The sequence below is a fragment of the Apteryx mantelli genome, chromosome 4 (assembly GCF_036417845.1).
Source record: "Apteryx mantelli isolate bAptMan1 chromosome 4, bAptMan1.hap1, whole genome shotgun sequence".
NCBI lineage: Eukaryota > Metazoa > Chordata > Aves > Apterygiformes > Apterygidae > Apteryx > Apteryx mantelli.
The window spans coordinates 83679838-83751638 of record NC_089981.1 but is presented as its reverse complement, the minus strand read 5'-3'; the positions used below and the strand labels follow the sequence as shown (position 1 = coordinate 83751638).

The 71801-nt window shown below is 40.1% G+C and overlaps 3 protein-coding genes across 5 annotated transcripts in view; 2 read left to right on the top strand and 1 right to left on the bottom strand.

Moving 5' to 3' along the window:
• PCNX4 (pecanex 4) overlaps positions 1 to 382 on the top strand; it is a 15965-nt gene extending 15583 nt beyond the window's left edge. For both annotated transcript variants that reach the window (XM_067295098.1, XM_067295099.1), the window contains exon 12: positions 1 to 382. This exon is cut by the window's left edge and continues 1504 nt beyond it. The gene's annotated coding sequence lies outside the window, so the exon portion shown is untranslated.
• A 3141-nt stretch (positions 383 to 3523) lies between these two features.
• DHRS7 (dehydrogenase/reductase 7) lies at positions 3524 to 23020 on the bottom strand. Its single transcript, XM_067295097.1, has 7 exons — positions 22802 to 23020; positions 19048 to 19200; positions 14247 to 14353; positions 13013 to 13252; positions 6224 to 6346; positions 4482 to 4697; positions 3524 to 3747 (listed from the first exon to the last, which is right to left on the bottom strand). The coding sequence occupies exons 1-7, from the start codon at positions 22935 to 22937 to the stop codon at positions 3712 to 3714; spliced, it is 1011 nt and encodes a 336-aa protein (XP_067151198.1). The 5' UTR covers positions 22938 to 23020; the 3' UTR covers positions 3524 to 3711.
• A 17167-nt stretch (positions 23021 to 40187) lies between these two features.
• PPM1A (protein phosphatase, Mg2+/Mn2+ dependent 1A) lies at positions 40188 to 71334 on the top strand. Of its 2 annotated transcripts, none has more exons than XM_013955662.2 (6): positions 40188 to 40313; positions 56710 to 57561; positions 59149 to 59266; positions 64206 to 64314; positions 66855 to 66912; positions 69338 to 71334. In XM_013955662.2, the coding sequence occupies exons 2-6, from the start codon at positions 56728 to 56730 to the stop codon at positions 69365 to 69367; spliced, it is 1149 nt and encodes a 382-aa protein (XP_013811116.1). In that variant the 5' UTR covers positions 40188 to 40313; positions 56710 to 56727; the 3' UTR covers positions 69368 to 71334. The 2 variants fall into 2 exon arrangements, with proteins under 2 accessions (XP_013811116.1, XP_067151197.1); XM_067295096.1 differs by lacking the exon at positions 40188 to 40313 and adding an exon at positions 41508 to 41769.
• Positions 71335 to 71801: the final 467 nt, after the last annotated feature.

Sequence of the window (71801 nt, the reverse complement as noted above, 5' to 3'; positions counted from 1 at the left end):
TTGGCTAATAACTGTTTCTTTTGATCAGTGACCATAAATGTTTTTAAAGAAATATGCAAACCTTGTAATAGTATTCAGAAGTGGTAAGGAAACACCTCTCAAAACCCATGGTAGGACCCTCTAGCATCCACAGTACAAAATACACACAGAACGTTAATGGAAGCAGCTTTTAGGAAGTGATTATTTGGTGTGCAAAGAAAGTAAACAAGGAAGTGCTGATAACCTAAAAATACCTTGCTTGGCTGTGAACTGTATGTGGAAATACAGAATCATGGAAACGGGGGTTTTTAGAGAGCAGCTAGTTCAGCACCCTGTCAAAAGGCAGAATCTGTTCCAGCTAAACTATTCCTGGCAATTATTTAATCTTATTTAAAACTTTCAATATGGGAGCTCTTTGAAAAGAAAATTTTCAATACATGAGCTGCTTGGGTAGTTCAGTTCTTTGCTGTTCTTGCAGTTGGAAAGTTTGGGGGTTTTGTTTTGGTGGGGTTTTTTTCCTCTCCCCCCCAATCTAATTTAAACCTCCCTGCCCCAGTGTAAGCCTCTTACTACTTTTCTTCTGTATGGACACAGAGAAAATTTAATCCCCCCCACCTTTTTTTTCTTCAAAACAGCAGGTTTTTTATTCGAAGATGGTTATTTCTGCCCTCGTTCTTTGTCTGCAGTAAACTGAATCAACTAGTTCTTTGAGAAAAGACTGAAAAGAGCCGTGATTATTTGCTGTTGTTTCCTTTGGTTCTCTCCATCCACCTTTCTTGAAAACTGTTGCTGGTAACAAGAGAGCACAGATCTTATTGGCACCAGATGGAACAGCAGAATTGGTTATGTGCCGAATCCATGTTGGTGCATGAGAATGGAGCATTAGAAAGTTCCTAATGCATTGCAAAATCCAGTCCCCCACTAGTGCAGGTAGCATGTCCTATAGCCCCGTGTTTAGTCATCTGTTGAGCTAGTTCACGTGTTCCAGTATGTTTGAGGGTTTTGCAGTAGTATGACCCCACTTCGTGTTCAGCTTGTGAACTTCTGTAGTCCTGTTCAGATTCTTTTTTGACAGAATGACTAGTTAACAGCCTTTTGTTCCATATGGCGAATTTATGCCTCTGATCACCTGTAAGTGCATTCTTTTGCATGCGTGCTTTTTGAACTGTCCCCTGTTTATTTCGGAGCGTTTCCTCAATTTGTCAGGAATTTAGAGCACCTTCAAGCCTGATCTTGTCTGCAGCTCGCTCTCATAAGTATTACGTATGCAATTATACAGAATACTGATGAAATACTAGTATCTCGTACTGAGCTTACGACAGGCCACCACACCATTTTCCTGTGTAACCAGTAAGAAGTGCTCTCAATTTTCTAAACAGTTGTGCACTAACTTTAGTGTCATTCTTATCAATGCCTACTTTTTTTACGGCTTGTGATGTTCATTACATACAGGTGAGCGTAGGACACCTTCACTATGCCCTTGAGGAGGAGCCTTGATGTAATGAGGTCTGTTTGAAAATATTTTTCTAACAACTGTTCAGTGTTTACTAGGGGATTCCCCCCAACTGATCTGAACAGGATTTTTTTTTATTTTTTTTTAGCCTTTCCAAAAGAAAAAAAAAAGGCAAGCCCCGGAGATTGCCTCTGTCCTCTTCATGCCACCATAAAGCAACAGAAATCAGTTGAAATGGAACAAAGCGTTAGGGAAGTGAGGCTTCCAAATGGAAAACGCTTTGTCCTATTTGGAAAGGTTGCTACTTTTTGCATTTTCCCTGAACATTAGCTTCCTCTCTGAAATCACTAACTTTGTGTTCTTTCCCTTCCTCTCCACCTGGTCCCTTTCATCTCTACTTTCTCTTTTCCTTTTTGTTCTTTCTCCTGCTGGTGGCAAAAGCTGTAGTCCTTGAAGGTGGATCTATATTTGTCTAGCAGCAGCTGTCCTTACTATAAGCAAGAGAGGGAAACTTCTCTTAGAACACAAAGGCTTATACTTTTGTTGTGAAAAAGCAGAGAAAGCTGTATATAAACCAGAGAGCAAGCCTTCTGCTCTGTACTTCACCACCAAATCTTCCATGGATCAGAGGATGGAAGCTAAAGCATTCTGTGAACGTCATTTGCATGTGTTGTAGTAAAAGTAGTTGCATTTTGTCATGCAGACTTACTGCAGCCTCTTAACACATTTCAGACCCCCAGCACAGAAAGTGGTGTGTTAGTGAGTGAAACGAACCTGCCGTTCTTCCAGAACAGTGCAAAACACAGGCACTTTGATCAGTCTTTTTTTTCTCTAGACAATAGTTTCCATTTTTGTTAAATGTCACGTGAAAATGTCATTCCTGGTTTATTCTCTGCTAGATAGGGACCAGCATGGATGAAAAGTTTCAATAATTTATAATTGTGGGGTTTTTGGTTTCGTTTTGTTTTTTATCTCTCTATAAGAATTTTTTTTTACCTAGAAAGTACATGGCCTGAGGTACATCCTGTCATGGCTGAGGACTTAGTCAACAGCAAAGAGATCTCCAAGCTTTTAGGTACAGAGGAGTTACTGCAAAGGTACTTTGTAGCTGAAGGATGAATTAGGTGGCACTTGGATGATGAAGTCTGAAAAGTACAGTCCTCAGTCCCTCAACCTGTTGCTTTCCAACACTGGGAACAGCAGTAATGTTGAGATTTGCTTCTGCTCCCTATGGAAGTACCAGTTTCTGACAATGAGGGGAAGTCAACAGTTATTTCATGCTTAAGTCACCTACAGTGTGATGTCTGCCCTAATTCAGCTCTGATACTTGAACTGTTGTCTTGGCTCTAAGCAGTCTGCTGTTAAATGGATTTTTCACTAATTCTGTGCCCACTCTGAGTCCCCTCTATAGCCACAGGCTATTGTAGTACAGGAGCTCTTTCCCTTGCTCCTCTTTTGATGATGTTCTATAGATTAAACGCATACCAGGTTTGCTGCAAGGCTGAGTATGACCTGGGATAGGGGTTGCAATTATACTGTCAACTGGAAGAGAAGCGCTGGCCACAAGGGAGCTTCAAGATCTTCCCTCCCCCTCGCTCCTTTCCCCACTGCTTCTCTACACGCTGTCAAATTCCGAAGACCTTGTGCAACACGTGAAGACTTAGGTCTGAGGACTCTGCAGTGCTGTCAGGAGACAAAGATTAGGTGCTTCTGAATGTTGTGACCAGAAATTCAGAGGTTTAACCCCATATACATGTATTAAGACCGTTTTGCTCTCAGACCACCTATACACCAACCTTGGGGCTGGTACCAAGGATGACAGATAATCTCTTTTTTCCCCTAAAGGAACACTTCACAAACAGACTATTTATCCTTACCTTTATACCACAAGCTTTCTCAGACTTGCAGTGCTTTCATTAGGAAAGAAAGTGAGGGAAATAGGATCCTGCGGGTAATATAATTTGTAGCCTGCTCACAAAATAGTTGGTAATGTCATAGCAGCAGAAAAACAAAGAAAGACTGCCTGTTCTCAGTTCTTGTAACCTTAAAAATCCACTTTAGGGGAATCTGTGCAAGGACATGAAACAGGTATGTTTAGAAACAGGTTTTTATTCAGTTAAGTGTGTATACAGCTTGATATATTTGTGAAGTTACATGATGACAAAAGTACAACAGATTTAAAAAAAAAAAAAGCAGCTTTTGTTTGCAGTCACACAACTTAAAAAAAGTTACTCTCAGCCTTAAGCACCAGCATAGCAGGATTTTGTACAGGTTTATTCTTACTTATTCTTTCTTGAGTAAGAGACATCAGCATCCTGGAATGAGAATACATAAAATCACTTTCTCCTCCATGCTTGCTACTCTATTAAGACCTTTACCCACAGTGTTATTTTGCCTGAAATAGCTTGTGACAGTGGGCAGTTACAGTGTGGATTTAGGAAGCTTTAGGTTGCATGGGCCACCCTAATTTTTCTGTTTCCTGCTTTGGGAGCACTTAAATATGTTTTTTGTACACCATTCAAGAAAAACACGGTCAGTAAGAAAAACCCCATCTATGAAGCAGCATTGCTAGAATGAAACATTACTCTGCACATCTGAGAAGCGCGTGAGAGCAAAGAGATGTGACAGTAGTACTGCTTAACGTACTTCTGGGAAGCACTCAAATTACATGCCTGATATAAAAACAAGCTAGACAGAGATTGTCAACAGTCTTAATTTCAAGTTGCATTAAATAATTTACACTAGTGACTTATAGCTCAAGTTCTGAGCTGGTGCTGAGGCCTGAACTTGCAGGCTGCGTGATGAAGATCGCAGGCAAGACATTTGGCATTACAAGATACACTGACTTCACCGCTCTGCGATGTGACCACACTGCAGTAATCCTAGACTACCAGGCACGCAGCTATGGAGTCCAGCCTGGCATCCGCTGCTAGGGAAGTGAGGAGGAGGGAAAGAAACAGAGCCAAACTACAATCCCGACATTCCCATAGCTAAAGAGTCTGAGAGCAGAGTTAAAAAAAAGCAAGCAAGAGGAGGGGCATAATCTTACCACGCCACTCTTGAAGTTTTGTATTCTCTTCTTGCCCATCTTGTTCATCAGCCACCAAGCCCAAGTGGGCGCGTACTGCCAGAGGTAGCAAACTGCCAGATAGGGGTGGTCGCTGATCCAAGCTTCCTTCAGGTCGTTGGCCATGCTCACCAGGGTGAGCCGCACACAGCGATCGGTTGGCATCTTGTGGGACTGATCACCGCTGTTCTCTATTGACTGAAGGGGAGAGGGAGAGAGAGAGAGAAAGAAAATGGAGGGATTAAAACTGGGCTTTTTTTTTTGTGAGTGAAGGAGGGAGATAAAGGGCTAGGCTCTATGTAACACATATTCCTCCCAATTTCTCCACTGTGCAAAAGTAAAATTACCCAGTAAACACTGCAGAGACTGGGACTGGGAAACCTGTCCCTCACTATGCTAATGCTCTACTGATTTTGGTGTGGGAATACCTACCACCTACCTTCCTTTAGCACTCATCCTTAAATAAAGCACCCTTTAGGTTAATGCATCCTCAACTGATGGTTCCAAGAAGGTAAAATGCACATCTCCAAAATCTGTCCTCCAGCAGCATGGCTTATAGTTTGTTGTAGAACAACGTATCAGCACAAGTTCGCCATTCTGCAACCGAGGGCCTGAGAGATGGAGACTTTCTGTCCCCAGATGTCTACCTGATTTTATATCACAGGTTACTCTGTAACCTAGTCAGTAGAAAACACCTCCCATTAACTTAAAATCCTGCCAGCCCTGCTCTAGGGGCAGTAATCTCAAATGAGGGAAGAGCAACAGACCTTTTCAATGGCAGTAACGTCTTATCTCACATGCATTGCTTAGTGAACGTAAGCCACAACCTTGTGAATTTATGTGCGTTTCATTCCAGCAACAGCAGAGTGCTCTATCTGTTCTATTTCCTGGAGCAAAAGGAATTCTGGGCTGGATTTTATCTTCCTCCTAGGTCTTTTGCCATGCAGAAATCTGAGGAATTTGTTTTGCGAGATTTCCTGATTGCTCAGAAAGAACATCTTTTATTTCATGCAAGTATGTAGCTTGCAAGCCAAAAATCCTTTCAGAATTTGAACAAAGAGGGGAGATCTTTTTCCCTGCCTCCCACTTGTGGATTATCCTCAGCTTTAAATGCATAGAATTCATGACATGCTACCAAAATGCGTCCTAGTAACAATTTTTGCTAGCTATTTTGTTAGACAGTTTTTATTAAAAGCAATTGTGCAATTGGAAGGTTTTGCTTTTTCTCCTCAAACCACCAACAGGAAACAAAGTACGTGCCTTGGATCAGCTGACAGTAGTGGCTTTGCCAACAATTGCACCATAGTCAACTGAACAGGGGATGTTTGCAAGCAAAGCAAACAAAAAGCTACCTATGCAGAAACTATAGGATTTTGCACTGCAGAACTCTGTCCAGCAATTCCTGGCCTTTCCCCCAGTGCTGCAGCAGGGCAGCTGCATAGCAAATTCTGTTTTACAGGGATTATATACAGTGGAAGAGATAAGGCATAACAACTCTCAAATGTTATTTTCATTCGATATGGACTTGATACTGTAAAGAATGACATGCCTATATGTGGCTGTTATATTACAGAATAAATTCTGTGCCAGAGTGCTTCTTGATAAGAACATGGGCTTGATGTTTGCTAGAAGGAGAAAAAGAAAACCATAAAAGGGCCATTGTGCCTGCAGCAAAAGTTAGATTTATCACAGTAGAATTTTAGGGGGGAAATGCTGCTCCTTACCTTTGCAAGATTCTCCGTAAAGACATTTTGTATAATCTTAGACTGGACAGGTCCTGGGCAGATGTTTATAATACTTATCTCAGGGTAGTCAGTGAGCTCAGTCCGAAGAGAATTAAAAAAGCCCTAGAAGAAAAGACTTTATAATGTGATCTTCCTTGCCACATTTCCACATGAAGTAAGCCTTAATTAATGCCACATTTTAATTCTAATCCTATGCTGTAAATATAGCAGGTATTACACTAAATGCAATTCCTACCATTTTGACTTTTCATATTCAATGGCTAATTTAAAATTTTAACTGCACTTATATACATTGATAATGTGAGATTATATATAAATCCCCAAGCAATCTATCCTTGACCTCTCAAATACACAATAACGTCTCTAAACCACAGATTCTCACAGATTCCGCTGTCCCTGTATATGGACAAGTCCCACTGACAGAGCATTAGGGGGGATCATTACTGGTGCATATACGAAGCTTTAGCTCCCACTGAAGTTAAGAGTGGCCACAAGTGGTTCGGCATCTCTGAAAATCATCTCTGCACTGTTTTGGTGGTGGAAGTGCTGCCAAACTAAGAACTGCAGTATCATGGAAACCTTTTCTTTGCAGGTGGATCGCTCTTTGTGGTGAGATTAAAGCTTTTAGACTGCTTCTACGGAGTAAATGGCACTGGTCCTTACATCAAAGGAGAGGAAAATTTTTCAGCATATCAAGTCAAAGGTGCACCCTGATATTTTAGGAGGTTCAATTCTGCACCACTGAATTCACTACAGATTTTGAAAAATGTGACCACATAGATATAAACCATATTTCAACTCAGGGAAACACTACCAATGTATCTAAGTTAAGCTTCAATTACAAAAGCTGCAAATATTTGCCTTTAAGCTAACAGGATACAAGCTTTCTTAACCTCTGTAGCATTTAACATTTAGACAGCAGCGTTACGGGGAGCGCAACAAATTCAGGAACGTGCTTTCTATGAAAGTTGCTGAGGAAGCATTATAGAGCTATGATTTAGCAAACAAAATATCGTGTCTTATCTTTGATCTAGTTAACACAGTTCCCTGTATTTATTCTACCACGTAGTTCTGTGTCACAACAGAGACAGACAGAGCACAGGCTGATGAACTTCTCCCACTGTAGAACAAATTTACCATCTGATTACTCCTTTCAAAGGACTTCATAAAGGAAAACAAACAGTCTGATAACTTCACTAGTTAGTCCAGGATGCACCTGATTAGAAGTACATCATAAGAGATAAGCATTAAGTTGCTATTTGCCTTGAATTTGAGATAAAGGTACATTCTCGACACTATTTGAAATGCTGTTCTACTCTGACACGTGAAAAAGAAACTCTGACTCGGAGCTGCCATTCAAGTATTCAAGAGTTTTTTTGGCTCACGAGCATGTCCATCCTTTTCACTGCTGTTGGCACGCACTCCCAGCCGCCTTGAGGAAAGGGCTGGCTCTCGCAGAGCTCCTCGCTGAATTGCGACATAGGACTAAATTCAGTCAGATATGCTCCTGTGGCCATATGGATGAGGCCAACTGGGGCAATCTGCTACAGAGCAATGAGTCGCGCACGACTATGACCAAGAACAGACCATGGGCTCCAAGTTCCCAACTTCTGGTGACTAATTCCAGCTTTGAGATCGCACTCACGCTTTGCAGCTACGTTCTGTATAAGAGTTCACCCTGGCCTGGAACATGTCACAAAGTTTGTGTTGTTCATCCAGCTGACAACATTTCGTTTCACCCAGGGCAAGTAAAAAGCCACTAGGCCCAAAGGGGAAAGACGGCCATATGTGTCAGACTGGTAAGAATGGCCATTTGGGTGAAGGGAAAAACGTGGTGCCGCTCCTTTCTCAAGTGAGTGGTTTTTATCTTCAGTATTTACTGCAGCAGGGATTGGAAGCCCAGTCTCTCTTAGAAATAAATACTCCCTAAACATTGGGCTATAAATCTGTTTTCCCTCTTAGGCAATCATTAGTTATTCCATCAATAGTGACCTTTTCAAACAGGACTAAGCAAGAGCTTTCCCAGCCCACATTCCCTTATCATTTCCTGGAGATTTGGAGGATGGTGAGGAAGAGAAGTGACTTCCACTTTGCCTGAAGAGGGCAACTTCTGCATGTACTTCCAGGAGTCAGGGAGGCTGCAGACAGTGTATCTAGAAATACTGTGATAGAAAGAGAGGGGAGCCAGCAACATTGCTCTGTCACTTGTGATAAAGCACCTAGAGCAGCTCAGACGCTGGCAGACATTCAGGGATCCATATTCTGCCTAGAAACGGGCACTTCCCTGCCGGCCTGACTTCGGCACTTAAAGGCGCATCAGAGCAGGCAGTTCTGCGGGCAACTTCAGAGAGCTTGCTGCAGAGGGCACTCGCTGTGGCACACTCAAGTCTTAGACTGCTGCTTCTCTTCAAGCGTTACAAAAGAGCCTTGGTATTTAGGGCAGGGTTGCAGCCTTGAGCAAGCTGTGAGATGCCCAAAAGCTCAGCAATGGTCCCGTGAGCTTGCGTTCTCTTCAGAGACCCTGTCTACAAGGTGGCCAAGCACAGGGCTGCTGAGGCTTGTGTCAGAGTGCAGCTTGAGTAGCCCAGTGACAAAGCTTCTGCTGACATCACTGCTGTTTTATTAGAGTTGTACAATCTGTAATAGGACGTGCATGTAGCCAGAGATCCTGGCACTCTCCTGTTCCCAAGTTGTCCCCATTCTGCCATCCCCCTTCATTTTAAGGGCTTGGTGTGGCCCCTCCTTCCCTTGTTCCACTTTCTTACACCATGGAAGAGGCTGTGATTATAGCCTCCTTCTCCCCCCTCCACCCTTCATCTTCATCAAGGACACAGCACAGTCAGGATACTCCCTGTGCTGGAATCATGACTGATGCACACTTGATAGGGCCTCCTGAGGACCAGCATCTTACACACTCTCAGTCCCCTCTGGAGGCAATATCTACATTATGTACAGGCTCGTAATTCCAGCACCCATCTTGGATATCTGAAGATGGATGGTATGAAATTCTTCTACTCTCTCCCAGAAGAGGGTCTTATAATTTCTAAGAAAGAAAAGAAAGTGTTCTTTTTCTTTAAATTTAGGTTAGGAACAGATCCAGATTTGGGAGTAGTAAAGGGACTTGGGGGCAAGGGGAAGAATCAGAAGATTTTCACCCAGCCCAGACTGAAGCCAGTTGTAGCATATGGAGCTGGATGAATCTGTACAGGGTCTGTGGAACAGGAACTGCATTAGTCATCTCTGGGCCTCTTCAGTTTAGCAACCAAATCCTAGTAGATGCTGAAGACAAGGCTGAACTGACTTCTACCAAGACAAAGACATACTTTAGAAATTCTCCTGATAATTAGGGACTTAGAGACACCAGCAGTTACTGTCTGGGGCAATCAATGTGCTTATTAGAACAAGTCCTGATTAGGGAGCTTCTGAAGGTCACCATTTCCTAAAGACTCAACATGCCACCAATTATATGAATTAGTAACTAGATGAACAGCACATGATCTCTGCAAGTGTCATTACACTAGGAAAGAAACACGGACTTGGACTTTTGTAGACTTGCATCATGCTCTTATGGCCCTTCTAGACCTGAAGTAAAGGGCAATTTCATCAGTAAAATGTTGTTGCAAAGAATTCTGATTTGGACAAATCAACATGTGCTTGTTTCAAGAACTAATTTTAATTTATAAGAGAATTCCTTCCTTCCTTCCTTCCTTCCTCCTCCCCTACTGCTGCTTAAAAAAAAAAAAGAGGGGACTTTTTCAAAACAAGGCATATTTAAAATTATGGTGTTAACTGCCACAGCTGCAGCAGACTCCAAGGCATGAATTAAAAAACAAACAAACAAAAAAAATCTATTAACTGAATTCACATCAGATAGATAGACATATATTTAACAACTGATGGCCAAAATGCAATCTTCAGTTCAAGAAGTTCCTATAATGCAGGTTTACAGATGCCAGGAAAACGACAGGAGAAGGATCCATATGCTCTGTCCTACTTCTTCCTGCCTCTCTCTAGTGATCTGTTCTTGGCCACTGTCAGAGACAGGCTGCTGGGCCACCTGAAGCGTACTGCCATTCCTGTATGCTGCCTCCACTTGAAGGGTACTGGGAAGTTAGATATTTCAATAACTTCTTACGGTTTGGGGGGGTTCATGTCCATATCTAGCCACAGCTCTAGGCTGACCTTTGCAAAAGACTCAGACAGTCTGGTTTAGAAATCTGTGTTGCAAGTCACATGTTCTAACACTTGAAATCAATATTTGCAGAATCAGGAATTAACTGTGAAAGAAACAAGGGAGGTTTGGAGTCTGGCCTTGTTATAGGTAAGAGATAACTGAATTGCTTATATCTTTTTTAGCTTATTCTTACATAATACAAAGATTTTAGCAACCTATTTCTTTTAAGCTTCCTCTTCCACATTCTCAATCTTAACACACATAAATTCTTTTCAGAGAATTTATACAGCAACTTGCTAATTCCTTGTGTTCTACAACTAACCATGCTTAGACCAATTATACCACACCTACAAGGTAGTTCAGCTGAAAGAATACTTAATAAATAAAGGAACATAAAGGGAGTCCACGCTGCTGCTTTGTGCTTTTCTAATCTAAATCCTAGACCTGGATCAAAGGCTGGCCTCTAATGGGCAGTTCCATCACCTCCATCTAAAGGAAGACGAACAGGTCTTCTCTCCCCATTACTAGCAAAAAATTTTTATTAGCAGAGACCTATCACTGTCTTATTCTACACCCTTATTCTTTCAAATGTTTAGGCTTTGCAGTACCAGCCACTTGTTACTGTTGTTGTTAATTAAACTGTCAAAGAGATAATGATTCAATAAGTTAAGCAAAGTTATTTACTCTGTTTATGTCCTTAAATCCAGCAGGGAGTAAGAAGGTGCCATTCTTTTTTTCTTTTTCTTTTTTTTTTTTTAAATCACTGAGCACAACTATATTTTGGCTTACTGAAATCAAAATGTAGTCAATGTGGAATTCAAACAGTGGTAAAAAGACAAATATGCCTAAATAAATCTACTATTTAAATGATTCTGCAATGATACAATGATGAATTTTTTTCCCCAAGATACTCTTCTGAGCTCTTCTTTCATGTTTTTCCTACATGAGTGAAACTGTTTAAAATAGTTTTAAGCAGTATTCAAAATTACACAGAAGGCAACAGGTCCTCCTTCATAAGTTACTCTGAGCTGCCAGTTCTTCAAACCACTGTAAAATTCAGAACTGTTGGGAAGATTCAGATTTTTCTAGCCTGGATTAGGAATGCTCATCTCTCTTGTTAAATCTGTTTTTCTGAATTTGAGTTTACCACTCACTGTTCTCAACTTACTCTCCTAAAAATTTCCTGTAGTCTGAAATTCTCACTAGCAATTATTCCTCCCTACCTGGATTAGAATGGCATTAGGGCTTTTATGTGCACCAGAATAATCCTCTGATTTAGGTACTTCCTAATCCTAATCTGAGGCCAGAGGCAAAGTGGTCTCGTTTCACATTGGGAGTTTCACTATATACAGATTAGGCCTAATTAAGATGCATTTTGGTCAGTGCAACAAACCTACACTGGAACCTGAGATATCTCAGTAGAGGATTCAAGCAATGCTTCTTACAATTTCCAGTTTTTGCGATGTTTCCCCACAAGTTATGATCACAATCACTTGTGGAGTGCAGTAGAGTTCCTTGCGGTCAAGTCATCATCCTCACTTAGTCTGCCAGGATTCACAGAAACCTGAGCTCCCCGGGAAGAGGGCAGAGGGGAAGAAGGGCAGGAGTCTCAGGCACGAGTCGCCCCGTTCTCCCACCACGTTCCACTTCAGGCAAGCAGGGACTTCCCCCAGCTCAGCGCCATGTGAATATTTGCACACTGTGGATGCGATGAGAAGCAGCAGAAGGGAATCCAAGCTTTGGGCAAGTGGTGGGGCTACATCAGGAGTGCACGAGCAACATGGCAAACCCTTCCTCCGTGCTATCCACACCTGTACATGCAGCTCAGAAAAACTGCTCTAACCTTGTGTGTGGTCTCTCCACCTTTCATATCAAACATTGTTCAGCTCAAGTGGCTTGATATATTTATTATGGAATAAGACTTTTGACATAATTGACAGATCAACATCACAAATATTTTTGGCTTATTTGTGTATTATACAGTTGTTTTTATGCTAAAATGTAAGAAGTTCCCACTTACCATAAGATATACTATTATAAACATATGGTATATTTAAGAACAGCATATTCCTATGTAACCTCAGTTTTATTCAATGGCATTTCATCTGTATAAAAACTGTGTTTCTAAGGGTTGTGGGTTTTTTTTAAATTATTCTCTATTTTATCTTTCTACTTTCTGATAGGAGCCAGGGACATATAGCTATCCCGTTTGTACAACCCAGTCAAGTTCCCTTAGGCTCACCTTTTGTTTTGAGAAGAAAAAATTAGTGAGGAATTTCTAGTGCTACTGTTAGCTGAGGAAGGGCCTGAAGTCCAACTCAAGGGCAATTTAGAGGCTGCAAAATTAGAAACCAGAGAAAAAAAAGAAATCCACCCTCCTCTAACTCTTTCAGTCAGAATCACTAAGTTTCAGAGCAAATTCATTCTAAAGGACTTCCAGAAGCTAAGTCATATTTATTCTGTGCAGAGAATGGCAGTCTTACCTGAAATTGCACAAAGCATAAATCCTTCGCAAGGAACAGATGCTACAGCACTAAAACAAGGCTGGTTTATTACATAACAAGATATAATTAGTCTCCAGAAATGTAACTTACCTGCAGAGCATGCTTGCTGGCACAGTACCCGGAGGCAAGAGGAGCTCCCATGATACCCATCACACTGCTCATAGTAACAATCTTCCCTTTTTTCCTTTGGATCATGTGATTCAGGACATATTTAGTTAAAGAGATTGTACCTAGGTAGTTAAGTTCCATTATGGCACTGAAAACATCCAGGTTTGTATCCACGAAAAGAGAGCGTTGGGAACGTCCACCATTGTTGACCAAAACATCAATCTCAGGAAAGATACAGCGATAAATTAATACAACACATTTCCTTTAATATCTGCACTTCCTCAGGCTATTGTTAACAGGCTTTTCTCCCCCCTCTGGTACTGTCTCTGCCGTAAGAGTAAGAACTGCTGAAGATGTTTTGGTAGATACTCTCTCCCAGCATACTTCCCCTTTGAGTTGAGGGTAGCTAATTTTGAGCTGAGTCAACAAGAGAGGAACATAGTGTATTGAACCAAGCAAAGGTGAAGTCCTAGTAGAGGAACACTGGCGGCTGGAAATTGTTTTCCATCTGACATTTTTTAACCCTACTACATTGTAGCAAGAACCATTTGATGTCCAGGTCCTGCAAGGAGGCCTCTGTAAATAGGTTTTGTGCAAATATGGGATCCAACTGCACTAAATAACAGAAGAAACAAATCTGGAGCTAATAATTTCACTATGAAACCAGAATACCAGTGGACTAAAGGCCCGGCTCAAAGCTTCACATACTGTACTTAAATTAGTTACATCTGACTGCTATCGTCTCGGCTCTGTGCTCTGGACTACCCATCTGGAAGACTATGCAAAGAAGGGAAATAGTTGCGCCTGACAGCCAGTTTTGTCCCATATGGCTCTAATCCCAAATTCCATGCATTACTGAAACTACAAAATAAAGGTTCTGGCTTTCATGCAGAATTTTAAGTCCAAAATATACACTTGAAGATTGCTCCAGTTGGGCCAGAAATCTAGTGACATCAAACAAGTGATTTTTTTTAGTTCTTGGTAATGGCCAAGGACTATTTGTTCATTGCTGCTTCTGTGCAAAACCTGCTGAAACCCAGAAGCAAACAGAAGGGATGAGAATTCAGGTCCTTTCTTGCATGTTTAATTCTGAAACTTGAGTAAGATGTAGAAACTGCTGAATTTACTGTATGGCAGAATAAAAGCGAAAGAAGAATATATGCAGGGATAGGGAATATGAAAGGAAGACAAGTTCAGCCTCAGAAGTGCACCTTACCTTGCCAAAATGCTTAAGAACACTGTTAGTTGCAGCTTCATGAGAGCTTCTATCAGTCAAGTCAAGACGCAGAACAAGGATATCTTTTTCACCCAAGCTGCTGATCTCTAAAAACAACCATAAAATGAATGGGAACCATCAAAATTACCAATGTAACAATAGTGAGAAATTTAATGTGCTTTTAAACCCCACATTTTCACTAAGAAGAAGACACCAAGAGACTATATCATTAAGTTGGAAGAGAAAGTGTTTGGGTTTGTTTTCATTATGATCCCTACACAGAACCCATTTTTAATCTGTTCCTGCTAAAGCCCATCTTTCCCCATCCTTATGTTTTTTTAAAAAAAGCTTGACTTTATTAAATGAAAAAAGGATTGTGCATCATAATACAAAAAATTTCATTCTCCAAATAAATTGCAATGGTTAGGAGTAACACGCAACAGGATTATTTGATAGGAAAATTTTTCATCAAGCCATTCAGAAGCAATGTATTGGCAGCCTTGACATTTTGTTTGTAGGTAAACTGTTCAACCATGGTTATTCCTGACAATAGGAACAGTACTATTCATTCCAAAAAAGATACACATGAGAAGCTAGATTATTGTACAGAGTAGAAGGCTTTTGTTTAATTCAAAGCTTCTAACTTATCCACCCCCTGAAATAAAAGTCAGCTGTCATCAAGGTCAAGTCTTCATGCTGAGTGTTTCCACCACTGTCTCTTTGGAACAACTGACCTTTTCCATTAGAAGTATTTCTTGAACAGTGATTTGCTACCCTGGGGCTTTGGGGCAGATGACTCACAAAAACAAAATTCTCAATGTTAATCTTTTTTTTCCTAGCTAGATATAACATGATTTCTAATTTACTTGTTCCCCAGTGTTATTTTTGATTCTAAATTGATTCCTAGCCACAATTAAGTATACTTGCTCCCCTTCAACCAGCTGTGCTCTTTAGACAGAGAGCCTAAGGCTCTGATTTTTTAAATACCATGTCTGCATATACAGGTAGGGCTGAACTCTGCCTTCAACATGATGTACAAATAAGTAGGTTGTTTAAATCCATAAAGTGCCTCTGTTCAAAGGTCACTAGTACTTATGCAACTGCAAGTATTAAACCCATTTGTTTGGTTTAAAGCTACCACTATTTCCATTTATAGCTCTTCCCCCTCCCTCCCAAATATGTATTTTCCCCCCCCCACCCCTGTTTCTTCCATTAAAGACAGCAGTAAATACCATGTAGGGTAACTACTTTCTCAGGGACACTTGTGTCTCAGGCTGCCTCAAGTAGGTTTGCACAGGTGAAGCCTGCTGGGACTTGGGATGTTTCTGCTGTGGATTCCCAAGACCGCACGGCCAACCCAGCTATGAAAACTGAACAGGGACAAAAAGAAAGAAGCAGAGGAAGAGACACAGACTGCTGATAAGGAATAAATTTGCTACATGATCAGTTGTATAGCTCCTTCCCCTAGAATCCCCTGGAGGATTTCAGGTCAACATCTCTTTTCAATACATGTTATTCCAAGACTAACCAGACACTTAGCCACAGATACTCTTTTCTCATAACACAATGAACAACATTATTCAGAATAGGCCCTTTATTTTCCAGCTCTTCAGTACTTCCTCTTCTATTTTTTTATTTCTATTTTGTGCAATACCCTTTCACAAAACATGAGCCTTCAGCAGAGGCTGGTCTACATGACCTCCTGAGGTGCCTTTCAACCTCAATTATTGTACGATTCCATGATTTACAGATTGTCTGTCACTCATTTGGCAGAGTGTCTATCTATATTTAACCAAGATTTGAGCTTGGTCAAACAGATAGCTTTTTCTTTTAAATAGAAATAGCTTTTTCTTTAAAAGCTATTAAGACAAGAGTCTCCAACATTACTGGTTAAATTCAACTCGTGTTGCAAAGAAGGGTTGGGGGAAAATACAGAAGTCACTTAAAAATCAGATTAAAAAGTTATACAAGTTGCTTTCTCTCCTTCCTACAGAAGTGCAATGAAGTATGTTGAACTGGCACATATGACTCAACAGGCATTAACGTAGCTCTTTTACAGTGCTTTGCTTCTCTCTCTCCTTCAGCATTTTAGTAGTGTAGAAAAATGCATAAATGTGTATCATAAGGCGATGTCTCAATTTTCAACAAGATAAATGCACTTTGCTTCTCATATTAATTTGTAAATTATCTAGTTAAGTTGCTAGTTAAGTCTATAGCAGCTACAGCAGGCACGTTAAAACCTGTCAGGTCCAGTTATGACATCTAATTCAGCCAAATTCATGTTTGTGTCAGGTGTTGCAATTCAATAAACTTAATCCAGCCTATCCTACTCAAACCTTACAGATTACTCTTGAACTCAAATGCAAAAAGAAAACATACAGTAGGTGGAAGCAGGGACAAGCTGCCCAGGAAGCACACAGAAGCACTGCCCAAGCACGCAAGGATGGAATTAGGAGGGTCAAAGCTCAGATGGAGTTGGAACTGGTGAGGAACTTGAAGGGCAACAAGAAGGGCTTCTATAGGAACAGCAGCAGCAAAAGGAAAACCAAATTTAGAGTGAGCCCACTGCTGTATAGGGATGGTGCTGGAAGATGGCCTTGGTCTTTATTTGCAAGATCTGCCCTCAGGTTGCCCACATTCCTGAGGCTAGTCTCTTGGGGAAGGAAATACTACCAATGTTAGAGGAAGACCAAGTTAGGGACAAACTGGACATATACATGGGACCAGATTCCAGAATGCATCCAAGAGTTCAGAGGGAGCTGGGGTCACTGTGAGGCCACGCACTTTTGAAAGGTCATGTGCAGGAGGTCCCCAGCAACTGCAAACGCAAGTGTCACTCAGCCTAACCTTGGTCCTTGGGAAAACTACATGGCAAATCCTCCTGAAAGCCATTTCCAGGCATATGAAGGACACGAAGGTGATTTAACAGCCAGCATGGATTTACCAAGGGCAAATCCTGCCTGACCAATCTAATTGACTTCTGTGATGAGATGACTGGTTCTGCAGACAAGGTAAGAGCTGTGGATGTTGTTTATCTTGACTACACAGATTTCTATGTTGTCTTCTATAGCATCCTTGTAGCTACATAGGGGAAATATGGTCTAGATGAGTAAATAACAGTGTGAGTGAAAAACTGGCTGGATCACTGGGCCCAAGGAGCAGTAGTCAATGCTTCAAAGTCTAACTTGTGACCATTATGAGTGGTGTCCCTCCAAGGTCAAAATCTTTCAATATCTTCATTAATGATATTCAAAATTTATCTGGACAAGGCCCTGAGCAAACTGAACTAATTCTGAAGTAACCCTGCTGTAACAGTCTCATCCTAGGAGCTTTAGAAGCAAATGCATACTAACCTGAGCGCTCAGCAGGACAAAAAAAAGTGTGGTTTTACAGAGCTATGCTGATTTGTATCACCTAAAGATGTGGTAGAATCACAACAGTACTGGCTAGGTCATATATCCAAACAAAAAAAACCCATGTTACTAAAGAGCTTCCAATATTCCTACTAATCCGACCAATAGCTAAAAAAGGTCAGAGCATAGCTTTGCAAAACACATTACTTCATAAGACTTTAAAGCTAATATATAACACAGATAAAACATTTGGGGGTGGCTACTTCAAATTGGCAAAAGCAGAAATTATCTTAGGTAAATTCATACTCTTGCTTCATATCAGTCGAGATAGTCTTCCTGAATATTCCTTAGTACATTGCACTCAAATATTGCCCGAGAAGGGACATCCAGGATTATGGCTTCTGCTGTATTTGGTCTTATCAAAGTTTTGTAATGATGACAAACTGCCACAGACGCAAGTGTAGTTGCATATATTCACTGACCACTAAACATTGCATCATACGGCCTTGGAATTTTGCCATGATTACCACTTAACCATGCTGTCAATTTAAGTCCCTTTATTTCCTTTGGAAAGCACACACTTAAGCTTTTTTGAAGCATCAAAAATGGAAATAAGGAATTGTGCATTTTTGAAAGCTCCTTGTCAGATTTTTTGAATATCCTGCTATACTTTTAGGTTTCTAAAAATATTTAGATACTAATCCAGACAAACATTTCAATATTCACAAGCATCCATTCCACATAACCTTTGGACATTCCATTGCCATTACTAGGAGTGCATCGTTACTGTGGTAATTTTGAATACTCAGATATGGAGGGGTAAGTAGTCTGAAAGAGATCTAATGATAATCATGCCCAAACAGTTCTATTTATTAACATGAAAAAATTGTCTAGCCCTCTCCCTGTCAAGCCAGAAAATGGTTGGGGGAAAGGGGGAAAGAAAGGGAGGGAAACAGGACGAACAGAGTCAGATTCAGATTCTACATTCGGCAGGCATATGAGAGAGAACTGAAATAGTTAAATATCCTGCTTCATATTCATTGCTCTTGATCTGCAGGAGATCACCTCCTTCACAACTGATCAGACCAACTTTTTCTGAACATTTCTATTCATTCCTTTTCCGAAAAGGAGAATTCTTGGCAGTTGGTCAGACTGTGATATGCACAAACCCGAAGGAAGATTTTTTTCCTCAGTAGCAGGCAGCTACACGGTTTGTTTCTAAATAAGACGTTACCCCTCAGATTTGTTTCCTCTCTTTCCCACTGTATTTGTTCCTTTTTTAAACTAGTGACTTTTGAAACCACTTGCTTCAAAGCTACAGTGAAGCTACATATGAAGTTTACTTTTATCATGAAATTTATTACTGTGATATGTGGGTTAGTATTTCTCTGGCAACTCCATCACAGGAAGAGTGTGACTGCTTGCATGAGGTAGTAACTTATACTTACCAAGGCATTTCTTTTTCACTCTTTCCAGCTCATCCTCCCTCCTTGCTGAGATGGCAAGCAAAGCTCCTATCTTTGCTAGCTGGTAAGCCAGTTCCTCTCCAATTCCACTCGAAGCTCCTGTCACCCAGACAACCTTGCCAGGCAGTTCATTTTCTATCAAAGGAATCAAGACAACAGTTCACACATTGCCAATGCTAGGACAAACATCATCATTAAGCCATTGCAGGTGTACAACTTGATATTATTTGCAACAAATGTACTCAACTTTTTTACTACAAAATCCCGATTTCTTTATTTTTAGTCACGTGCAGTTGGGAAATTGTCCAGTGCTGCTCTGTTGCCACTTGAACTTTGGTCCAAGGCTAATCTGAATAAACACTCATTATCTCTACCTGATGGAAGAAGTTTGATTGCATTTCTGCAAGCCATCCACACACAGCATTTTCACTGACCTCAGAGAGCTTCAGAGAAAAAGAGAAGAGAGAACTCTCAGAAATGACAGAAAACAGCTACTATATAGACAGTGCAAACAAAAGCCTAAGCAAACCTTTCCCAGCAAGTGTTCTAACCCCCAAAATGTCACTAAGTAATCGCAGACTGAAGAAAATTCTCTGAACAAAGGAAGCTAATCAGAACAAACTGAATGGATGTTCATCCACTTTGTTTTGAACCCGATGCAAGTTAAATCCTGCATTGTTCAGAGTGCAGTATACAGACTTCCCAATGTGTAAGCACATATGTGCATCTGCTATATGCCCATAGCACCTGCCCAGGCATGTTGTTTTAGCCTCTAGTAAATATATGTTATCATATTCCTTTTACTCCTTTGTTCGTATGCCTGTTCCCCTGTGTCTGCAGTCATTCCCCCCTCCCCACGACACACCTGAGTACTGGGAAAAGGTTTAGCTTTTCAGAAGTATATTCAAAATCATCAAATAAAATAGATAGATGACAATCATTCATTCTAGAACATGATTTAAGGACACACGATCACTAATATCAGAGCACTTTCCAGAATATAGCATTGACTAACACTCACACATGTTCTCCAAGATGAGTCTTAGTGAAAGTCTGATTCAAGTACTCAAAACACTGCTGAGAAGAGCTCTCGCTTGCTTATCAGGTTTGCACAGACGAGGACTCTAACAATTTCTAGCCATGCAGGAGAGCTGTCTTGTTATAACTCAAGCAGCAGAGCCAAATTCAGTTCCTCAGACTTAAAGCCAGTCTACTCTGAAAAAGGCCATAATAACATTTTTTTCCAGCTCACTGAATCTCACCTGTTCATTTAGTTTAGTAAACATGCTTTTTCACTAAAGCCAGTGGGTATAACTACTTGCTTAAGCTGAGTTTGTAGGACTAGCAGTCAATATTATTTTTCTTTTATAAGCTAATTAAATTTTAGCCAAAGAGAAATCCCTCCTAGAACTAAGCAAAAAACCCTCCTTTTCTTTTTTTCATAGAAAGTCCATTTGCAAAAGAGACGTGCATTTTAAAGTTAATGTGGGAGGTGGAAAGAGTCAGTGTTACTGAAGCAGTAGGAACAACTGTTTTATTAATAGTTACACCAAGAGGCTGCTCTCATTAAAGGATATTCATCCTCACTCAAGGAACATGGGGGTTCATCTATCAGATTAAATTTTTTGGGCAGAAAACCTGTGTATGCAAACACCACAAGAACAGAAGAACACTGTTCTCCCAACATGGGCATACTTTCATCCCTGCTTACCACACTCATCTCTTGCTACTGGGAATAAAGTCACTTCCTCCCACCACTCAGTTTTCCCCTTTCAAACCTGCCTTGGACTACTTCACTGCAGTTATTCAGGATCTTGTTCTGTGGACAGAATAATTAACTGAGATAAGGAAAGTTTTCCACTGATTCCTCAGTGCTGATAGCTGCTAAACACTGAGCTACTGGTAGTTAACATAAGGGAAAGCCTGGCTCAAATACTGTTGTGGAACATGTCTCAAACTAGCTTGTTCTAGAATAAATGTCCTGTTGCTACTGGAAATAACATGGCATGGTTAATTTTTAAACTTAAAAAAAATAAAAGTGGAAAACGTTATTACTAACCATTAACTTTTGCATTACAAGGCATAACAAATGAGACATCAAACAGACTACCAGTGCAAGTAATCCAAGAAATGCTTCTGTAGTTCGGCTTCATTTAAGGTTTTTCCTCTATGATTTTATAGCCCCTATAGCACAAGATGGCTACTTCATTTCATTAATGAAAAAAAGAGAAAGTTTAGGGTGGGGAAGTTTAGAACAGAGCATCCCCCCCCCCAAAGAATCATACCATTGCTGCGTTCAAATAAAGTTACGTCTATCTGAGAGTTCCTAAAACTCATGGTGCTGTGCACACTGACCGCTCAAATGGGCAAAGCTTAAATTCTGGTTGTATTATTCAAGATTTATATCTTGTTTCTCAGCCTTGACACTTTAGTGATCTTTGCAAAGTCCACACACACGCACACACACACAGACCCTCCCTATCTTTCTTGTGGGAGTTGCTATGAAATTTCAAACTGTTTTCGCAAAGAGTGACAGAGGATTGTTCCTACAGATTTTTAGTGGAGTATTTCTTAAAGTCTCAGTACTTGTGCATGCTTTTGTTTTCTCTTCTCCGTCTCACAGGCTAGCACTTTTGCAACAGGCTTCTGTGAGAGCAAGAGACAGGCGTCTCGGGAAGCTTGGGCCATACTCCCCAGTCCAGCTCCTCAGGAAAATCATCTCCACCTTCTCCCATTTCTTCTGTCCGATCTACAGATCCCCCGGTTGGTCATCCTAGCTCCTTGGCTAACCCCAGAAACCCAGCCGCGGAGTCCCACTTCAAACAGCCTCCTCGCCAAACTGTTTACAGAACTCGTCCCGCTCTTCACGCGATTTCTCCCCAATTACGGCCTTCACCCGCACCACCATTCCCCGTGCTGAATCCCAGTCCCCATCCCAATCCCTTACCCCCTGCTCCCCCCGGACACACGTTCCTCACTCTCCCTCACTCACGGCAGTCCTACTTCCCCGTCGCCCAACGCCCACTTTGGCTTTCCTCACGCTCAGGCTCGTGGTGGCCCTGGTTCCACCTGTTTCACACGAGGCTACTCGCCCCGCGGCCCGGCGGAGGCGAGGCGAGGCGAGGCGAGGACGTCGCCCGGCGGCACGGGCCGCCCGCTTTCGGCTCGGACCCCGGCGCCCAGCAGCCCCGCGCCGGGGGGCCCCGCTCCAAGGTGCCGCATGCAGAAACTCGGGGCCCTCTGGAGCCAAAGGCTCTATTAAGCAATAAAAACCACTCTTAAAGATCTTCATCTGTCTGCGAGTGGGCAGAATGACAGCCAAATTACACGTGTCAACACACGCAAGAGCTGAAAGTCCCTGTCTGAAGTAGCTTTCCTGGATCCGTGTGCCTACAGGCATCCCAAACAGCACATCACCGAGAAGGCACAGGCGGCAGCTTCGCGTGGCGCTGCTCTCTTGAGCCTTTTAGGCAGCAATTCTCGGAAGCCGAAACCCATTTAACTCAAACGTTAATATTCACGTTTACCGTGCCGCAAGCACTTCGGCACCGCTGCGAAGGGAGAGCTGCCGGAAGATGCACTAGCTCGGTGAGACAGGAGTTAAACAGACCCCAGAGCACCCCCCCCCCCCGAAGGGCCGCAAACGCGGCCGCTTCGTGCAGCGCCGTTGGCCCCGCAGGACGAGCGGCGCCGGCCGCGCTCGGCAAGGGCGTTTGCGGGGAGCGCGCGGCTTTACCTGGCCTCCTGCCCCGCCACTCGGCCCACAGCACCGTGAGGTCGCCGTCCGCCCGCAGCCAGCGCGCCAGCTGCGCCAGCAGCGCCAGCAGCCCGCCGAGCGCCAGCAGCCCGCACACCGCGCAGCCCCACGCCATGGCCGCCGCGCACCGGCCCGGCACGGCCCGGCACAACGCGAGGCGAGGCGACGCGACGGGAGGCGACGATGTCCGCGGCGCCGCTTTATGAGGGCGGGAGCTGCCGCCGCCGCCTGAGGCCGCCGCGCCCCCAGGCGGCGCAGCGCCGCCCCCTTTCCCGCCCTCCGCCGCCGCCGCCGCCTCCCGCCGCGGCGCTGAGGGGGCCCCGGAGCCCCGCGGCGGCGCCGAGCGGGGGGGCCCGAGGCCGGGCAGGCGGCGGGGCGCGGGGCCCCCTCGGCTGCCGGGTCCTTCCCGGCTCCGCGGGCGACCGCGGTGCTCGTGGACCCGCTCCGAAGCCGCCGCAGAATTTGCGCTGCGACTTTCTGCGTCAGAATACGGTGTTTTTCTGAGGCAAAACGCGGTAACGGCCCGCCTCGAAACGCCGTTCCCGAAACGGCGTCGTTTCTAGCGGGCGTTTACATCAGCCCAGCCCAGCCGTTACCGCCTGATTGCTCGCGGGGTTCCGAACAGGAACAGGCCTTTGGAGGGACTTGAAGGAAGACTCGTGTTTCCCGCAGCTATATGTCATGCTCGCAGCTATTCACCGTGTCTTTCTGCTTTCTCATATTTTGCAGATTTAAGAAGTATTTATTTTGGGTCAGTACGATGTACAGCACAACGGAATCCTAATGCCACCCTAAACGTGAATAATATAAATAAATAGCAAGTTAGTTAAAATATTTTGCTTGCTTTTCAATGGAAAATTAGGAAATGATGAGCAAATTTTCTCTTGCCAAAATTCAGTTGTCTGTCCCAGCTAGAACTTTATAATAACTGGGAATATCTTTCTGGGTTTTATTTCCTCCTTATACTAAGTGCAGGTGGTGCACATTGTATCACGAAGCTGTGCGTAACAACACACCAGGACGAGAAGTATAAAACTGGAATAGGACACACACTGCACCTACGCAGCATTTCCAGTGGGGATTTTCCCTGGCTATGCCTGAAGAGAGGGATATGCAGCAGCTTGGGCTAAGCAGAAAGGAGAAGGTCGCAAGGTCTCGGCATCCTATGACTGGCGAGTGGTGAGACCTTACCGTGTAACTATGTGCTTCAATCCTTTTTATCACAAAAGCGAATAAAATAGATTTTTCCTGCTGAAAAAAACAAGTTCACTAAACATTTTAGAGAGTTCTTGTGCATCTGCGTACATGCACAGTCACCATCAGTAGGTATTTTACCGCCTATCCCCAAGATTACAGGCAAGTAGTGACTTAGACTGAGAATGAAAAGGAGTGCATTGGAGAAAGCTACAAAGTCCTTTACAAAGTAACGGCCATTTTTGCTGTTTTCCAACATATAAAAAGCAAGTATGTTCATATTGTCTTAACGATAGCTAATTGTACTTAAGAAACTATCTTAATTATACACACGCAAGTGTTTGAGATCCCCATCAGGTAGACAGCATTAGAGCGACCACAGGCTGAAGCTTTTACTTATGGTTGCTGGAGCCATCTGAAGCGTGCTGGGGATTGCTCTCTTGTCAACCCTAAAGCAACCGGAAAAAGATTGATGGGGGTAAAGGGTTGCCAGCTTCCTGTCTCATCCTGATGGTCAGCAGCGGTCTGGCTTTGCTTGCTGGAAGTACAATTTCGAGCATTGATAACGACACACGCTCTTTTTCTTGCTTCAGAGCCGGCAGCTACTTAGAGAAGAGCTATTTGACAAAGTACCAAAGCAAACTGAAACATCTTTTAAGTAATCACGTCATAACGAAGCCATTGGATTTGACCAACATCTAAATTCCCGAGCAAAACCAAAAAATATTTCTCTTTGTAATGCCTGAACTTACTTTCCATACAAGAAAATAATTTCACTTTCTGAACAGGCCATTATTACTAAATTTTCACTTTCTGAACAAGTATCACTACTAATAGTTTAAAAAAATGCAGTTGAGGATTAAAGACTCAATCAACCTAAGTCAGCCTGAACGTCAACAGAGCAAATGACAGCTCCGTTGCAGTTCGTGCAGTGATTTATGCAGAGAGCACTTTGGAATTCAGTAACCTTAGTCTGATATCTATACAAAGTGCATGACTGTGGTAGTGAAGTGCCAGAGCCAATGGGAAGCTGAAGTCCAAAGCTCTGAAAATAAAATGAGAAATAGTAACTGAAATGGGAAGTCACAGTCTTGCTCCACATCTTGCTGTGAACCCTGGTGAGGTTCCCGTGTTGACTCTGTGGCAGCAGATAACAGATCAATTAAACTCAGAACGTAACAGGATAACATGCATTATTCTTACAGTTACACAAATGATGTCGACGCCCTTAAAAGAATGTAAATAAAAGCAAGATAAGGTACCTTCTGTCTCCAAAGAAATGAAGCAGAATTAAATATTTGATTAGATTGCTGTTTCTATAAATTTTTTTTTATTCTGCCATTGTGCAATATTAAGAAGATCTTGTGTACAAGTGCAATGATATAAACTCTCAAGTGTTCTCTATTAATGAATAATGAATGTGTATTATTATTAATGCTGCTAAATGGAGAAGGAAAATGTGACAGTGGAGTGAAAAAGTGGAACTCTAGTAGTTCTCTTCAGCTTTCTGATTCCAATTAGATTTGCTTTGGTATGGCTTTTTGTTAGTATCTAAGCAGTTTTTTCTATGTGACAATGCTTATGGTAGAAATGTCAGGAACAAAATGAGTAAGAGGAAAAATCAGAGTGATGTATTGTATTCAACAATAAAAAAGATGAAACAGAGGTTAATCTAATGGTTTATCTGCCCGCAAAACTAAAACTTTTAAGGCATGTGAACAGTTTTATTTTTGCATTGTAGCTGTATTCTGCAATAACTATATTGTAACCCAAAGTCAGAGGCAGGTGGAATGAATTTCAAGAACAGCATCAAAACTCATCCAATTTTAGAGCAGGTTTATGCAATGCATAGACCTATCCCATATAAACTCATAAACATGTGCATATCATATACAGCAGAATATATCTGCAATGTATATATGGATTTCTTACATAGTCCTGAGACAAGACAGCAGAATACACTGGCTGCGCTTCTTTCTGTCTACTGGGGAGGGTGACAACTCCATGTTCTCTTCTTCCTGCCCTACAGCCTCTCATTTTGCACTTCTGTACTTCTCACATTGACTTCATGATCTTGGTTTTGCTTGGTTTTTGAAATGGTTTCTTCATCTGGTAGGTTCTGGCATCCTTCCAGTACTCCCTGTGTCTGTTTCCATAGCCGGTTATGAGTTTATAGCATACTTCTTTATTCAGACTTCATTCTTTGTCCGTTTGCCCCACTTCTCAGTCCTGCAAGGTACTTTTCTTACACATTGCGGCATTTCCAAACAAGGAATTGTTGGAACACATGGCCACATCACATTCGTAACTAAGCAGTTATTAAGTCTCGCAGTCCTACAAGATGACCATCTATTTTTCTTCACGGTTCCCGCTGACTTCAGCTGACAGATGTTGTCTCTTCAGTGTTGGAGATGAGGCATCTTGAGAAATGCAGAAAATGTACACATTTCAGCTGCCCATAAGAAATGAACAACTATACATGCCTGTCTCGTAGAAATCATCCCGTGATGGCTAAAGAATACCAATGCGCATACTGCAAACATCACATCACATTATAGGAATGTATGGATGGATATTATTTAAACCCTAATTTAGCAAGGCAATTAAGCATCTGTTTCAACCCATCCATATGCAGCAAAGCATTTGAGTCTGTTTTTAACGATATGCATGTACTCACATCTCATTGGTTACAATAGGACATGTTCTGTAAAGTACATGCTTAATATTTTCTTTCTGAAGATAGGCCTGTAATAGTAATTTGATTAAACTTTTAATTTTAAGAATTAGTTTTGCAGCAGCAAGTTATACATACATATTCCTTAGGTTCATGTGATTTGGCCAAGTTTTACAGTTGTAACAAGAGATAGAAGTTGGTTATACTTCTGAAACAAAGAAATAATTTTGGCCTACAACAAAAGTATTAATAACAGTGTGATATTTTATAAATTCTTTGTAGATCCACTGCAAAGAAAGAACTTTCAGAGTTTTCTAATTGTTTTATGATATATCATTTGAATACCTCAATATTGGCTGCCATCATGACAGAGCAAGACCATGTGAAATTATTTCCATTGAGTAATGCTTGCCTTATTAAACAAAAAGCCAGAATTTTTACACACCCTGCCTAGACTTGGGTCCTTCAGTCCATGATGTAATTACCTAAATAAAAGTGGTCTCAAATTCTGAAGACCTAACCATCTATATTCTGTTCTGTTCAAATACCTTTAGCAAATCCTTTACCAGTTTGTTAACTGTGTTTCTCTCTGTTTCATTACAGATAGATCACAGTCTTCACATTTGTAGACTTGGAAATGGAAAAACTAGGGCAGAGCTAATCACCAGTAGCTACTGGTTGCATACAGTATTCTGTAACACATAAATGTAGTTTGGATGCTTTAAGCATGAGGTACGGCCAGCCATACATACAGAAGATATGCAGGGCTTATGGGTTAGTGGCCTCCAGCCTCCTGCTCTGTACACTTCCTGATGGCTACGGACATCCTTAGCTGTCTCAGGCTTTGCCATTTTTTTTCCAAGCTTTCCCTGATTCGTTTCTGAGTTATACAACCATGTTTACATACTTTTTTTCTTTTCGTTGAGTCTGAATCAACCAGATTCTAGCAGGTCTGACTACCCAACATTATAAAGAGAACTGCAGTATAAAATAAGTAAACTTTTCATGGATTTATGGGTAAAGAGCTTCTTCTTTGAATGTTCACAAGGGGGCCTCAGATGACCTGATGCCAGCCCTGGGAATAATACTGTGAAAGCATGGGTGTGAATATTTTCCACAGGACTGTGACGCAATTTCTTTGATCCGCATTATAGTAAATGAAACTCCAGTGCAATTAGCTGAGATTATTTCAGTGCCTACGTAAAACATAAATTTGAAAAATGCTCTTCCTTCACTAAATTATTTATGCAGATGCAGGAACATTAAAATGAATAGCTGGTAAGTAGAGCAGCTCTGTATTCCCTTTTCCTGTATTTCCTCTTCCATTGTGAGCATAACAGAACAGCTTCTGAGGAGAAAAGCTCTTTGCTTAGATTAGGAAAACAACATTTTAGAGTGAATCTACCATAAAATGAGTGCAAATGAAGTAAGGCCAATTTTGACTCAGTGCTATTAGCTTCAAAATGTTACCTACGCCATATGGTTTAGTGGTGCTAGAAGAGGAGACAAACAAACACGCATATGGACAAGGACAGCCCCATGTAAATGTAACTGAGTGCCAGAAATGTGTCTTACAAAACCCCTCTGGTTAGACAGTGGATATTTACTTTCTGTAGTTTTTATTTTACATCTGTTTTAACTGCAAATTATTGTTTAAGAAAATGTTCTCTCTTCCATAATAAAATTTATTGGAAAATGAAAATTTTACCCTAGGTAATGGACATCCATTTGAAACCTTTTCAATGCAGAGGAATCATTTTGTTTAGACATGGATTTAAGGTGCAATTCTGTTCTCACTACATCAGTGAATTTTTTCCTACTATTTTAAAGAGCAGGAGCTGTGTGCTTTCTGCATCAGAATTATCTTCTTGTTAGATTCTCTGAGTTTTTATACACTTAAGCCTCTGCATTCCTGCTACCCTAATCTCTTCTCATTTCCGCTTTCAGCATGTTGTTCAATCTTCACGGTTTTTTACAGCTAGCGCCTTCTCCCTGCCTCCTTACTTACGCCATTCAGAGAGAGGCTTGCAGGAAATCTGTCCATCTTTCTTCATTCAGTTCTCTCCTTAATTTCATTTTCCCCTTGCATCCAATTCTTTTCAGTCTATTTCATTAAGTTTTTGTGTGAGAGCTCACATCAGTTTAAAACTTTGGTTTGTAAATGTAAGGCACTTCTGAATAGGGTAAGCTGAACTACTGCGTCCTTTATCCATTTTGAAAACAGTGGATGAACTGTTGATACTGCCTGCCTGGCCACCGCATTACAGTTTCGTATAGCCTGTTTCTGAGCAATAAAAGGTAAATAAAAGAAATCACTTTTACTCCAGACTAAGCTACATCTATACCGGTAAGTCAAGCAGGGCCAAGGCACGGACCCTTGTGTTGGCACACAGACGCCCATATTTTTAAACTGTTATCGTGGTTCACAGCCCGGTTTTGGTGCATGCCAGCGCACACTCTCCCAAACAGCCTTGGGGATGGCTGAGAGGCACCGGCTACAGCCACAAGCCAGGATGGGCCAGCTGGCCTCAAGGCCAGAGAAAGTCCACAGACCATTTTATTTGCTAGTAGAGGCATAGCTAGGATGGCTAAAAAAAGCAAACAAAACCTCTTGACAACAGAGCATCACAGAAAAATACAAAATAGTACTATAAAAATACACAATGGCAGGACAGTTGTTAGACAGGCGGCCAGGACAAATATAGGAAGCATCTACAAACACAAAGGGAGATGACTCTTGGCTGCTGGTCATGGACTTTCATGGCCTCTCTTGGATGGATTTTCTCAAGATAAAAAGCTAGAGCACTTTTCTACTCTCTTCCCAGTGTGATGTAGGTGTTTCAGGCTGTAAAACTGTGCAGTAGTCCCAGCCACTTGCAGCTCCACTTGACCCTGCTCTTCTTCCAAATTTTGCATCCATGACTTTCCATGACATCCATAACTAACTTCAATTATATTATAAACTGCTTGGCTTTGCTTTGGTTTGCAAAGTGCTTGCAATGCTTTTAGTGACACCTACACTAACTACTTGTGTTTAAAAGAAGCATGTTACTTTTTAAAGGACAATATTCGCCTCCAGTCAAAAGCTCCTGCACATTAGGTCTCCCTCAAAGCCCTAACTGGATATTTAAGTGGGACTTAAGTGTTCCACATGTTTTACACAGGTCCTTTCCATAAGGGCAAATTTTATTCGAAAGTTAAGTTTTAAATCAACAGTGACTGCCTGAGCTCTGCTCATTTCTTCAGACCACACTACTTTGACTTCTCTTTTTATTTATTGGCATTCAAAGCACTTTTACCCAGAGCAATATAAAAAAAATCCACAAAAACTCCAACCTTTTTTACAAGAGATGGGCAATTTTTATGAAGATAAGGTTTGTTTACTATGGTGGGACAGTGATAGAACCCAGAGTCTTTAAGTCACATTATCCATTTCGTTTTATAACAAACTCTCTTTGGTTTACATTAAGGGTATGACTAAACCATCTGTGTTTATATAAATACCAAAAATAAAGAACATGCCAGGTCTATTGAAGAAAATTTCATCTGATAGTGCAATTCTGCTTGTGTGACAGTACTGCTATGTAATTCTTCTTGATTGTTCAAATGAAATATTAGAAGGAGTCAAGATACAAATATATGAAGGACTGTTCCTCAGAGAACTAGCTATAGGTAAAGGCTAGAACATATCTGAACATACCATGTCATATGAATATATCATATCTGAGAGATAGAAAGCATATAATTCATCTTTCTCTTCAAAAAAGCTTTCCTGTTTTATTGATATGGAATAAATCTCTTGTGATGGTGAAGAAGAAATTACCATTGCTCTTTACATTCTGATTAATAGATCCCTGTTCTCCGTGTATCATCCTGGCCTGGATTTCAAAGTCACCCAGGTCAATGGAAAGATTTGTGCACCCGTTTCCACATTGGTAAAATGTGTAACAATATTCATTCAATTTAAATCTGTTGTAATAAATCTATAAAGACTGGTGTCTGTGTGGGCTCCCTCGTGGCACTAGTACTGAAAAGACGACTCATGCAAGGAACTAGTGAAAACTTCCTCTGTGGCAACATTTAATATTAAGTGAAGAATAGGTGTAGGAAAAGAAGGTAGTATCCAAAACGGCTCATTCAGAGGAGGTTAGTGTCCCTGAGCGGCCTGTTATAGTCAATAGAAATAAACTCCGTTGTGGGGCTGAGCAGGGAACATAAATAAAGATCCTGCTCTGAATCCTGCCTGGAAAGATTTTCTCTTCCTCCATCTCCTTACATGGAGGGAGTTTATGGAGTAGCTTCCTGCACTAAAGTTAGCACCTGTGAATGTCTCCCGAATCCTGTGAAATGACACTTTAGGGAACCAGTCCTTTAGAAGCTGCTAGCCAACGACAGAATCAGGTAACTGAAATGTCTTTTGCAATCCCCCAATTATTGTAGTTTTTCTTCATTATTAGTAATACTCTTCTGACAGCTTCTTAATAGTGCATCTTTCCTAGCCAATTAGTTTGCCTTCATTTTCATTAACGTATTCCCTGTTGTTTTTAATAGAGCACTAAATTAACGTAACCTTCCTGTTTACTTCCTTTTCACACTTCTTATCAGCAATTCCAATACAAATCTGGGAATGGGGCTTGTTCACTAACTCAGGCACCCTCTGCTGGTCTTCCCACAGCAAAACACAAAATATCAGGCAATCTTCATACACAACAATGGTTTTTAAGAGAAAAATGCAGATTTTTCTGTTGATAAGCATTTTACTACCAGAATATAAATTATGAGGAAGATCAGCTTTAGGGCTGTAAACTGGTCATGTGAGGTGTTTTTTAACGAACTCAAGAAAATAATTGCATAATCAAGCATGTGAACCTGTGGAATTTCTCAGGCAAAAAGGCAAAAAGCGAACATGGCCTAAAAAGCTGATCACAGTCTGAAGTGGTTCTTAACAGAACCCTGTGATTGGCATTTTAATGAAGATATTACGTAAGAAGCTCTAGAAGCATATACTACTGTGGACCTCTTTTCTCTGTGTGTCTCAGTTAGCAAAAGCAATGTGTCATTGATAGTAGCCTTGCTAGATAGTATGTATTTTAAGATAAAAAGTAAGGAAATACAGTGGCTAAATATTAGCTTCCATTCCAGCAATACAACAAAACAGAGAGCTGATCTTATTATTCATCTGAGAAAATCCCTGGATGTCAGAGAGGTAAATCAGAGCAGAGTGCTCCCTTAACCTGCTGAAGGACAGGACATGCTGGTGATGGGAGACGGTAAGTTTGGTGCACATGGTACTCCAGCAGTCCCGTTCTGGTAATTGAAAACAGGATATAAGCCTGAGAGTGCTTTAACAAGTACCAACATCTAAAAAAAAAGTGTCCAAAGGGAGACTTTATTGCTGTCTTCAGCTACCTAAGGAGAGGATATAGAGAAGACAGAGCCAGACTCTTCTCAGAGGTGCACAGCAATAAGACAAGAGACAACATAAACAGTTGCAACACAGGAAATTCTGATTAGCAAATTCTGAATGGAAAAAAAAAATTCATGACGAGCATGCTCAAACACCGGTGCACGTGCCCAGAGAGGGTGTGGAATCTCCATCCTTGGAGATATTCAAAACTCGAGTGGACAAAGACCTAAGCCACCCCATCTAGTTGGAGCTGCTTTGAGCTGGGGCTCGCACTAGATGACCTCCAGACATCCCTTCCAACAAATTATTCTGTGATTTTAGGATAGATGACTGCTGTACCATTAATCCAGTTTAAACTGATGAAAGTCATCTTAACAGAACTAATGCTTTGCCCAAGCAAGTTTAAGACATGTAGATGCACTGAAGTCAATGGGACTGTTTAGTTTAACTTGAAAAGGCATTAGATCCACTCCTTTAGGATTCGCTTTCAGAAAGGATCCTGAAATTTTATTTCTGTAGACAATGTTATAAATTGCATCAGGTTCTTTTTTTTAACTGTGGATTTCTCAAGTAGGTTACTTCTGCAGCTAGACGAGATGGAAGCATTTCACAACCATTATCTTTAAATATTCACAAATTCAACATAGAGGATTAGCAGCAGAAGGAAGTGTTTGCTCAGTGCTCCGAAGGTATGCTACTTTGCTCTTCAATTTGCACTTGCAGGAAAATTCCTATTTGCTAACTGTTATTGGTAATGAACTTTTCATCGAACTTGGGTTCAGTTCAGGTCAACCATTACTTTAATGTTGAGACACTCTCTATATTAATTGAAGTTTATGACATAGAATGGCAATCTTTTAACCTCTGTAGAGTGAGCTAATGATTCCAATCCAGTTTTCAGCAGCCTGCTGTGCACAAAGCTTTGCCTTTTTACCTCATTTATCTCATCTTTGTAAGCCCAGCTTTTTTCTTCTTTTTTATCTTATCTTTTACAAAGGATTATATTATTTATTTTGAACATAAAGCAGAGTAAAACAATACAAGGGAGCAATTAGAATATGACATTATAAGTGTCAGGTACTAGCCAATTATTTTGAATACTCTTATAAAGGTAAAAAAATACAGAAAATGAATATATGCTTATAAAAATATAATGTATGTATAATCAAAAAATATATATATCTTATTTAATAAATAGATGGGTGATATACTACAATGAATGAAAGCAAGCAAGAAAGCAAGCATATTTCAAATCCTTAAAAGAAATCACAGTCCCAAATCTCTCAGGGTGTAGCTGGACTACTGATCCATTGGACTAACTGAAGTTTCCTGAGAAGGAAGAACAATTTTCTGTTTCAGGTGGAGTCTCAGCTTATCTCCAAATAATGTCCATATTTTGAGTAATAATATGATATGAAGCTGCAGCACATTACTCACAGTAGACATGTTAAGTATTTTACAAAAGAACATATGCTAATATGTCTCGGAATATGAGATTTTCCTTCTCTGATAGGTTCCTCCTTCTGATACTCTGAGCTTGAACTGCACAACAAGCAGTTTCTTTTAATAATAGCCCATATTGCTTTTTTAATATTTTTTTGCTCCATCCCAAAAGAAACATGAGACTGTTGGGGGAGAGGGGGGCAGGGAGGGAGTTGTCATAAAAATGCTAAAAATTCAAATTACTGGAAGTTGTTTCAGTTCCGTAAGAAAACAACTGCATATAGATTTGATCTTGTAACCGTTTTTATCATGTCCCGTATGCCAGAAAACATGAGCAATGTTTTTATTTCTTATATCAGTCATACCACATCAGCACTTAAACATAAAATTCAGTAATGTTGTCACTTAAAAAGGACATTAGTGGCAAAATCCAGTTCCAGAATAGGAGTATCCTTTAAATCCTGGACTATTCAAAATCCTTCTGATTTAAAATTTATCAAAACCTTGAGATATTTAAACCGTGACATTTTGGTTTTAGATTATCTCCAGTTTATTTTAACTACCTAATGGACAACAAAAATGATCGCCTTAGCTGTGTCCCAGCTAACAGGCTTGTTAAAAGAGACAGCTGTTTGAACAGTTTATGAGCATGAATGCATCAAAAAGTAAGTTGTGTTTGGCTGTACAAAGAAGTCAACTAGATCCAGCTATTCAAAGAAAAGGAATGGTAACACAAAAAATGGAGTTTAACAAATATAAATCTTATCCTTTCATCAGAACTAACCTCCTTCATATCTGAAAATTCCAGCCTTTATCAAATTTCAGAATCTCTTGCTTAAATGTTAATGATTATAAAAGTCTAAGAGCATCATAAGATTCTTGATGACTCAGTATGAAGTATTCTTATGCATCAATAGTCTGACATGTAATTTTAGCTGTGATTGCTAAGTTAATTTTTAGGCTAAACAAATGACAATTGTAGGCAGGCCTATTAAAATTGGCAGGGACAACAGCCGTTTTTACAACATGCTAATGACTAAGGGTTTGATCCTGCAACACTGAGGTCAATGGAAGCTTTGTCACTGACTTCAGTGAGGATAGAGGCCTTCATGCACAGACTACTAATAGCAAACAGCAAATGAAAACAGCAACTTACATATACACCCACATTTTTAGAACAGAAGAACTATCCCATGAATGAAATAAAGTCTAAAGCTTGGTTGATAAAATATTCTGGTTGTTCTATGCTTCACTGCCTGTCTTACAGCAAAAAAGATTTTCTGAAGAAAAAATGAAACTTTCAGCACTTGAATACACAAGACTGTGTAAACATTCACCATTGACAGATGAAGATTCAAGGAAATGCATCCCCTTCAAATTGGAAAGAACTGTAGAAAGATATCTGTGCTTGAGTCCTGCCATGCATGAACTCAACCCAGCCTTTAGAGTGCTTCAGATCAATCTAAGTACGTTGCTATACGCTGTTTTCCAGTTTCTGTATTGAAGGGTGATGCAAATGATCCCAATGAGACCATTTACATCATACCATCATGTAGCTGGTTGATAGCACAGGGGCCAACATGAAGTGGTATGTCATACCAGCACTACGTCTATCTTGTTCCTTTTTATATAACAGGTTCAGGACAAACAGGTTTTCTAGCAAGACTTTTCCATCTCAACCACTGAGGCAGCTCAGATGATTGTAAAGAGAGAAAAAAATGAGAGTGGTATTTAAAAGATTAATTTAATTAATGCTTGTAGACTGTACTGAAATTCTTTTCTAATTCCTCTGTTTCAGGTGAAATGCAAATATTGCTGGCCATCAGTCTTCACTGTCATTTTGATACGCATAGAAGGAACCATGTGAAACAAAGGTGATGTGCATATGAGCTGTGAAAACCTTCTTGACAAACTGCATTTATCCTCCTGAGCTGCCTGAATTTATATCATCTTACCTTTGTGTCTTGGCTTCAGCTTTGGAAGTTTGGAGAAACTGGGAGGTGCCATGATTTTCCCATGTTTCACGTACAAAAAAGCTCTATCACAAATAACTTTCTTATTGTCAACAGAATACAAGTGTTGCTTGTATTGCAAGTGGAACTTGCTCCCCAATTAAATTACTTGTTTCTTCAACTTAAACTGGCCTTTACATGACATAACAAAAAAAAGCATTAGTTAAGAAGTACAGAAAGTGCATTGCACATTGAGAACCTGTAAGAGTGAAGGACAGAGATTCAGAATCACACCTATCAGTCCGGCATCTCCAGAAAGATTTCTTTTAAGAAAAAGAAAATTGAGGGAGTGTTACTGGACTTCTGAATCTGATATCCTTAGTCACCTGCCAAAATAGTGTCTAATAGCAGTATTTAATTTGGAAAATATTGCAGAGAGTAACCAAACAACAATCTTGAAGAGCAAGTCTTCATTATTATGAAGGTTTTCTACATAAGGCCATGGTTCCCAAGCTTTTCATAGCCAAGCTTCCCTTGGGAAAACTGACCACATTCCATCTCTGTGCAATGCTCTGGGCTAGCACAGGTCCGACATGACTTGTTAGCCTAGGTTTGCTTTTTTGGGTGAAGGATATTGATCAATAGCAAAAATGGAATAGGAAAAGGTATTGAAACTATGCTATCATGACTACATTGACTTTTATTTGTACTTGGTCAATGTAAATCTGACACAAAATGATTACTGACAAATGAGAAACCTACAGATAAAATATGGGGAATTGGAGAAAAAAGGAGAGACAAAAATAGTAACAATATTCTAGAATAAAGCTTTATATTAATATAAATTTTCAAAATAAAAGGCTTTTTGTTCTATTTCTATTTGGGTCCTTAACGTGCTTTGATTTTGTTGATTTTCCTGAACTGCAGCTTACATCCATCAGCAAATTCTCACCAGAAAAACAAAACTCATTACTGAGAATTGTTTTCTTTTGTCTACAGCTATAATAATAAAACCACATTGTGAATGCCCTAATGATTTTGTACATAATTCTGTAGATTTAGAATTACTTGTATTTGCTTAAAAAATATGAGGAAAGCACAAATCTTGTCTCAGAGGGGCCGAAGTGTGGGAGTCTGCATAGCCTTTTTAAAGACCCTAGCAGAAAGTCAAACTCTATCAGAACTGGTGCATTTCAAGAATGCAGGACCTTTGTATATCATATTCTTCAAAAGTCCAAAGTCTTTGTGCAATCTTTCAGATAAATTCAGTTTGGGTCCAGGATATACCCCAGGTGTGCGCTTTTGATGATTTAAACATCGTGTGACTATTAATCATAGCTACAGTACTGGCATTTTATGAACTTCCCAACAGCACAGCTGTCTGAGCAGATACCTGCAGATGTCATCGCACCAGGGTGTTGCAGCAACAGCACCAAGAAGACTGAAAGCCTGCAGCAGTCATCCAGCTGGCTTTTACGTTCCCAAAATAGGTACAGCCCACTGGAGAAGAGGTGGTACAGGGCATGGGTAGTTCACAAGCCAAGCGTAAAGTTCTGGCAAGTTCAAATTCATGATATTACAGGCCACACATATCATTAATATGAAGCTTTATATTAGATACCCTCTATGCACCACAGATAGGATTCATTTTATTTAACTTTAACCACCTAAAAATTAAGTGTCTAGTCTAAGTTGTCATTCAGCCTCTTCTATAGCCAGAGAAACTATAGGAGACAAAACATCACCTCCAGAAGGCAACTCACCCAACCTGCTTTAGACACCAATTACCATGTGAGTAATGATTATGTGAAGGTGCCTGTCTCTCTCCACTGGTTCAAGAGAGCCTGGACAATTAGCTTGACTATATGTCTAACATTTAGATGAGTATTGCTAGGTGATACAATCCTATTCCAAAGCAATTGTTCACGTTTCACGAGACCGTCTACTGCAGAAAACGTACATGGGAAATTTCTAGCAGCATCCTATGATGGAAACTTATAACTACCCAGGTCCTCAGGTAGCTCAGAGCGACACAGAATTATCGCAGGTGCTGATTTGAAAGGTTCGCTGGTCTCACACAGAGACTGGTTAAAATGGTTTCCAGCGATGGTACACAACCACAGACTGTACCCAAGTTCATGTGACAGAGCTGGCTTAATTACCAGAGGAGCCACTCAGTCTGCGACTGAATTTCAGTGAAACACTGAAAGAAGTACAGCCTTTTCACTTATGGATCAAGAAATATAAATCATGCAACACTACAGTTAATATTTGTACTAATTGTTCCCTCTTAAAGAATGTACAGACAAAATTATGATACTTCAGGCTCCACTTCTATAAAAAGTTTAACCAGAACACCAATTTTATAAAAACTGAAAGAATTAAAAGGAACAGTGGGCAATATCAATGCACAGAGATAACAGCTGACTCGTGCAGAATGAAATGGCCATTACAATGGAAAGTGGTTCCAAATGCAGTTAAATTGCCATGGGATCCTAGTAGCAACTGCAGTCCCCTACTCTATTTTTATAGGAAATGATGTCATTGGGAATAGTTCTAAGCTTAACTGAACAAAATAGGGGATTTTTTAAATTGAGAGTTTTAAGGGTTACATTGGACAAAATACTCCTCCCTGAAAAAAACAAGTGTGGATAGGTGGTAAATATCTACTTATTTGATACATATGCTATCCATCTAAATACTTTTTTAGAGCTGTAGAAGGAAGCAGAATTTGGAATGAAAAGACTCTGCATAGAAAATATATTTTCTCTAAAAAATATACAGTGAAACAGCATGTCATTTTAGATATGATTTCTTATGCTAATAAAAATTCCTTGTTCCAGATAAAGAAATATGATTCTTCTCAATAATTCAGACATGGTTTATGATGAGGTGCTGAAAGAGTTTCACAACGATTCCTATTACCGCCTCTTTCACTCTGGAGCTAGTGTCTCTGGTGACTACAGATCCCAATCATCTGCATCCCAGCTTGCTCTACACCTAAGGGGAAAATAAAGAATTGCATGCTGGGATGTGCAGTCTAAATGGCTACAAATAAAAGCGCTATACATTACATGCAACTCTGTTTTATACTAACTAAATGCGACGTGATGCTTGAATTTCTGGTAAATGTTTATTACCATTGCCAGCACAACAGGCCAGGCAAAATTAGAGAACTAAATAAAAGTTACACTTTAAGAAAATATGCTGGTAATTTGACTCCATCCAATTTCCCAAGAAAAACATATAAATAGAAAATGACAGCAGCAAACTCTCTGCTGCCATTACATTCCTGCAGCTTAAATCTAGGACATCACAAGAAAGCTAGACCATGTTTTTGTTCGCTTGTGTTTAAAAAAGTACAAAAACCCAGCCATAAGTAATACTAAATAGAATCTAAACACACTCCACAATTGTATGTAATTCAAAGTGCTAGATTTATTAGACTATTTTGTGTGTATATGTGTGTTAGGGAAATGGAAAATGAGGGTGAAAACTTAAATTTATGTTTAAGTGCTGAGGTTAAAGAAGTGTGGCTGTGTATGTGTACATAGGCACATGCATGCAGGAGCCATTCTGTACAGCTTCTCCCTTGTTTGTATACTCTAGAAATTTTGAAAAAAAGAAATGCAGTTTCTAAAATCTGAACTGCATGAAAATTGTAACTGACTTTCTTTGGATACCAAGAGGAAATTCAAAATCTCATTGATGAATATTATAGGAATTATGCCATGACCTTCCAAAATCTCCTCTTCCATTGTGGAACACACTCCACTGCTCCCCCCTCCCCAACAGTTTTTCAAAATAATTTGTGTTTAAATTTCCCTATAGGTTTGTTTCCACTAGCAAATTTGGTTGCATTTAACCACGGTTTAAAGGTCTGAAACAGTTAACACAACACTGAGTACCACTGAGTGGTATTCAGTGTCATGCTAACAAACACGATTTGACCGAAAACAGTAAGATCAGGTCCAAACATACCGTTCAGTCACAGTCAGCAATGGGAACTGGAGATTTTGTAATCATACTTAAACACAGTAAGTTTCTCTGTTACCGGAAAGCCCTACAATGATGAGTTTTTGTTATATTACAGTGTTTCTAGTTGAGTCCAGGTAGGGCTTTGCTGTTTGTATAGGTTTTATCTGTGCAAGAGCCCGCAATTAACTGACTTCAGTTGTTGGCACACTCAGGTTGAAGCTGCGCTGATTGTATCTACAATGGTTAGAGGAACGTAACCAGCAATTTGAGGGCTTTCCAAGCATTTGGTTTGGTGAAACCTTAACATATGCCTGTTTGCTCTGATTACTGTCAAAGATGGAAACTACCTACAGTAGACAACCTTCCCGATCCTTTAGCTAAGTGCCCACTTCACCCTTCCCGAGCGCTCTGTCTTTCCCTGTGTAACCAGTTCCTTCTCCCAAGTGCCCAAACTACTATACATCCCTCATCCTCTCCTTAAAAGCACCCCTTTTCGCATCCGCTCTGCCTCAAAAACCCTCAGCCCGTGATTTCAGGGCGGCTCGCTGGAAGCAGCTGCACACGATGTTCCCTCCGCAGAGTCATCGCTTTCGCAGCCAGGCCCGATCCCTGCAGCAGCCTCCTTGAAAATCCTCCCCCACACCCCTGCCACAGCCACCTCCCCTCCCCCCTTCCAGCTTCAGCCCTGGCAACGGGGAGACATTTCAGCATGGCTCGCTAGCTGCACACCATGATCAGGAAGAAGGGCTGACAGCAAGCCGCCCCGCGGAGCTGGGCGCCGACTCCCCTCGTCAGGGAAAGCAGAAGATGGGCAGAGGCTGGCGAGCGGCGTCTCTGGGGGAGGTACGGCCTACGGCGGGGCGGGCTGGGGGGGGGGGGGGAAGAGGTTTGTCTAATAACTTGTCCTCTGAAGACGCTCCCCGCAGGACTGTGGGGACTGCTCCTGAGCGCGCTCCCATCCCTCTTGTCAACAAGCCAGCCTCCATCAAAGGGGAGCTGCAAATCATGGGATTATTAAACCCATTAGGCGTTCATTATGGGTAATCCACTGCTGATTGGCTTTCAGTAGGGGAAGCTTGCGGGGCTCCGCTTTAGCCGGGTAAGGGATATCCCAGCACGCCTGTGCGCCTGCCCCGGGCTTTGGGGACGCCACAAGGGCCGGGTGGCTTTGCCGCAGCCCGTCCCCCGGCGAGGAGCACCAGGGGCAGCTCCCGGTTTGCCGCCGCCTCCCTGGGGAGGTGAAGCAGGTTACGCGGCGCAGCTGCCCGCTCCCTCGGCCTCCTCAGCCGGGCAGCGAGCGGGAGCCGCTATCCACCCCCCCTCGCCCCGTGCCCGTGACGGGGCCACGCGCCCCCGGCGGTGGCGGCGCTGCTGAGGGACCGTTGCCGTTACCCTCCCCCTCCCCTCAGGGCGCGCGCGCGAAGGGGGCGGGCGCACATGACGCGTGCACCCCCCACCCCAGCCCGCCGGAGCTCGTGCTGCTCCCACGCGCTGGCGCGCATGCTCGGAGCGGCCCGGGCGGCAGAGGGTGATGTAATAGCTTTAGCGGCCCCGCCGCCCGCCTTTGCAGCGCTCGCAGCCCCAACATCCGGGTATCCCGCCCGCTACGCCAGAGGCGGGCTTTTGCCCTCAAAAGCGGTTGTTGTCGTCGCCGCGCGGCGCTTCCCCCCCTCCCCCCCCACACACCCGGGGGGGGGGAAGGGAGGGGGGAGGGCTGTGCGCACGCGGCGAGGAGGGAAAGGGCGGGGAGGGGCGCGCGCGCGCACTGGCTCCCGCCTCCCCTGCGGGGCGCGCGCGGCCGTGGGGGAGGGGGAGCGGCGGCGGCGGCGGGCCGCTTTGCGAGGCGGGGAGGCGAGCGCGGCGGCGGCGGCGCCCGGCGCGCCTGCGCAGAGGGGCGGAGGAGGCGGCGCGGGGTGTGTGTGTGTGTGTGCGAGGCGGGGTGGGGGGGGGACGGGACGGCGACCCGCGGCGGTGCGCGAGTGGGCGCGGAGCTCGGGGGGGGGGCCGGCGGCGGCGCAGCGGCGGCGGCGGAGGAGAGGCGAGATGAGCGCTGGGCTCCCCCTGGGCACCGAGCCGCCCTCCGCAGCCGCCGCCTGTGAATGAACTGAGGCGAGGCCGCCAGCCGGGCCCCCCCCTCCTCCTCCTTCCCCCCTCCTTCCCCTTCTCCCCTGGCCCGCCCGCCGCCGGCCCCACCGCGGACGTCCCCGCCTGCCCCCGGCCTCCCTGCCCCCACGCGCCGTCGGGAGCGCGGAGCGCGGCCCTGCCCGCCACAGCCGGCGCCGTCCGCCGCGGCCGCGGGGTAAGTGGCGCTGCGCAGTGCGGGGAGCCGCGGCGGTCCGGGCCGGGCCGGGGGGGGGGGTGGCGGCGGCGGGGCCGCCTGGGCCCCGGGGCCTGTAAACAGGCGGCGGTGGCGGCCTGCGCCGGGTAGCGCTCGCCGCCCGGGGGAGCGGGGGGCGGCGGCGGCGGCCGGGGGCTGGGGGGTTTCTCCCCCTCGCAGCCCGGGGGAGGAGCGCGGCGCCATCCCCGGCGGCGGCTGGTACCGGGTCGGGGCGGAAAGAGGGAGGGAGGGAGATGGAAAAGGGGGTGGGTGGACGGCGGCGCTGCTGCGAGCCTGCTTGGGATGCTGCTGCGAGGAGCCCCGGGCGCTGAGGCTGGCCGGGGGGGCTCTGCTGCCTCCCCTGCGCTGCCGGCGCCTTTGCGAAAGGGTGGGGGGTGGCCCGGGAGCCCCTTGGGGGGGGGCATGGGGGAGGAAAGTGAGGAGGAGGGCGAGCGGAGGGTTTGGGGCCTGGCTCAGGTATCAGCAGCTTTCCTTCCCTCCTCCCTCCCCTCCCCCCTTCCCCCTCCCCGGCCGATTCAGAGTTCATTTAATAATGGCTATAAACAGCCTCCTCTCCCATCGCCACCCAAACGCTTGGGGCACGGCACCGGGGAGAAAAAAAACGCATCTATTTATAAAGCACCCCACCCTCGCGAGGGTCGGAGCATCGAGCACTCCCCAAATAGTGACATTATTATGCAGCAGGCGGCTTTCTCTTGCCAACGCCTTCCAGCGTTTAAAGTTTGAGTGAGATTTCGATGCCTTTGAAAACAATGTCGCGAGCAAAGGTTACGCTGCTGATCTGTAATCTGTCATAGCGTGCATGTTAAAAGTGGATATAAGAAAACTGTCTCCTTGGATTAAAAACTTGTCCAGTGATGCAGTGGATAACTGGGCCCTCATGTTAAATATCATAGGTTCTGAGACTAACTTTTTTGTCCCATTAATCTGTATTACAGTAGGTATGATGCAGCTTTAGGACTGGCTGCAGGTTAATTGTTTTGGAAGAATTGCTTTCATAGACATCTGTTCAATATGTGTTTGTATTTATTTTGTGCAGCTAAAACATTGCAGTGTCTTCATATGTACGGCAAAATTTTGTTGTTACAAAACTAACATTTAAGTTTACTGTAGTATTTGTAAGGAGCTAATTTATTTTTGATTCATACCTTTTGTCAAGTGAGAAAGCACTGGGTCATTCAGATGACCTGTGTCGTAACCTTAAGGCTTAAGATTCTGTATGTCATTCAAAGGATTTAATTATTATTATTTTTTTTAGCAGACAGCTGTCTTAGATACTGAGAGCAGTAGGTTTGAAGGTCTCCTCCTTCAGTGGTAGGTGATGTTTCCTTAGATTGTGGTGTTTAACAGTAGAGTAAGTAGAATCTTTTCATAAAATACAAGTTCTAACTCTTGTGATTCTAGATGACTTTCTGAGTGTGAGCTAGTGTAGCGTTTTTTCCTGCACGTACATTTTTTAGTGGTTTGGTGGCTGACCAGGGATTTGTGAAGCACTAATGAAATTACAGATGACTGCTGTTTCACAGCTGTAACTCAGGACCCTGTGTGAATCGCCAAATGATCAAGAATTGTGCAAGTTTTACATTACTTTTCTGATAGCTTTTCTTATAATACTATTCACAGTTTTTCTGTCAATAATATCAGAGACAGGATGGGGGAAAAGATGTGTGTTGAGGAAGTTTTACATCTTCCCTACCCAGCATCTGTGTGAGTAGCAATCAAAGGTATTGAAGAAAAACAATTTTGGTAGGCATATCAGTGTTTTTCACTGCAGTGGTGACAGGGCTGCTCCTAAAGCTTTCCCTGCTGGGTCTTTCCTTGTGGGCCCTACATCTTGTATATGGGACTGACCTAAAAGTAAAGGACTTGCTGATACATCATGCCAGTCATTAATGTTTTCCTCACAGACGTAGATATCTGATAAAACCCTCTGGTAAATATAGCTTATTTTGGAGAGAGCTGATTTATATACTCTCTTGCTCTTCTGGCATAGCCATGTTTTTCTAGTATATAGACAAGGCCTATGTATGGTTAATGGGTTTAGTCCTCTGCTTGGTGGTTGTCTAGTAGATCTTTCCCCTTGAGGTATAATATACCTGTTTTCCAAGTATTTACTTAGCTGTCTATAGGTAAGCTTGAGATACTTTGTTGAAACTGAGGAGGAGAGATGGAGATGCCAAAGGACTGGTGAAGCTTGCAGGTCTAAACAAGCAGAACTCACTTGGTGTGATTTGAATTAAAGCAGAATACAAAAAGGCTTTTTCTATAAAATCAAGCGGGTTGCCTCTTATCTAGCGTGCAGCTTACAAGGTTAAGTTGAGTCATTCTTGCTGAGATAGCGTTTTAAGAACTATCGTTTAAATGCTTAGATATTTAACTTTGGCACAGTATAATTTGCAAACTTATGTAACTGGTATGTTTTTGAATGCAGCTGTCAATAAAAGATCTTATTGCACTTTTCCATTTTAGTGGAACTAGGAATATAAAGCAGATGCTTTCACATGATGACCTTAAATATAAGTCATTTAACAATAACATTTCTTACTAAAATATTGACATTAATATAGACTTAATTTTACATGTTCAGGTCTATTCTAATGTAAATTTTTTACATAATTGGCTAAGCAGAATTGCATTGGAATTAAGCAATTGAGTAATGCAGGTTGTGTTATTAAATAAGCAAGTTCTGGAATAGGAGATACTGTAAAATAATTGTATTCATTTTGTCTCTACAGACCTGCAACTCATTTTAAAGACTTGAACAATAGCAATGTTTGAAGTCAAGATAATAGTGTCTTAGTAGGGCTACACCTGAACTGTACAGTATTTATTCTTACTATTGCATGTGGTTCTTTGTAATTGCTGCTCCTCTTTTTTTCTGAAATGGTACCTCAATTCTTCTAAACCTTTTGAAGCATTGATTTATTTGTATCACCTGTAACTGTGTTTTTAAGTGAGGCAACATGCAGTCTCATGAAAATTAAGCTAATTTCGAGTATTACCTTGTTGCTGAATTCTTACTGGTATCTGTAGTTTTGCTCGCATTCCCTTATTTTAAATACTAGTGTTGTTCACTTAGTCTTGGATCAGAAATAAGCTTCAGTAAAACTTAAATACACCATAATACTTAAGTACAGTGCTCTTCATTGAAAGAATACCAAGTTGCAAAGTCCACATAAATTATATGTAGTGTCTGATATTATGATGTTTGAAAGATCCAGGGGATGTACATAAAATGTAATTTAAGAGATGGTGTGTAAAATATAGTTTAAGAAAGATTCATGTACTTATGTCACTGTGGTGTGGATCGCAGTGGAGATGGCATATCTCCTTGTTGCTTCTTCATGTTGCTGCTGTTGTTATCTGTCTGTGAAGGAACAATGTAAGGTTTATATTGCTAGATGAAATCACTTAAATCTTAGGACTAGCAAGAATGTTTAGACCAAGGAAATTGTAATCGGGACGGGAGAAGAGAGAAAGTGGGATACCATGCTAACTGAGGGAGTAGACTGACTTTTGTTACTGGTCAGAGATAATACCCTGCTGAGTGTTATAGGTGTTAAACCAGTGCTGTAAGGTCTGCTCTTCTGTGTTTCTCTTGTGCTGAACTGTGCTCCTTATTAAACCACATACTAAGTTACAGATGTCTGTCAAGTCCCTGTCTTACTTCTTTTTATTTTTTTCAGAGTTTAAACTGAACAGGCCTTTGTTCTACTGGATGTTGATTTTATTTTTCTGTTTTCACATACCAGTAAAATTAACTAATGGATATTTCAGCTTGCTACTGAAGTCTGCAGAACAGAGTGTGTTTATAAATATATCACAGTTGCTCAGATCTTTTTTTTAAGAGCCCTTCTGAAAAGGTGTTTGTAACGTGACCAAAACAATAGAAACACTTCCTTCAACTGCAGATAATTCAAATGAAATGCACTTTTATTGAAGCAGTGTTCTAGCAAACAAGCATCTAAAAGTGACATAAAGGAAAAACAAAGTTGGCTAATCAGGCTTCAGTATTCAGATTTAGAGAACTGCTAGAAGTTTACACATAGAGGAAGTAAATTAGTGTCTTTATTGTGAACATCTCAATTCTCAGTTCAGGTAAGAATATCTTAATATATTTAAAAAAAAAAACCCTGAAGTCTGCTAAAAATAATAGTTCATAAGGCTGAGAAGCTCAAGTATAAAATGACTTGTGTTCTGATAGCTGCAGTTTAAATCAAGCAAAGCACTTAAATGTGCTTACACTGATACGCAGTGTGCTACTGAATTGTGTGGGGCTGCTCACATGTACAGTGCCTAAATGCCTTGCTGGATTGTGACCTAGAGGATGAAGTGTGCTTCCATGTTTGTGTCTCACATGTAACTTCAAGGATTTTTTGTATCTATACGCACTGTTCATTCTACCTGCTGACTGCACTTCTGATCTGGAATTTGAGTGGCAGTCTGTATTCTTCTTGGCTGTATATCGTAACTATCTGTTTGTGCATAAATTTCAGCTATATTTTTGACTTGTGAAATATTTTAAGGAGGCAGTAGTCAGTAGAACTGTGTAAACTGTGCCTGAGCATTGTGTATTTGGAGATGATTTTGAGGAAATCTCTGGTTGTTTGATAAGTTCAAGTAAAACCCAGCCTTTGGAAAGGGACAGAATGCAGAGAAATGTGGGCAGGTATTAGTAGTTAGTATTAGTTAGTATTAAATTGCAGGAACATTTTATGAAGAAAGAGTCAGTTTCTATCAGTAAATAATTTTCTGTTTCCCCTAACTAAATATAGCATGTGTTTGGACTAGACCCTTCTTACAAATCTATCACTGTTTCTATGTTAAAGAACCCTTCTGAGACTGCAGAGTGAGGCACGCTAAGCTTAAGAAATGCTGGCATTAAGACTGCTTATACTTTGGAAGAACAAGTGAATGCCACAAAGTCCTGATTTGGTGGCCAGAATAATATTTAGAGTTGCAGTGAACTCGGATTTGGACTCGAGAAGGGACCACCTCACTGCCTTGTTCATCATAGGCAAGTCTGTCAACTGTGCGACTGCAGTGATAGTGACAGCAGCAAATTGGGTAAAAAAAAACACCTGCTTTACTCTAACAGTCATGCTCTATCCTTTTTCTTTTAAGGAGATAGGAATCCTGGGGATGTGAAGGCAAAATGGCTTTGTAAATAAAAGCTGTATGTGAGCGTACAAATGAACAAACTCTAGGTGTTTTCATAAACTTTGAGGATTTGACTTCCGGGTCTTAATGTTCTTCTAGCATAGTTCTGATGTCATTTCCTTGCAAGCAAAGCCATATTACAACTATACACTTCAGAACATTTCCTATTTTATTACAATTTTATTCCCATGTGTCATTAGCAGGGCTTAAGTCTCTTGTAAGCACTTGTGCTGCTTTTTCTATATCCTCACCAGAGTAGTGATAATGTTGCTGTAATTAGAACCTCACAAATAGTTTCATGTGAAACAAAGAGTCTGGGAAATTGCTTATGTATCTTATTTTGAATTATTTCATAATATTGAGTAGTTGGTTAAGCAGGAAGTTCTGGGGCTCTAATGTGCAAACATCTCCCTCTAATCATTGGGCACGTACTGGTTGCGTTTTGTCCAAGTACTTTATTTTTATCTGCTCCCAGGTGCTATCTGTGTAAACTTTATTTTCACTACAATTTTGTGCTTCCATGTTGATATCCACTCCACTCATAAGATGAATCAGATAGGTGGCTGATGGTTTTTACTGACGTTAGGAAGATCTGAAGTTTCTGAAAGCTTGAAATAAAAAAAGCGCAGTGACCTGGCTGAGCAGTTTAGAAGATAGAGACTAAAATCTCAGTAGCAGATGGTGTACCCTTTCTTGCATTCATTTTTCATTGGAGTATATATTAACTTGGCTTATACTAACTTTTGGTGTCCTTTTTGGTGAGGGTGCCAAGCAGTACAATGTTCTGTAGAGAAAGATAGTGGATTTTTAAGGACTTGTGTGTATTTACATCTGTATTACCACAGGCAACAATACTGAGTTAAGTATAAAAAAAGTGGCAGTTTCGTGGACATTAATAAATGAGAGAGAGACATTATAATTTTTTGCTGCGTTTCAGGGGCAGTTCAATTAGTGCACTTAGTGTTCTGTTGTTTCTGAATTACTATTCAAGTCTTCCTTTGTTTTTGGAGTTTCAGTTAATAATCCCATCAGGACCTTTTTCCATGGAGCATTTTCTCCTCGTGTATTTCAAACTTCAGCTAAAACATTGAGAAAGACGGATCAGCAGTAGTTTGACACTTCTCCTGTGCCCTTTGAACAACCTGCACAACCCTGGTCGTTCTGATAAGCCGTTCTGTTCTAGAAGTTGAGCGTAGAACATGGACCACTCTCTAGTATTTTTAACCTGTATTTCCAATTTTGTGCACTAAAAAAAAAAAAACAAATTAACTGTAACCAGCTGTGTTGTACAAGCCAGTAAGTAAGATATCTTATTTTTCTCTAGTTCAGGATTACTAAACAGGTAGAAACTACATCAGGCTCAGGAAGTCCTGAAGCTGCAAATGGTTGGGGGCTGCATATTACAGACAAATATACCCTGTTTTTATGTTCTTACCTCTGCATTCACTTGTGGCTGCTGTCAGAGACAAACTACAGGGCTAGGTGGACCTTTGTTCTGACTCACTATGACTGTATTTCATGTCCTTATTGCCCACATAACTTCACTTTCCTCTTGGGTGGTGGAGGGAGGAGATCAAATTCTGTCTGATTCTTAACAGGTTTAGATAGAAAGCTTAACTTGATAAAAAGCAAATGTGTGTTTTTTGTTTTTTGTTCCCCCCCCCCCAAAAAAAAACCACTCTGAAGTAGTAGTTGAATAGTGCAGTTCTTTTATTAAAGAAAACATTACTCTGTGGATTTTCAACATAATTTTTATAAGTCGCAGATACTGTTCTGTTTGTAATAATGAACAGTGAATGAAGATGCCAGGACTCAAAGCTGTGAATGAGAGATTGAAAAAATAAAGAAAGCTTAAAGGACAGTTTTATTTAGCTGTTACTTGAGGCTTTTGGTATGTTCAGATCTGTTCAGTTCTGGACCTTAAGTGGCTTACTTGGTACTCAAGTAAGAATTGGAGATTAGGCCAACAATGCTTAGGAGGGGTAATGTTCTGTTATGAGGGTAGGTGACAGTAGCAAAGCATTCTCAGTATTGGTGTTACTAATGCCAGAAAAATTGCAGTTCAACTTCTTTGACTTACTGTAACTCCATTCTCCTCTGCGTGTTGTCTTTTTCTCTGTTATCTCTTCCCTTTCCCCCATGCCTCCCCCACACATGCATTCTCTTTCTGGTGAAACTATTGCTGTGCACAGCTTTGTTGGAGTAACAGTATAACACTGTATACTCTTCCTGACATTAGCAGTTTGCTTAGAATTCTTATATGCGCTTGCTTGCCTCTCTCTGTCAAAAGTTTTGAATCTTACTGGATCTCATTTATTGATACACAGAAAGAAATGAGGGCTTTATTCCTCCCAACTTCTGTCTGCATAGACTGTACCTTCCTTGGATCATCCAGTTTCTTTCTACAGCACTTGCCTCAATGGGGCTTTGATTTTTTTGGATGCAGTCTGTAGGAGTTTGTGTGCTATTAACAAAGCTGTTGTCTAATCTTTGTCTAAAATGGGTGTATTTTGTTTATCTTCCAACACTTTTAAGTCAGAAATCTCTGGAAAATGAACTATAACCAGAAAGGTGCTGAAACTAAATGCCAGCATGGACATGTTTTCTGCTTATTACATTTTTCAAGCAAGGAACTTGGTTTTTCATTCTGCTTTTACTGTTCAGACAGAGCAACATATGAATTTGTGCAGAGCTACCTCATTGATTTTCATAGTATTTGTTAATGCCATCTTAGTTGTCCGCACAATTTTTCATAGTGATTGGGCTGCTCCTACTTTGATACTGTTGCCTAATGTTTTTTTTTTCTTATGTTCTCCTGCCTCTGCTTTCTAATACAAATATTCAGAAGGAAGCAAGAAGCCTCTCTGGGCCAAGGGACAGTTATCTTACTTTGTTCTGAGGGTGCCAGTCACGGTAGGATCCTGATCAGTGACGGATAGTTTGGATGCAAATTGTATCTCCTCTCAAAATTTGGTGGCTTTTTTGTTTGTTTTCCCCTCCTGGCAGTTGTCCTGGTGATTCAGGAAAGAAGTTATTTTTTTCTTTGACTGACCATAGAGCAAAATTATAATAACTCCATAAAGGAATCTTGAAGCTGCATCACTGTCTTTCCAAATTTCTGCAGTAACAATTTGTTAGTGAGATGAATTATCTTTTTCCATGTCCAGGGCTTTCTTTTTGGAAAGTCAGATTATTTTTGTATGTATACATACACATGTATGCATGTGTGCATCTTTTGAGAGAGTTTGAACCTCAGCCAGCATACATTCATAACAAGAATAGCAGCTCCTAGTTTAACCTAGGAGCAGGTTTACTTGTCTGCAGGAAAGGTAGATAACAGCAGAGGAAGGTCTCTTAAGAAAAAAATGAAATGTGTTTGGAGGGTATTAACTTAGAAATGATTGCCTTCTGTGTTCCAGAAAATTTTTGGAGGCACTAGTAATCCTCTCCTAAATCCTTTATGTCCTCCACATTCCCCCCCCCCCAAAAAAAAAAAAGTGGGAAAAATGTACTGACATAGGAAAACAAGTGGGGAAAAATATTTTGCTGCTTAGTATGGGGGAGACATTCAGACAGACTGTTAACTCCTAGCTAGGAGAAGGGATTTTAAGCAAAATAGAAGCTATCTTAAAAAAGCAAGCTCTTGGTGAAATAGTATTGCCTGTGGGCTGGCTGTTAAGGGGTCAGAACTCATCGATGCCTCTGCATCAGAGGTGCACTGATCTAGTGTTCTCTACAATGGTATGAAGTTGTAGCTGTAGTCACTGTTTCCTTTTAGTTACAGGGAGAGAGAGGGTAAGCAGGAAAAGGTGGAAATGGTTCATACTTTCCCTTCTTCACACAGTCATTAACTTACCTTTGGTTTTTTTTTACCCTGTCCTTCACTTGTTTTCCATGTGTAATGTTCTTGCCTGTCCCAAGGCCTGCTTCCTAGAGCTTTGCTGTTTGTTTCTTCACTTTCTTCGAACTTAGCTTTCCAGCTGTCTGCCTTTCATTGTTATCTGCCATATGCCATGGCTCCAAATCTGGCCTAAAACAAAAAAAGGTAATGAGATGTTATTACAAACATTCTTACTCCTGTGGATAGTTTCTTCCTATGTTCTTCTATTTGCAATTGTTTAATCAAAATAAAATGCATCCTACAGTTGTATCACCTATAAGCAAGTATTCTGGGAGGAAACAATGTGTTAGTACATGTTTATTAAAATAGTCCCATTTCTGTGTATTATTTCTTATCCTACTTCTTTTTCAGAGACAATTCACGTTTCTCTAAATTGTCAATCTATTCCTCCATCTAAAAGTACGTATTCAGAAACATCAATGCTAAGTTTCAATACTTTATTGATGGTGTTGAACCACGAATGCCAGAACTCAATCATACAGCCTCCAATAGTTTCTAAATAGTTCCATTGGCAAGAAGCTTTTTTGTGACTTCATTTAGTCCATGAACTGTGGTGTATTATGTCTTTTTATCTGTGTGTGTTCTGTCTTATTTTAGTTATTATTCTGATCTCTGGGATGATCTCTGACATGTTGTTTGTTAATGTTAATTGATTTGGGGCATACAGTATATGGTGTTGGTTTTCGTTCAACAGGAGCTAATTTTTGAAAACTTCCACGCTTACTCAATTATATGCTGACTGGTTACTGCATCCAACTTACTTAAGGGGGAAAGAAAGTACTACAGATCAGATTGGAGCTGAGGGGATAGGATGTCCTTTTTCTACTCAGTAGTAGTCTATACGATTTGGTGACTGTGTCCTGTAGCTCAAGTAAAGATTGTAATCTTGCTTATGTGTGCTCATTACAACATAGGGGCCATAATGTCACTTGGAGAATTGTTCCAGGAAATTGAAGTAATAGGTACTTGTCCAAACTAAGCTTAGAAAGGTCTCTATACCTCAATGTGGCTCATGTGAGCAGCTTATTCTAGTGGAAGAAATACAACTCAAACATTGTTTAAAAAGGATTATTGAATTATATATTGTTAAAATGCAAGTTTCAGATGGGGGGTGGCTGTTTTTCTTGGACAAGATGCTCAAATACTCCTGAATTCATTGGGAAATTAGACTGTCTTTTAACAGGGATGTGTGGAATTATATTGACTGTCCTTTGTGAACATTAAGACTTATCTTCATTTGAACTTTCAATCAAATGAATTAGTGAAACAGTAAAATTTATTTTTGTGTGTATCAGAAGGCAATATAGTTGTGCTGTCTGGATAGCACAATTTGAGGGACAAATGAAGGGGCAAAGGAATTTCATGCATTCCGGTGATGTATCTGTGGTTGTCCATGGTTGTCCGTGGTCTGGTATACTAATTACCCTCCTTTTCTTTGCCGCTCTGTTCTCCAATTGCATCTAGTTTCAAGGTTTTTAGCTACTGACTCTTTGGCATGCTCCATTCATTATTTCAGTTTTGTTCCTAATGCTGCAGCCCTTTGAGTTTTGGCACTCTGGTGTTTTATCCAAGATCTTGTTACTTGTGTGTGGATTTTTTTTTTCCTCCTCCTTCCCCATAGGCCCTATAAAGTACTCTTGCTTTTTGTCTGCAAGCTGCAACTTGAGTTTTTCGGGCACTTTCTGTATAGGCTGACCTTCAGTTTGACTCCACAAAGTCAGCATTTTGAGCCAGGGTTCAGATGCACTCATAGATGCATCTGCTGCATATTCATATTTATGCACATAGATTCATTCTCAGTTTTTAATTTTTTTTTAATTATTCAGAACCCTCTCTAATCATTCTTGGAAGCCAAAAGCCAGGAACTTTGCCTGCAGATAGCTCCTTTCTTGTAGGAGGAACTAATGGAAGCCATAGATACCAAGATGGTGAACAAGGAATCTGCCTTGGTTAAAATCGGGGTTTGGCTGAGTAGTCATTGAGGCAGTTGCACTGCCAGATGATGTTGTAGAGTTAACATTTCCGAGGAAAATTTTGCACCTCTGACCCTCCCCACCCCCAGCACACTTCTCCCATGGTTCTGTTCAGAATTGCCTTGCTCTAAGGAAAAAAACAAATGATGGCATAAATTTGCCATTAGATATGCCGCTAAACTTCATACACAGAGTGTGTTTTCTCTTTTTCAGCTTTAATATAAAAAAAGGAATGATGTGTGTCTCCAGTAGTTTCATAAGTCGTTCAAGCATCCTGCAAAGTCAAGGCTACCACAACAGAGGACTGGTTCTCTCTTGCCTTATCTGACTGCGTTTTTCTAACATTGTTGCTGAGCATTTGGGCTGGGTTAAGAAGGGCAAAGGGGAAGGGTGCTAAAATTATATGGAAAATGAGGGCCTTAGAATGAGGAATCCTTTCTAGGAAGATGGCTGAAGAAATAGAAAAGAGGACTAACTTAACCATGTTTGGTATCTAATGCGTTATTGCAAGTTGTGCATGCAGACTTTTCTGGGTTTACTTCTGTCCTGTTAATGTTGTTACACAACAAACTCGTGCTCTCACTTGGGCAATCGCACTCCTATACGTTAGGTCTGATTTGCATAAGTTATATGTGCTTAACTAAACATGTCATTCCAGCCTAATCAGTATAGTGCACAAACCACCTCATGAAAGAATGAAAAGTGTGATTTATTAGGTAGGCACTGATGTGTGAAGGATTGTGCTATAGATACGGAGACAAGAACATGTGTAAAGCGTATTTTTCCATTAGGGAGAGTACAGCTTTCTTCTGTCAGTCTTTTTTTAGGATTTTGTACTCTAAAGTAAAACTGAACAAAATTATGTTACTTTGAGACTCTTCAAATTTGTTTTTAAGCCACTTCTGATAGGGGGAAACTTTAGCAGATCACTTCCTGACTCACAAGAATTCACAAATCGGTCACATTAAACTCAGATTTTCTGAACAAAAAATGAACTTGTCCAAGAACTGTAGGCTTGGCATATTCATCCTACCTACAAATAAACTATGCTTTCCCTTTTGATTTAATGAGGATTTTGAAGAACTAGCCTACTAGTCTATAAGTGTAGGTAGGTGTTATAGTAGCAGTATCATTAGCTAGAGGGCTGCAAATAAGGTAGCCGCAGTCTGTTACTGCGGCTTTTCGACTGTGAATACTTTATGCTATGGGCTCTGAATAATTTCCTAAGTAGAAGTTATGTAACTACATTGTGGTTATCCTTCTGTCTGTTTGTATTCACCTCTGCAGTGGGTAGCTCGCACCCTTAAAGAATCATGTATCAACATCTCGCCTGTAAGGCTTAATTTAGAATAGCAACAGCTTTCACTTTACCTCCTGGGAAGGGATAAGGTAACTTGATTTTTAAATGGAGAGTAGACTTGTTACTTTTTGACGTATCCTGATAGTTGTGTATGATTTGCTAGAATGGCGTGTGACCTGTCTGTATGCGTTTTTAGTTGTGGTATAGCTGACAAACTGCTAAGAAGGAAGAACAGTTTGCAAAGCACAGTTCTGTCTGAATGTTATGTACCTAGTAATACAGAGAGATTAGAAGGAAAGCTCTGCCTTGTCTACTCCAAATTTGACTGTGCTTGTGGTCAGTTTATCTAGTTCTTCTTAAAGCTTGTGTGTGGTGGTGTCTTTTTTTTGTGGTGGTGGTGGTGTTTTGTTTTTATACAACAGTGAAGAATGTAAAATACTTCGCAAAATGTGGTATCTGCCAGGGTAGTTTCTGCTTTTTGAGCTCTGAATTAAGGTGAGATTGTTGAATGACCACATTTTATTTTATTATATCTTCAACAACGAGAAGGTATTAGGGTTTAGTTTAAATCCTGCTGTAGTGGAATGAATAAAGTCTATTCTGTGCAATAATTCCCTATTTGATTTATGGCAGCAGTCTGTAATCATTTTGATCACTCTGACTTCATTAGAGTTGTATGTGAATATAAAAAGGCCTAAATTATATATATATATTTTTTTCCTAGCAACTGCAGTAATGTGAACCTCATGCATATGCTTAAGATACAGAGATGAGTGTAGACTGTATTTTGCTGTCTATTTACGGTTTGTGTGGGCATCATTATTTTGTGTTCGCTTGAGAAGAGACAGAACTTAAGAGCAGGAGTTGGCGTGAGAGGAAGCAGAGGTGTACTGCTGCTGACATCTCTCCGTACAGCTGAAGTATGTGTGGCTTTTGTTTTTGTTAGCAAAGCATGTGAGCAAAGGAGTGTAGGTTCAGTCCCTATGCATCATATTTGAATTGCTCTTGTGGTGAGATCAAATACAAACATTCTTTGATTGTTTATTCTAACATATACAGATGTTTCACAAAGGGGTTATAGTTGCCTGGAAAAGACCTAGTCCGAAAAGCTTTGGTGGCTATATATATTTTCATTTATAACTGGAGACATATTAGAATAAAAACATGTTATCAAAAAGTGGTGGTGTTATCACTCAGAAAACTAATTCAATGGGCTCTACATAAAAGTTAAAACCTTCCAAAACATCCAGTAAATTAAGATTTTTGCTACTAGAGCAGCTTAATTGGGTCTTTAGATAAAATGTTTTTGACATTCTTCTCACAATTATTTTTTGTCAGCTATCTTCAAATAGAAAAGCTTGTAGTCTTATTCCATTACGTTGTATTGTAGAACAGGGATTTGCACGCTGTATGGTGCTTCCTGGGACAGAATTTGCAAGTATGTAAAATGTGTGACCTATTTTGTGTGGGTGGGTGTCTTTTTTTTTATGAATGCACAAATAAACTGATGTGGATTACAAGGGTGGGTTGAATGGTGAGGGTGTGAGAGCTGTCAAGATAAACTAGTCATTTTATGCTGCCTGCAAATATAGTTCTTCATCTCTTGAGCATAAATATTTGCTACATCACCTCCCAATGTTGGGAGAAGGAAGAGGAGGGTTGGGTGTGCAGTATATCGGTCTGGCTTGAATAAAGAAGCATGAATTTGCAGTGCTTGTAATTCTGTTTCCAGATTTTTTTAACTTGTCAGGGGCAGTTGTTTTTCAGTGAAGCGTAAATACATTAAGGTTTTAAGTAAATCTGCAGCCCAGACATCTGAGAAGCTTGCTGTGTAATTTAACTGAAAATCTAAGGATGAGCTTTCACAAGATGGCTGAGGCAAACTAATGGCTTGCTGCTGCCTAAAGGGACAGCTGCTCTGTTGCTTCAGTGTCTTGCTCCTGGTTATCCAGTCTTGCCATTTTCTTTATGCAGGCTCTGGCATTCATCACGACCCTTCAGATCACTTTATCTATTAATAATAAATAAATAAATAAGCTTCCCACAATAAGAAAAACTAATCAGTTCCCCTTCACTTTCCCACCACCATCAAGAAACCAGAAGGTAATCAGGACTTTGTGGTTGGGAGGCAGGACTCCAGGGAGATTGCCACTGTCCTGGTAACATTGAGCTCTTTGATCTAGTAATCCCAGGGAACATTACTTTTCAGATGCGTGTCGGTTAAAGCAATCTGAAAAAACACTTGTTACGCGTATTGATAGCAGAGATTTTTGTCAGAACCAGAATGCTAGTGGAATACAAATTTTTGAAATGTAACAGGTGAAAATACTAAAAAATATGGAGTACAGTTCAGTTAGTAGCAATGTCCTTGTTTAAATTAGATGAAAGCAGAGCAAATTTGAGGTGGAACCTTTAGAGATACAGATAAGTCACCTCTATATCTCTAGAGGGGTTTTTTTCGTCATCTTAATATTATTTGGACTTTATTATTTAATAGTTACCGATAATATATTTAAACGTCTACCTATGTCCAACAAACAACCCTAATATTCTTTTTTCTTTTTTAGAACTGAAGGGAAGTCATCATGGGAGCATTTTTAGACAAGCCAAAGATGGAGAAGCATAATGCCCAAGGGCAGGGAAATGGGCTTCGTTATGGTCTGAGTAGCATGCAAGGCTGGCGAGTTGAAATGGAGGATGCACATACGGCTGTGATTGGTTTGCCAAATGGACTTGACGGATGGTCATTTTTTGCTGTATATGATGGGCATGCTGGATCACAGGTTGCCAAGTACTGCTGTGAGCATTTATTAGATCACATCACAAGCAACCAGGATTTTAAAGGGCCAGATGGGCCACCATCTGTGGAAAGTGTAAAGAGTGGCATCAGAACAGGTTTTCTGCAAATTGATGAACACATGAGAGTCATCTCCGAGAAGAAACATGGCGCAGATAGAAGCGGGTCAACAGCTGTGGGTGTCATGATTTCTCCCCAACATACATACTTCATCAACTGTGGAGACTCAAGAGGTTTACTCTGTAGAAACAGGAAGGTTCACTTCTTCACCCAGGATCACAAACCAAGTAATCCACTGGAGAAAGAGCGTATACAGAATGCAGGTGGCTCTGTAATGATTCAGCGTGTGAATGGTTCTCTTGCTGTGTCAAGGGCACTTGGGGACTTTGATTACAAATGTGTCCATGGGAAAGGTCCTACAGAGCAGCTAGTCTCACCTGAGCCTGAAGTTTATGAAATTGAGAGATCAGAAGAAGATGATCAGTTCATCATACTGGCTTGCGATGGTATCTGGGATGTTATGGGGAACGAAGAACTGTGTGATTTTGTAAGATCCAGGCTTGAAGTCACTGATGACCTTGAGAAAGTTTGCAATGAGATAGTTGACACCTGCTTGTACAAGGTAGCCAGAATTGAGAGGAGAAGTTTATTATGTTTTCACTATTAGAAGTTTATGAACCAGTTAAGAATAAGTTTTGGGTCCAGTCTATAAATATCATATTTGTTAATGGTAACATGACTTTGAAAATAATTATCAAGGTTTCCATAAAAATGGTGATGGGGGAACACACAACATAAACAGTGCACATAGTAATGTTACTGTCTCATTTACACCAAGGTAAATGCAGAATGATTGAACCTTAACATCATATAATTTTGCGGCTTAAAATTATTGACCATATGAAGATCTGACTTCCTAAGTTATTTTTTTGTTCTAGTTTAATTACTGTAGTTCTTGTTCAGTGGTGTGTGATATGGCTCTGAAACAAATTCAGGTAGAAGAAGATGGGGCTGTTTTGTTTAACAAATCTGGTTTTATCTACAATAACTTCCATTAATTTTAATAAATTGTAGGATTGTGCAGTTATAGAAGAAATTTGAAATATTTACTTTCATAGCTTGTCACTTAATTTTCCAAAGGCAAGCTTAGTCGTAATGTTTAAAGCCAGTATTTTTGATGCTAAAGAGACAAGACAGCATCTCAGCTCTTGTCACATGGCTAACAAGGTCATTGTTTCCCTTTTGGGGAAAAAAGCAATTATTTTCCAACACTTGAGAAGTTTGATAATGTATATATTTTTGTTTATAATTTTATCTGGTAATCCTGAAAACAAATAGCAGGGTATGAACACTGCATTGCTGATTTTGTAAGCTTCACAATAGCTGAATGACGTCAGCATCTCCCCATACATTCAGAGTACCTGTTTTAATAACTTCTCTCTGTTCTCAGTCTTGTTGGCTTCAGTGGATTTGAGTGGTAAAAGTTAAGCATATAGATGAATGCTTGTAGATTAGGGCATTGAAAGTAAACTAAACAGTTACTTTTCATATTCAGAATGTAGTTGCATTTTAATATATTCAGGTATTAGGGTTGTGTTTAGTTTGAGTTCTAAAAGTTTGCATTTCAAAGAACGCTTTTTTTTTTAATGCCCAAATAACTGCCATTATAGGGCAGAGCCACTTCCAACTGGTCTTTTAACAAACTCTCAGTTCTTTTCTTTACAAACAAACAAAAAACCCTCTAATCAATAGCAGTGGTTTTAGGTGGAAGCAGTGTCTGAGTTGTTCAACTATCTAATTATTGCTTTTAGGCAAGTAAAGGTTTTGTTTACTGATTTAATATTTTAGCTGTTTCCTCAAAATGATTGGATAGTACTTAAGGTCAAATACAACCTTTATTACAGATCACTTATTGGTAATGTCAGTTTTAAAGAGACAGTGGGCTCTCTGCAATTGGCTACTCATAATGTGCAGACCATAAAAGAGGAAAGAACAAAATGACTTAAAGTAGTTTTTGCAGAATGATTGAACATGCAGACTTATGGAATTCTGTAAGCAAGAGGAAAAATGAGGGTTAATATTAACCTGTAGGTATAAAAAGTGTATTCTAATGTCACATGATTGGTAATTTTTTGTGTGTAAAAATGCATTGATATGGATTTAATCTGGTGTGTATGTATTCTCAAAATCATTTTTTCTTTTCCACCAGGGAAGTCGAGACAACATGAGTGTGATATTGATCTGTTTTCCGAATGCACCAAAGGTATCACCAGAGGCGGTGAAAAGAGAGGCAGAGTTGGACAAGTACCTGGAAAGCAGAGTAGAAGGTGGATCATTTAAAAAAAAATAAGTAACTTTGTTTCTAAACAGACCCCCACTCCCCCTTGAAACAACTAAACTCTTAACTCATACAGGCTTCCTAATAAACCTTCAAGTGCCATTGGCCATCTAGTGTACATCTCTGAAAAAGGCACTCATATACACCTGCTCTATGTCCTGATAAAATTCTGCTGTGGAAGCACAGCAGCCTATAGCCCTGAAGACTGTTCAGGATGGCAGAGAAAAAAAATCATTTGTGCTCGGTGTTATTCACGGGTCCATTGACAGCACTAACTTCAGACCAGTAAACCCTGGTTCCTGTCATATGGAGTTAAATGAAATACTAGAATATCTGGCAACATGTCTGTGAAGATGGCAATGTAGTAATATGTTGTAATATTATAGTAATATTTTATCATATGATTATTGAAGGGTTACAGCTTGATTTACTGTCATCTTAAGGGCAACTGCTAACATATATACTTAAAAAATACATCAGAAAGTTGTCAAAGCTTATCTTTAGGCATTCATGATGAACAAAAACTGAGAGCACATCTTACTCTAATAACTTCAAAAATTTGTTAAATCTGTATTTCTGGAGTTCTTAAACTTTCAACCTAAACTGCAAATCTCAGGCATTTTTAATCTCCTAACAAAAATGGTATTTCAAATCAATTCAGTTTGATTTCTCATTAAAACTGGATTACAGTGCCTTTAGGTGTTTAAAAATGAACACAGATTAGAGTTTGTTCTGAAACGTAAGACACGCTGTATGCATTGTTTGCATAGGTTAAGTCTTTTTGTGAAGTGGACTCCTCTAAACCTATATGTTACAAGTCTAGTCATGTGTATGTACTCCAAGAATCCTTAGTAGCACGCAGGGCACAATATGCGGAGTTCTTAGCAAGTGTGGTACCGGTGATTAGTAAGTTACAGGAATATATTGTGCACCTTTTTTTCCCTCTGTAACTTGCGTGAAGATAAAACAAAGCGCAACTTCAGAAATTTTGCAAAGGACTTGCCTATACGAGAACTTTGGGTTCAGACAAATTAATGTGCAGTTTGAAGCACTTATGACCTGTGTAGATGCTCCTTCAGAAAGTATCACCTTTCTGAAAGCCATGTTCCCAAGGTCTCGGCAAGCTACGGTGGTTTTGCTCCTGAACAAATGGCTAGACAGAGCATTTCAGTATTTTAAGTGAACACTTGCCTAATTGGGAAAGTTGATACACAGTAAGCTATAGTGAATCTTTTTGACACTATGTAGCAAGGGCGTCCACATGCATGGTAACACTACATGAGTTTAGTGTCAGATGGCTTTCTCTATTTCAAAGCAGCGAGCAGCTTTGCACGCAGACATTTAAAGAGCTTACTATATATGCCCACTCACAAAATTGGTGGAGAACAAGTATGCTGTAAATTCACACGTTAATTTATACCAGCTAACTCTCCTATGTTGGCAAGTGTTACCTTCATATCTTATTTTATCTCAATTCAGATAAACCCACGACATGGAATATAAGGATGTGTTCAAGTTAAGGCTGCATCTTCAGCTGGCCCCACTGGCCTAGATATATTACAGTGAGGAAAGTTAACTGTTCTGTGGAAACCCCTCAGTAAATAAAGAACGTAGACATTGGAACTGTATATGATTATGGTACATAAAATAGTGAATTTGGTTGCCAATATGTTGCATTTATACAAATACAAAATTTCAGGAATGAATGAAATGTCAAACTTGTACAGAGGCAGAAAGATCCTATATAGAGTTATAAAGCACTTTAATACTAATTTAATGGGATGATGTCTGAACAATTTCAGAAAATATATTGTACTTACCCTCAAAGGTCAATACTTCTTTCTTTCTTTTTTTTTTTTTGGAGTTGTCCTCAATCTTTTGCCCAATATTGCACAAAGAACTATTTAAATTTGAGTGTGTAGTAAACACTATTCAACCTGACTGATTTATATCAGCTGTATGCAGAACTTGATCTTGTAGCTTTTACTCATGAGGGAAGCTGAGAGGCTGAAATAAAGTAGAATTGCAAGAACAAGTGTTGATGACTTTTACATTTAACTTAATCATTCTTATGCAATTAAATTGTTCCATGCTGTAAATGGATTATGCAGTACTAGCTAGTAAGGTAGGACTGTCACAATATCTGAAACTTTCAACACTACAGTGAATAATCTTACTGTTATCCTAAGATGCTTGAGGAATGGCAGGGCTTAATTTTAAAAGCCTAATTTTTAGCTAAAAACTAGAAAATGTAAAGACTACTTTTAGAATTTTCTTACTAATCTGTAGTATCAATTTAAAGCTAAAATCCATTAAAATGGGATCTTGGTGAAAATGCATATTATGTATTTGTTATGCACTTCAGTACTTGGTCTAGTCCAACAGGTAATGAGATTTGATGCTTCCTAATGTGCATTTTTTCTGGTTGATTAATATTAGTACTTTTCCTCCCTCAGCCCAGAATATATCTTTATACTGTTAACAAATAGTGAAAATTTTACGATTGAAAAGGGCTTAGTACTAATGGTCATCTGAACAATGAAAGGTGATTCAGACAGAAAGAAAGAAAGCGTAGGAAGTTTTCTACTTACCATGTTACCTAGGACTCTCCTTTTATCAGTCTTGATGCATTTGTGGTCCAGATTCGTAACTACAACAACTAATAATGATAGATGAAGCAAGTGTGGAGAAGCATCTTTGTGCCATTACTTGCAATAAATCAATGTTAGTCTTAAAATGTCATGTGAACTTCTGGATAGAAGTAATCAGTCATTCCAAAATACATTGCTGCTATTTGCACTATGTGAGTTACCAATGTGTTGACTCTCAAAAACACTTGACTAAGTGACTTGTTCCGTTCTCAGTTTTTTACCTATAAACACTCAGTTAGTAGATTATCCTTGCAATATTTATATCTATAAAGAGATAAATAATTTTAAGTTAGCTGATATATGTTCCTTCCCATATTTTCACAAAATCAAACTTTGGCTTTTACTTAAACTTTGTATGGAATTCCCATGTGGAATATGAAATCAGTAGATGTGTTTTGAATCCTTTATTTTAGGGTTGTAAGTATGTTTTTCCATGATTTGATGCCGTGAAATTGTGTAGAAGGTTTAAAAGTAAATTAAAAGGAGGTTTAACAAGATGTATTGCAAAAAGACAATTCCAATAAATTAAAAAGAGCTAGCAGACCGACTCCATTTGTTGTCATCAGTGTTCATTCAGTCTGTATCTATAGTTCTATCAAGATATAAATGTATTAATTTAGTGGAGACTGTATGTTAAATGTACTGCAGTTACAGGTTGTGAAACTGTGTAGCATAGGTAAACTATAAATTCCTTATTTTTGTACAGCACAACTCTAGCTCTAGCACAATGTAGAATATACTAGATGTTCAAAATTGCACAATAAAGGAATTTGGCAAACCAAATCTGAGATCTTTGCTTCTTATTCAGATTGAAGTGTTAGATTATTTACTAAATGCTAGATGGTAAAATGAATTTTGGCCACAGACTTTGAGGAAATGGCAAGTTTCTGAGGTATCTAAGGTGTGTGGTGTCATCTATTGGATTTCTTCCTACTTACAATGTAGACTTTGAATTAAACAGCTTAAAGCTTTGTACTGCAGAGTTTGACACTGGTTGAGGACTAGACAGTGTTTCCACTGTACCTTGCAAATAACTTACGCAACCTGACTTGCAAAATTGAGCTGATTCTTCTTGTAAACAAGTGCGGCCCTGAAAAACTATTGTATGCACAAAAAGTAATTCAGTTTTTAACTAAAAAGGACTGGACATATTTTGGTTTTAGAAGCTTTTAATGTGCCTTATCTCACTTACTAAATTACGAAGCGGAAACTTGGTATGCTATTTTGTTTTTATCACTTACAGTAAAAGCTGAATGCTAAGATATCTTTTTCAAAAGTGGGTACTGATGAATTCCAACTACTAAGTTGTGTAAATGCATTACTGCATGAAGAATAGTGAGTGTGTGTGTGTGTATATAGGTACACATTATTGTATGTGTACTGCAGTATTCACTTGAAGATCAATACCTCCAAGTCTTAATAATTTGTATCTTTTATAATTCTGAGTTCACAGTTCACATAGAAACTGAGATACATTTTTAAAAAAGTCACTTGTTCTTTAAATAGGAATTTCATAAAACTTGAGGAGTGACTCTTCAAGGGTGGTAAGATCTAAAAGCTCTTTTGAGTTTGTGTTTACTACTTCAGAAAACCAGGCCTAAGAATAAAGCTAAAGAATGAGTTTTGTAGCAAACTTGACTGTGGCTACAGTACAAATTCTCTTCACTCCAAGTTGGATGGATCAGCTTTAAATAATTACCCAATATTCGCACATCCCCTAAATGAGTTAAGGATGGAACTGTCACTTAACTCTGTCCCTGGCATTTAATTTGTATGTAAGTTTTTAATGTTTGCATGTTACTATTGTGCAGTGAGGTACAAGTATTAGCTTTTACATACAGCTATGGGAGTTATTTTTAATATATTTAACCTTTTATTTCTTCAAAATACTATGCTTTCTATCATGGCAATGACTTTCTAACTGCTGTTGCAGGGTTAAGGCTGATGTTAATATCTACCTCATGCTCAGTGCATTTTGTTGGGAAGATATAATAATGGTATAGCAGTAAAGCCATTAAAGAAATTATTCCCACTTTTATTAGGTAGTTGTGTATTCTGAAATCAGTGTGCATGTTAACAGTTTGCAGGGTATCTTTTATCAAATCCATTACAAGTTCGTTCTTATGGTACCAAAGTTAGTTAACACTTACCATGTTGAATATGGTCTGTAATTTTTTTTGTATTAAAGTTAAGCTGCCTTTTTATAAAACTGAGTGTTTCAATCTTTTTAAGTTAAATTTGGACTGCACTTACAAAAAAAGTACTTCTGATTCCCAGAGATCATAAAGAAGCAGGGTGAAGGAGTACCAGACTTAGTCCACGTGATGCGTACGTTAGCAACTGAGAGCATCCCAAACCTCCCGCCAGGGGGTGAATTGGCAAGCAAGTGAGTTCACATCAGTGTAAATGTGGTTTTTGATTTAAATTGAAACTTAACTGTAAGGCCACTCTTAAAAGCGGGGGGAGGGAAGAAGGGGTCAGGACAGAAGGTGATCTGTTCTCCAATTTTCATTCCTGAATTTTTCTATATGAAAAGGAAAAGCACAAGAACAAAGTAAACTATGGATCACTACTAAAACTGTCAAACTATAGTTGTGGAAAGACTGAGGATTTTTTTAAGGGTGGCCTAAGTGTCTGTTTTTTGTAATTAACTGGGTTTTCTGGGTGGGAGGTTACGTTTGAAGATGCAAAAATAATACAATGACTTTAGTAGTAATTTGATAAATAGTTCCATACTTTGTCAAGAAGTGATGTACATCTCATGTTTTGCTTGGCAACTTTCTTTTCTTGTCTGTAGCTAAGGCAATGTTGCAATTCCTAAAAAAGTTTGCTTTTTTTCTCTCTCTGCTTGTGACAAATCTGAAAAATGGATAGAAGTCTATCAAAAAAGATAAGTGAGATATTAAATTTATAACTCTGTATAGGCTGGCTTTGTCCTTGAAGAGTTCAATACTGGTGCTCTGTGGACTTCTAAAATTGATGTTCGACCTTTGAGGAAGCAATGTGTCTAGCTTTTTTTGCACAACAAAGAAAGTACATTTTGGACCAAAAGATTTTTCGTGAATCTGTACCGTTTTAAAACGGTTTGAACGTATATGCTATGGGCTATCTATTTTTAATGCTTCAGAGCACAGTTTTTGTATTGTTACACTGAAACATGAAGAGTCTAGGTGTCTAATGGAGTAAGTGGTGACTTAAACTTTAAAGATGACTTGCACAAAACAAAATTGTTCACATAAGAACTGTTTGAGTCTGAAAAGGGATGGCAGTTTTATATGCAATAGTAGTATCTATTTAGGATATGTTGCTGTCATCCTGAAATATCAAGAAATCAGTTATTCATAAAATATGGTGCACACGCACAGATTGTTTATCTTAATGTCCTTTGGCTAGTAGTAGTACAAGGTTGTGAGAAAGTGTTGAAGTCCCTGAAGTGACCGACTTCAGTAGGATTATGTGCTTAAGTGATGCTAGCTTGAACAGGATTGACAGAAGTATGGGTTTAATTGGGTGTTACTGCAACTCAAAGCAATGCTGCCAATTTGGAGGGACGACCCTTCTCAAGAAACCTGCCTTTATTTAATATCAAAGATACCCATTGCTGAAAGATCAGAGAAGCTCTTCAGTTTATACATGCAACATCTTTTGTGCGTGATTGCTTGTTTTTATTGCTTTAAATTCCGCCTGTTCTTCCATGCCATGTAATCATTCACTAGAACTATGATATTTATACTGCTGCATGATAGTATCTGACTTTTCAGTGTGTATTTACTGGATGATTATAAGGTCTCTCGTCTGCTTTTTTTCTTCTGATGCACTCCGTTGCGACTCCCCTGCATGTATTCGTGAGCAGTTAAAAGGTTGTTCTTTGAAGCTTGTTTTGGATTGCAGTTGTACTCTGCTGCTCATCATACTTGGTTCTGCAAAGAGGGGATCTGGAAGAAAGTTATTTTTAAAGTCAAATTTTTACATCCTGTCTCTCACTCCCTTCTTTCCTTCCTGTTCTCTCTCCAAAGTTTTTCTTATGTGCTAGGTAATGCGAAGGCTTCCTTTTCCTTCAGTCTCCCATTTTTTAATAAGTTTAAAAAAAAAGGGGGGGGAGCCTTCTACCCTATGTAAAAACAGCTCATGTTGCCTGTTTACCTGTTTTTTCCAATTTACCTATTTTTCCTAGAAAAGCCAGGAATTCAAAAGACTGGAAATACTGATCACAAATTATCTTAAATATGCTAAACAAAGTTTAAAAAAAAATGAAGGAAACGAGATGCATGAAAACTTATTGTTAAAAAATTAGACAAACTTCTCAGGATGAAGATAAAGTATATAAAACTGCCGTTTTCAGTTTTAATTTTTCTGGAGAAAAGTTACAGGAGAATATTGGGTGTGTTATTGGAAACTAGTATTGCTTCATAAATAACTTTACCGGGATTTTAATGGGAAGTACATTTCAGAATTTAATAAGAACAAAACTGTACTTTAGAATGCAATTTTAATGCATCCAGAAAATACAAAGCTGATATTCCTCTCTGAAAGTGCCATAATATATTAAGTACTACTGCAGTATTCCCCAGGCACACGAATGAGCAGAGCATTCAGCTTCCATCGTGTTCTCTAATGCCCTTTTTCAAAGACTGGGACACATCACCAGAATAAAAAAGCCTGATCTGCCTGATCTGAATGTCAGATTCTGCTGTTCTCTTGCTGAACTCTGACCAGTATCCAGCCTTGCTTTTCTTGAACCTAAAGGTTTTAAAGAATGATGTAGCTATGTTTCCATGTTTAATGAAGCTTAGTACTAGTTTGCAGTAAACTTGGTTCTGTGAATTAAAAACTTTTTAAATTTGCAGCTTAAATAACTATTGTACTTCAGGAATTTGACTTGGGGGAAAAAGACACAGCCTTAAAATCTTGTGTTTTTTGGTCTAGACGGAGTGTGATTGAAGCTGTTTATAACAGACTGAACCCCTACAGGAATGATGATACTGTAAGTATCTTTTCTCTCACATTATCTCCCTCCCACCCTGCCCCAATAATTTTAGCTGTTTTGTGCAGAAATGTCTTGCTGGTCCTTGGCTAAAATACCCCCCTTCTCCTAACACCCCCCACCCCCACCCCCAGAAAAGTAATATCAATGTTGTGTTCTTTGGACTATGCCTTGTGCTTGTTTCCTGATGCCTTCTGCTGGTTGTAGCCTCAAACTCCAGCAGGGTGGGTTGGTTTGTCCTCTGGAATTTCATGGCTTGAATTCTGTCTAGGTTTCCAAATGCTCTTCTGCCAAATGGTGCAAAGAGTCATATGTATTTTTCTTGTTATGGGAGACCTCTTTTTTTCCCCCACCCTGATATCAAGAAGGAAAGTGCAATACTTGTAGGTTAAACAAATTTATAACTATCAGCTTTTATGATATATTCATTTTCCAAACAATGCATAAGCATTTTCTCACTCTTAAACATGGTCCATCTTACAGCATGCGTACAGTTTGGGTTCTTTTGATTTGTCAGTGATTAGAGAACTGTTAGGTGAATCCGCTGGTTAACTTAATGTCAGCAGGGAAAAAATGAAGCAACTGTAAAATATGAACAGTAATCCTGGTTGCAGTTAGATCACTGGGAGTAACATTCAATCATTGAAAGTGCAGGGCTTCATGAAGTAGTTAAAATGATCCTTTGCTTATCAGCAAAAATTACTTGCATGCTTAGCTGTGACAGAAGTGAAATACATCCAGGCATACATACAAATTGTTCATTGGCTTTACGACTGAATGCTACAGTTTGGGGATTTTCATTTATGACACCTTTAGCATAACAATTCCTAGCTATTGGCTGAAAAAGGATGCTCTGCATTCAAAATACATGCTATAGTATGTCACTCTCTACAAATATACAGTACACAAACTTCTTCGTTTTGTGCTGATGTTGGCAACTTGGATACAGGAAATTGCAAACTGAATGGTTGGCATGCAGCTTCTGGTTTTTTTACTCACTACTGCTTTTATTCTCCATCCTTGCACTTGAAACAAACATTCATTTAACTGCTCTACTTTGCTACTTTGTTCTCCAGGGGAAAAACTGGAGGATGGTACTCTTGCAAAGGATGATTTTAGTGTTTGTTTTGTTTTTTTAAGCTATGCCTCCATGCTAACTAACTTTCTGGCTTGTAGTGAAGAAAACTGTTCTGTGTACAAGTTTGAATTAAGGGTGCAGAATTTTAACACTAAGAAATTGTCATACGTGGCATTGCTAGAGATGTAATTAACCTCTTGCCTCTCGAAGGTATCAGTAAGACAGCGCTTTTAAACAAGACGACTAATATTTCTATCCCCTGCAGTCTCAGTAATGACAGGGAAGCACAGCAGTCAAAGCACCAGCATGGACCATTGTTAAAGCCCATCATGGTTCTTAATTACTTAGGAAGGTAGTAACGCTGAAATAACCAGCTGATGCCTGTGCTCCTGGCTTAGCTGTTGCTTAAGCTACCGAGCGGCGGTCGCACTTCTTGGTTGTGGTGTTACCATGCATGCCTGGGTTATAGAACGGATGAGGTGGATGCAAAAAGCTGAATGTGAAACATCCTGAGCAAGGGAGAAGAAAATGGGCACAAAGGCAAATGGAATAAAAAACACTTACTAGTACTTAACTTGTGACTTTGTACTAGGTTTTTTTATTAATCAGGTAACAGGAATCATGAGTTGTGTTTTTCGGGGTGCAGTAACTACACAAAATCCACTATTGTCTGGGGGCATAAATGAGCCAAAGCTGCAGATACTCAGATATTGAATGTGTAGATGTAATGCCATGCAATGTAGCCTTACGGTTACGATTTAGAGCACTGTAAGTCTCTGGTTCCAAATTTTTTGTATGTAGATGGGTTTTTTCCTTGTGGCTTACTACAATCCAAAATTAGGGTTTAGTTTACTATTCAGCCTTGTAATTATAAGTGTTTAAAATCGATCTGAATTACAACAAGGTGCAAGTTGATGGCTGAATCTTCCTATGGCAGCATGGAAGGGCTGGAAATATAAAAGATGGTAATGGTAATAGATAACAGATAGCATGAAGCGCTTCCTGTTCTTCTAACACACCTGTGTAGTAAGTGTATCTATTTTGTATTATTTCAGACTACTCTGGAAATGTTTCTGAATACTGTTCCTAGGATATTATTTTGAGAATTGTTAAACATTTTATTAAAACACTTGGTCAGATTTAAAAATGTGTTGGTCCTTAAAGCTTCATTAGTTAAGAATGTGTGTTTTTTTTCTTATATACTTCTTAAATGTTATTTCTGAAAAGGGGAAGAAAACAGACTCTTAAAATTATCCAAGTCTTTACCCTTTTCAGTCTGGATTATCCAGAAACTGCTGTAACTATGGGCACTCCAGACTTTAAAGGGTTCCTTCTTTTTTCTTTAAGGACTCTGCATCAACTGATGATATGTGGTAAAACTGCTCATCTAGCTGTGGAGTTCACGTTTCATCCTTCAAATGAAAGTGCAGCCCAACCTCAGTTACCCTTCTTAACATCCATCTTCAACCTTAATTAAAGAAGGGAATATGATGTGTTGGTGAGAGTGACTACAGCAGAAAACTACAGCAGTACAACGTCTAGCCCAGGAACTGATCCTTTTTTGTAAAACAGACTTCTGTAAACGTGATTTCAAACCATAATACATGTTGTAAATCAGACTCCAGCAATTTATGTTGTATGATTTTTGTTTTTGTAAAGTGCAATTGTCTTTGTACAAAATGCTCATATTTAATTATGAACTGCTTTAAATCACTATAAAGGTTAGAAGAAATGTTTGGCTTGTGTGATGCAACAATATATATCCCTTTAAATTCATGTTGTGGTTTTGGATTGCAAGGAGCAGCAGCCTAGCCAGCTAGGTGTTCGAGAGGTGCACAAAACTAAAGATAACTTCGTTTTATATGGAAGCTGAATTTGTGGGCAATTTATCAGAAATGACAGTGTGTGAATTTGCTTGGCAATGGAAAAGTGACAGAGTAGTGCACATTCTTCTGCAAACGTATCTCTGAGGCCACTCCTGCTCTCACATGGAGCTAAAGGGGAGTTCTGATTTTGACTTCAGTGGGAGTTGAATCATGCCCTATTAATAGTATCATGTGTTCATTCGCATACGAACCTTGGGATTAGAATGCCTTGATTCTTTGCACCTCTTTTTTCATTAACCCTTACCTGAAATGACTAATCACTGAGCATGAGCAGGCAACTTCCTACATGTGGTAGGAGTCTGCAGCATTTTTACAATCCTGATTGGCTGGGTCTGCTGCTGTTCCAAGTAAAATACTCTGAATTCCATTTTATCAATAAAGCTTGGTTTAACAAACAAGAAATTTATCCATAAATGTGTAATTCCTTTTTTCCTGCCTTTTAAAATGTCAGTGCCATTGTAAATGGTTTTTTACATGTGGAAAAATATTTTTATTAATTGGTAGCCCATTTTTAAAATGGGAGGAATTTTGATTATTTCCCAAGACATAGCCATATGCTAGAGGATGAAGTGGGAGTAATCTGTTACGCTGTTTTTTACAAGTGTGGGTTTCTTCAGGCTTTTTGGTTTTCCTCCCCACTGAAGATGTGCATTGGTTTGAATTTGCCTACCGTTTGATAAAAATACGTTTGTCAAAGCCTGACAATCTTTAACATTTTATGGTGTGTGTTTTTAATTAACCCACTTAGGATGAGAGACTAGTGGTTAAACAGTACTTGTGATTTGAAATATAGCATGTTGACAATATTTAACTGTTCGTTGTTTAAAATTCTAATTTAAATTTTTGAAAGATAATAAACTAATTTGATTTAAGCTTAGCTTTCTCCCATTGAACATACAAAATTAAGTTTTCAAGTCAGTCGTGTTTGCAAAACTACTGTTTTGTGCACCTTGTATTGTCTTTTTTGGTTGAGAATATTGTATTTAATATGTAGTTCACTTTATTCATTTAGTAGGCAGATTCCCCAAATGGAAAATCAGTAAAACAAGTAGATTGTAACATTTACTGCAGTTAAACAGAATCAAAACTTGGTGTATAATTACTTTTTGATAGGAAAATGTAGTACGATGCATTTTGCTATATTTGTCTTTCCCTAACTTTGAAATATACATATTTGTATATATAGCCTTAAAACTAATGCAGAGTTAGGGAACTCTGAACAGTGAAAAAGTAACTTATAGTGTCTTGGAACTAAGTATAGTATATACCAGCAAACTTTTCTTTTATCCCTCTTGTCTATGTGGGGTGCTTAACGTAACTTCATTGTATTCGGTTTGTAATCTGTTCAAGCATGAATGAAGAAAACATAAGCACTATTTGTATTTATAAATTTATAGCAATTTTTGCTTAAAGAACCAATTCCTTACCTACCTATGAATAAATGCTTAAAATGTCTAATTTTGTTGTAGAGTGCAAAACTATAATAATGTTAAGTTATAGCTTCACTGGCACCTAATTAACAAGCATATTTAATACATGGCGTATTAGTACAAAAAGCTAAACTTAATTTAGGACTAGGCAGATAAAGTGTTCTGTCCTCTTTTTCATGTAGACTAAAGTTTAGTTTTGGAAACTACAAAACCTGGAACTGGACTGTGGAAAGTTTGAGTTAAAACTTTAAAAATCGCAAGCAAAACTGGTGTGGAAAGCCATACTTCAAACTATTAATCGCTTAAACTCTCAGTGACAAATGCTATATTTGAAGCCTCTTCTTATGAGGCCTCCTAAAGATTGTAAAGAAAATTCTTCTGCTATTGCTACAAGCGCTGTAACTAGGTTTGAGGGTAGGAGAAGAAAGGCTGTTTCAGTTCTTTCTTCTGCTTATGTTCAGTGTTTTGATGAGGTCAGAGCACTGAATCTATTAT

What these genes read in the sequence shown, in the direction of transcription:
- PPM1A (XM_013955662.2), top strand. Translation starts at nt 56,728, where the DNA reads ATGGGAGCATTTTTAGACAAGCCAAAGATGGAGAAGCATAATGCCCAA. An exon ending in TTGACACCTGCTTGTACAAG is followed by an intron (nt 57,562 to 59,148) that starts GTAGCCAGAATT and finishes CTTTTCCACCAG; the next exon opens with GGAAGTCGAGACAACATGAG. An exon ending in GGGGGTGAATTGGCAAGCAA is followed by an intron (nt 64,315 to 66,854) that starts GTGAGTTCACAT and finishes TTTTTGGTCTAG; the next exon opens with ACGGAGTGTGATTGAAGCTG.
- DHRS7 (XM_067295097.1), bottom strand. Translation starts at nt 22,937, where the DNA reads ATGGCGTGGGGCTGCGCGGTGTGCGGGCTGCTGGCGCTCGGCGGGCTG. An exon ending in GTGGCGGGGCAGGAGGCCAG is followed by an intron (nt 19,201 to 22,801) that starts GTAAAGCCGCGC and finishes TTCCTTTGATAG; the next exon opens with AAAATGAACTGCCTGGCAAG. An exon ending in AAAACTTCAAGAGTGGCGTG is followed by an intron (nt 3,748 to 4,481) that starts GTAAGATTATGC and finishes TTCTCATTCCAG; the next exon opens with GATGCTGATGTCTCTTACTC.